The 66,596-nt window shown below is 51.1% G+C and overlaps 6 protein-coding genes and 2 non-coding genes across 17 annotated transcripts; 4 read left to right on the forward strand and 4 right to left on the reverse strand.

Moving 5' to 3' along the window:
- The first annotated feature begins 693 nt into the window (after positions 1-693).
- Positions 694-8,721, forward strand: TMEM91 (transmembrane protein 91). Of its 4 annotated transcripts, none has more exons than XM_036012099.1 (5): positions 696-880; positions 1,854-2,092; positions 3,797-3,943; positions 6,291-6,352; positions 7,375-7,414. In XM_036012099.1, exons 2-4 carry the CDS (start codon positions 1,883-1,885, stop codon positions 6,336-6,338), a joined length of 405 nt encoding a protein of 134 aa, XP_035867992.1. In that variant the 5' UTR covers positions 696-880; positions 1,854-1,882; the 3' UTR covers positions 6,339-6,352; positions 7,375-7,414. The 4 variants fall into 4 exon arrangements, 3 of the variants coding, with proteins under 3 accessions (XP_028386018.1, XP_035867992.1, XP_028386017.1); XR_003685714.2 differs by lacking the exon at positions 6,291-6,352 and adding an exon at positions 8,352-8,721 and having other exon boundaries at positions 697-880; positions 7,375-7,463; XM_028530217.2 differs by lacking the exons at positions 6,291-6,352; positions 7,375-7,414 and adding an exon at positions 4,404-4,740 and having other exon boundaries at positions 694-880.
- EXOSC5 (exosome component 5) lies at positions 6,358-15,655 on the reverse strand. The gene is made up of 6 exons (XM_028530215.2): positions 15,433-15,655; positions 11,655-11,768; positions 10,464-10,585; positions 8,862-9,002; positions 7,717-7,806; positions 6,358-6,722 (listed from the first exon to the last, which is right to left on the reverse strand). The coding sequence occupies exons 1-6, from the start codon at positions 15,611-15,613 to the stop codon at positions 6,630-6,632; spliced, it is 741 nt and encodes a 246-aa protein (XP_028386016.2). The 5' UTR covers positions 15,614-15,655; the 3' UTR covers positions 6,358-6,629.
- Positions 15,656-16,034: 379 nt separating this feature from the next.
- Positions 16,035-35,955, forward strand: BCKDHA (branched chain keto acid dehydrogenase E1 subunit alpha). 3 transcript variants are annotated; one of them, XM_036012094.1, is made up of 10 exons: positions 16,088-16,171; positions 18,479-18,569; positions 24,796-24,978; positions 25,082-25,168; positions 29,891-29,999; positions 32,019-32,180; positions 33,894-34,100; positions 34,308-34,449; positions 34,591-34,762; positions 35,431-35,955. In XM_036012094.1, the coding sequence occupies exons 3-10, from the start codon at positions 24,934-24,936 to the stop codon at positions 35,599-35,601; spliced, it is 1,095 nt and encodes a 364-aa protein (XP_035867987.1). In that variant the 5' UTR covers positions 16,088-16,171; positions 18,479-18,569; positions 24,796-24,933; the 3' UTR covers positions 35,602-35,955. The 3 variants fall into 3 exon arrangements, with proteins under 3 accessions (XP_035867986.1, XP_028385718.1, XP_035867987.1); XM_028529917.2 differs by lacking the exon at positions 18,479-18,569 and having other exon boundaries at positions 16,038-16,171; XM_036012093.1 differs by lacking the exons at positions 18,479-18,569; positions 33,894-34,100 and having other exon boundaries at positions 16,035-16,171.
- On the forward strand, positions 28,095-28,285 carry LOC114511751. The gene has a single exon (XR_003685725.1). It is a non-coding gene; the product is annotated as a U2 spliceosomal RNA (small nuclear RNA).
- LOC114511767 lies at positions 29,192-29,295 on the reverse strand. Its single transcript, XR_003685736.1, has one exon. It is a non-coding gene; the product is annotated as a U6 spliceosomal RNA (small nuclear RNA).
- Positions 35,956-36,326: 371 nt separating the features above from the next.
- B3GNT8 (UDP-GlcNAc:betaGal beta-1,3-N-acetylglucosaminyltransferase 8) lies at positions 36,327-38,401 on the reverse strand. The gene has a single exon (XM_028529754.2). The coding sequence runs from the start codon at positions 37,735-37,737 to the stop codon at positions 36,544-36,546; it is 1,194 nt and encodes a 397-aa protein (XP_028385555.1). The 5' UTR covers positions 37,738-38,401; the 3' UTR covers positions 36,327-36,543.
- Positions 38,402-40,582: 2,181 nt separating this feature from the next.
- On the reverse strand, positions 40,583-46,184 carry DMAC2 (distal membrane arm assembly complex 2). 4 transcript variants are annotated; one of them, XM_028529584.2, is made up of 5 exons: positions 46,114-46,184; positions 44,770-44,966; positions 43,019-43,099; positions 41,935-42,071; positions 40,583-41,832 (listed from the first exon to the last, which is right to left on the reverse strand). In XM_028529584.2, the coding sequence occupies exons 1-5, from the start codon at positions 46,129-46,131 to the stop codon at positions 41,492-41,494; spliced, it is 774 nt and encodes a 257-aa protein (XP_028385385.1). In that variant the 5' UTR covers positions 46,132-46,184; the 3' UTR covers positions 40,583-41,491. The 4 variants fall into 4 exon arrangements, with proteins under 4 accessions (XP_028385385.1, XP_035867988.1, XP_028385386.1 ...); XM_036012095.1 differs by lacking the exon at positions 46,114-46,184 and adding an exon at positions 45,715-45,816; XM_028529585.2 differs by lacking the exon at positions 43,019-43,099.
- Positions 46,185-46,344: 160 nt separating this feature from the next.
- ERICH4 (glutamate rich 4) lies at positions 46,345-50,530 on the forward strand. 2 transcript variants are annotated; one of them, XM_036012098.1, is made up of 3 exons: positions 46,345-46,498; positions 48,631-48,681; positions 49,743-50,530. In XM_036012098.1, exons 1-3 carry the CDS (start codon positions 46,448-46,450, stop codon positions 49,971-49,973), a joined length of 333 nt encoding a protein of 110 aa, XP_035867991.1. In that variant the 5' UTR covers positions 46,345-46,447; the 3' UTR covers positions 49,974-50,530. The 2 variants fall into 2 exon arrangements, with proteins under 2 accessions (XP_035867991.1, XP_028386038.1); XM_028530237.2 differs by lacking the exon at positions 46,345-46,498 and having other exon boundaries at positions 48,301-48,681.
- The last annotated feature ends 16,066 nt before the right edge of the window (positions 50,531-66,596 follow it).

Genomic DNA, 66,596 nt, shown 5'->3' on the forward strand with positions numbered 1-66,596 from the left:
GAATCTTTACATCATTTTACAGATGAAGAAATTGGTGTTCAGAGAAGTGACTATTTTCCAGAGGTCACACGGCCAGTGTTTTGAAGAGCCTGGAAAGAAACTCAGGTCCCTGTGGGTCCAAACACTGACTCACCCACCACCTGTACTGTCTGATAAGCAGCACGTGGCCTCATCCCCAGCTCACTCCCAGCTCAGCCCCCTTTCCTCAGAAGCCCCCGCCCCACCTTTTGTCTCTGCTTCCTCCCCTCATCTTGACCAGCAAGGAATACAGCTCTGGGTTACAAGCTGCTAGGCCAAGTGAGCACACATCTGAGTCTCAGTTTTTTGATCTGCAAAATGGGGATAGAAATAGAGCTACTGAGAGGAATCAGTGCGATGACGTCTGCACTCTGTGACCTGGAAGCTCTCTGTGCCGGTTTCCTCCTGTGTACAACAGAACAATAAATGAGAGTGTCTCGTAGGTCGTTCTGAGGTTACATGTGCATCTGTATTCCCTGCACACAGTTGGTGTGGATGGCTGTTATCATAGAGCAGGGGGTGGTGGAGGTGGGTAGAGGCGGGGCCAAGCCAGGAAAACCCTGGAGGATTCAGGCTCCCCTCCTCGCTTCTACTGCCTCGTCCCGCGCTGACGTCGACCTTCCAGGGCCCCTTCCCTCCGCCGAGGAGGGCGGAGCCTGGAGATTGCCGCCCCGCCCCCACCCCGCCCCCGGGCGCTGCGGACCCAGGCGATAGAAGGGAGCTGATTGGAACGTGCAGACCCTGCAACCCCAGGCTTGGGCCGGGCAGCGTGGGGCTCACTGAAGTCCGCATACCCGACCGGTAGAGTCGGGGCAGGTGTCGGTTCAGGGGCCCGGGAGGTCCCGGCATCGGGCCGTGAGCGGTGAGTGAGGGGCGCAGTTAGGGGACACCTCCCCTCCCCCGGTTCCTAGCATTGGGGTTGGGGAGACAAACTCTTGGCGAGGAAGTCGGCTTAAAACAGGTTTGGAGTGAGAGGAGGAGGCTTAGGAGGACCCCCAGGGGGACCGTGGGGCGAGAGTATTCTTTGCTGAGTATGTACAAGTGGTGGGTGGGGGGTGTTATGGGGCAGGTGAGCCAAGGTAGATTCTAGTAAAACAGGTGCCTGGGGAGCTGGTCGGAGCGTGAGAGGTTGTGTGGGGTTACTGATGTGGATGGAATGGGCAGGGGTGCCGGCAGGTGTGCAAGGGAAGTGATGGGAGCAGGGGAGAGTGTTGGATACTTGTGCGCATGTTTACATATGGGGGGATCTCTTCTGGAGAGATGGTAGTGTGCAAGGAGTCACTTAGAATGAGTGTGTAAGGTTGGCGGCTCCAGAGGGTGTTTTCTGGAAGCTGTTGCTGGGGCTAAGTATGCAAGGAGTCCCTTGGGAGATGAATGCGTGTAGATGGAGGTGGGGGTTGGGCTTGCCTGGATGGGTATGTGAGGCCGGGGACTTGGGTATTTAGAGTGTGTAGGCTTGGGAGGCACAGGGAGTGTGAACCAGAGTAAAATGCAAAATGTCACTGGGGAGGGGTGTGAGGGAGAGGGATGGTGTGTGAAACCAGGATGGGTGTGTAGTTCATTGGGCAAGTAAGTGTGTAAAACATAGTTTGGAATAAGTGTGCCACAGTTACGTGGTTTTTGGCTGAGGATAGAGAGGCCCAGAGTTAAATGTCCAGGCCCCTGAATTCTCTTTACAACTTGGGCCAGCCTCTTTTACTCTCTGGGCCTCAGTGTTACTCTCTGTGAAGTGGGTCTGAGGGTTGTTGACCTGTCAAGGCTCTCTGGAGTCAGGAGTCAGGGGAAGGATGAAGGTGAGACTTTCACAACTTGTCCTTTTCTTTTCCCTACCCAAGGAAGCACCTCTGGGAACCCCTCCCCAGCCATGGACAGCCCCAGTCTTCCAGAACTGCAACAGCCTCTGCTGGCAGGTGTAGGCTCCACCTGCCCCGTCCAGAAGCCTGGAGAACCTGAGCCGGATCCCCTCTTTGGAGAGACAGCTTTTGCAGAGTCCCTAAGGGGTTGGCAGTTTCTGCCACCACCTCTTCCCTCTGTGAGCACTGGTCTGGGGCAGCCAGGGCACCCTGACCTTGAGGTAAGAGAAACGGGCCTGCCTTAGAGGGAGCAAGGGGAGGGGATGTGGGAGATCCCAGCTACAGTCAACATTTGATAGGCTGGCAGCTGAGGTACCTGCCTTTGGCCTGGAGTCTCACTTCTGAGCTGCGAGTGGGTTTCCTAGATATCTGGCTGTTGTTTATGTTCTCCCTCTCCCCTGGATTCTTTAGCTCTTTTTCTTCATATTTGCCTCTTATCTTTGTTCCCTAGCCTTTGGCTATGTCTTTCCTCTGCTTTCTGTCTGTCCATCTCTTTCCAGAGCCAGCTCACCTGTGGCCTCTGTCTGCCCTGGTCTCTTTTTAGAAAATTGTCACTTTTGTCATTTCTTATTCCTTGTCTTTTATTTTGTAAACATGGCTTCCCTGTTCCTATTGCTGTAGAAGAAATCACTATAAAACTTAGTAGTTTAAAACAACAGCAGCCATTGTTATCACTCATAGTTTCTTTGGGTCAGGAATTTGGGCAGCATTCGGTTGAGTGGTTCTGCCTCAGGGTCTTTCATGGGGTTGCGTGGAGCCAGTGGATGAGATCTGGAGCAGTTAGGGGGCTGAAACAGCCGGGGGCTGGCTGGTATCTCTCTTCATGTAGTCTTGGGGTTTCCACATGTCTCCCCATGTGGGCTGGTTTGGGCTTCCCTCCAGCATGGCAGCTTGAGGGCAGTTGGACTCATGTGCCTCTGGTCTGCAGCATGAATGTCTCAGCAAAGCGGGAGCTGCCTCACCTTTTCTGATTAGGAAGTCATGTAACATTACTTCCACTACATTCCATCAATCATGAGTGAGTCACAGCCTCTCCAGATTCCAGTAACCGGGACCCAAACCTCACCTTTGATGGGAAAAGTATCAGTCACCATCAGAAGAGCATATGGGATTCAAGAGATGGTCGCGGCCATTTTTGGAAAAATCTGCCACATTGTCACAACAGGCATCACACTGACATTGTATGTGCTTAATAATTCCATTGTTTGAAGATTTTGGAGGTCTAATTATTTCTGCTCATTCTCACTCACAGTCCTTACATTCCAGGTTATCTTTGACTGCATGCTGGTCATCATGTCTGAAAAATTATTCTGAGGTCTAGAATGAAGGTACCTTCCTCCAGAGAGGACTTGCTTTGCTTCTGCGAGCTACCTGAGGGCATTAGCAGTTAAAGATCATCTTTAATTTCTAGGTTTGATAGAAAGGTTAATTTTTCTGGGATTGGCATATACCTTCCCAGGAAGGGCAAAAGAGGCCTTTTGGTTCATCTGGCCTGTTTACCGTTTTCATTTTAGTTTCAGCCTCACAATGACTCCTTACTCTTATGAGCTGTTTGATGCAAGATTAAAAAAAATTTTTTAAATGTAGAATCAATAGTCAGGAGGCAGGTTTGTCTGAGTAACTTAGGCCACCAGAGTTGTTTCTTCATCTTTTGCAGACTCCTGCCCCCATTGGTGTCTGTCCCCACCTCAGTAGCGTTTAACTCAGAGCTTTGGGAGTGGGTGGGGCTCTTCTCTGGAGACAAGCTTCACAGCTTCCCTCAAAGGGCTTGAAGATACAAAAAAGTCAAGAGCCTGTGTCCTGAAACATTTTTTGTCTTGGTATTTCTGGGGAGGCCCTGGTGTTGGTCTTTGGGGGCTGTGCAGAGCAGAGCGTTGGGGCAGGGGAGGTGGGAGATGCCCACCCAGGCTCTCTCCTGCCTATAGGATGCATCAAGTGACAGCGACTCGGACTGGGACAGGGACAGCCTTCTCTCCCCTCTCCTACCCCATGACCACCTGGGCTTGGCTGTTTTCTCCGTGCTGTGCTGCTTCTGGCCGGTGGGCATTGCTGCCTTTTGCTTGGCCCAAAAGGTCAGTCTGTGTGTGGGGCTGGGAGGGGACTGGATGTAAAAGAAAAATGCATTCAAGGAACAAGAAAACAAAATAGCAGCTATACCTGGGGCTAGGGGAAGATATGGAGAGGATTCACATGGGAACATTCAGGGGTAAAATGAGGTGTGTTACACAGAGGGCTGTGAAGTGGTGGTTAAAAACCTGAAGTTAAACCCTAGGCCTGCCACTCTCTGTGAGCAAGCCACAATTTCTCTGTGCCTCATGGTCACTGTGCGGATCAAATCAGTTAGAATAGGGCGGTGGCAGACACTAACACCTTATTAGTCACCCAGTACCCCCCAGTGCCCAGGAGATGCTCCCTGTTTTGGGGATGTAGGAATGAATGCATGGGTGTGTCCTGTGGGGAAGGGGCTGGGGCTGCAGGAAGCAGGGTGGGCAGAAGGGCTGCCTGACTTACTGATGCCCAACACCTCCACAGACCAACAAGGCTTGGGCCAAGGGGGATGTCCAGGGGGCAGGAGCCGCCTCCCGCCACGCCTTCCTGCTGGGGGTCCTGGCCATCGGGCTGGGTGTGTGCACATATGCGGCAGCTCTCGTGACCCTGGCTGCCTACTTGGCCTCCCGAGACCCGCCCTAGCTCCCCTGTGGCCCTCACTGGGAACCAGAGGCTGGTGGTCCAGAGCGGACACAGGCAGAGTAGAGAATCCAGGTGGATGTGGCGGTGGCAGCGTCCAGCAATGGGACCAAACTGTACAACCCTCTACCCTTCCCGGCTGCTACAATGTGAGATTAAACATTGGACACTCTTGCAGTCAGACCTGTGTCAGTCTGTGGGGGGTAGGTGGGGCTGGGGGCGCCTGACAGGCCATCCCCAGGGTGCTCCTGAACACTTCAGAGCTGGAGAAGGGGAACCCGAGGGGTGGGGGTTTCCCAGTTACAGAATGGTCTCTTCACAACTTAGAGCAGTCAGCAGAGAATTACAGAGCTGGGTGCCAAGGACTTACTCCTCCATATGGCAGCTGTATACCTTGGCCCAAGGTCACATTCTTTGAGCCTCATTTTTCCCCACCTGCGAAATGGTCCACACATGTAAAAGGAAGTCTCCTTCTGAGCTCTTGGTACAGCAAGTGGCAGAAACTCAACTCTGATCACCTCACACACACACACACAAAGGGGAGAAAGCTGAGGTAGAGCAGGATCCAGGGGCTCAAGTGAAATGGTCTAGTCTCGTTCCTCGGACCTCCTTCCCTTTTGGCTTCATTCCATGCAGGCTCCCCCTTGTGGGGAGAAAAATAGCCCTAGCCAACTGGAAGCACCCCAGGAGCCCTCAAGAGCAGCCCCAAATGCATTATACAGCCTGCCAATGGAGGGGGGTGGGGAGCAGGCATGGACAGGGCCTTTAGGTAGCATCAAAGTGCTGGTTGAAAGGAGTGTCTGCTGAAAGCAGTGCTAGCAGAGGGGCAGATGTGTTCACTAAATGGGGTTCAGTATTACCCAGTAATGGAGCGACAGTTTGGTTCTCACTCCATTTAATACCATTCCAGTGGGTCTTCCTGAACTCTTCTCCATTTGGTATTCCATGGATTATAACAGCAAGCTAAAGATATTCATGCATTTCCTTCCATTTCCTGGGATGAAAATGACACTGCCCGGAGGGACAGCTGTGGGAACTTGGTGAGCTAGTTCAGGCACGTGAGGCACGCAGCACAGGGCCCGTCACAACCCCCCAAACACCACTGGCTGCTGGGACCCAGCAACCATGTGGCTCAGAAGTGGGTTAACCCTTGTTGATGCTTACACATTCTTGCCCACTAAAGGTTGGGGAGCAGCCAAATGGCAACTAAAAATGCCCCCTAGGGGGCGCTACCAGCCCTGAAAACCAACTTCTGTGTACGGATGGTGAACCCCAGTCTAGTGAGCTGGCCTCTCCTTGGTTTGCCTAACAGCAAGGGCCTGGGGCTGGGCTAAGTGGGACCCACACTGCATTGCTGACTAGCTGGGGACCTCTGGCAGCTGAGTGGCTTCTGACCTTGTTTTCTCATCCTAAAATGTGGGCTACAATAACAGCCCCACCTTACTGGGCTGTCAGGCTCAGAGGCCCCTCTGGGCCCCCATTCTTGGCTTGACCATCTTTCTCTCCTGCCTTCACAGGCGCAGCTCCAGCCACACTGGCTGCCTTGCTGGTCCTCAACAGGTCTCTTTCTGGGGCTTGTCCCCCATGTCAGTGAGCTCACTCCCTGGCTTCCTCCTGGCTTCCCTCAGGTGTCCCCCTCTCGGTGAAGGTGTCCCTGACTGATGTATTAAATTTGCCTTCCCCACCCAAAGGTGCTCAAACCCCTCTTCCCTGCTTTTTGTTTTGCCACAGCATTTACCATCATCTGACAAACACCAATTCTGGGCCCTCAGCACCTAGCAGGGACTGCACAAGTAGGTGCTCAACAGACATTTATTAGACAAAATGAATTCATTCAATAACTGCAATCCTAGTAATGTTTTCCTGTGGGTGTGGGGTGTCCATGTCCCCTCACCCCGAACCACAGGGGCTGCAGTCAGGAGCACTCCTCAGGTGGCCCTGCAGCTACAGGCCCACAAGCTCTCCTTGGATACAGGAGGACAGAGAGACAAGGATGGGCTGCTGGTTTATTTTGCACCAGAGGTAGTGGTGGGTGGTGGCAGTGGGAGGGGCGCCCTGCCCCAGCTTGCCTCAGCTCTTGGAGTACCGCCTCTGCAGCGATTCCCGGTAGAAGCGGAAGACGTGTTGCGAGGCAGCCTGGGCTGCAGCCAGGCACTGCTGGAGCTGTATGGGAGAGACTGGTCAGCACAGGCCCGTCCCTGCACTGGTGCAGGGCCAGTGGGCTCACCTGGTTTCTAGGGCCCCCAAACTGACCACCTCCCTCTTCACCCGGACAGCCCCCCACCCCACCATCCTCCAGGTGAGGCAGGTGGGGAGGGGACTATTCCAAATGCATCTCCTTCTTCTCCACTCCAGGGCCTCTTAGAGGGGACAAGAAGGAAAAAAGAAAAGGTGAGGGATGCAGGGGCCAGCTTCCATCAGCTCCAGAGCCTCAATACAATGGGATCAGGCATCCTGACAGCTGGAATAGACCAGAGCTCTGGAAACTTAAGAGCTCATGAAATTGCAGAGAACCTGGAATTTTAGAGCCACGGGCGCTGTGACTCCGGATGACGTTAGGAGCCACAGAATCTGAGACCCCAAATCGAACCCCACACGTGGCTCGATTCTTGGGAGATCCAGATTGGAAATGCTCTTGGAGACCATTTGCCCCAAGTTTCCAAACTCCTCAGACCCAGAATGGGGATTCCCCCATTCTGGTACCCCCCCCACCTCCTGATTTCAGCCTGAACTCTTCTCTTTTCCTATCTCATAATTGGGCTCCCCCACCAATTTTTTATGCTCATCTGAGGACATTTTTTTTCATTGCTTTTAGAGAAACATTGATGTGAAAGAGGAATACTGATTGGCTAGCTGTCTTCTCGCATGTGCCCCAACCGACCAGGAATCAAACCCGCAACCTGGGTATGTAACCCTAACTCAGAATCAAACCTGTGACCTTTTGGTCCAGAGGACAACCTCCCAACTGAGCCACACTGGCCAGGGCAGGCTTCCCTTTTAAAATTCCCACAAAGGTTTCTTGGCTACAAAGTTTGCAAACTCCTATTCACAGAGGGCTCATGGAGGGGCTCTCCTCGAACCTCTGAGGGTAGGGCAGAGCTGGGACATGTTGGGGGGAGGGAAGATCTGGGGTTCCCCCGCATCCACATGCTGGTACCTCAGCATCAGAGAAGAGTCCCTTGGTGGTGGACATGAGTAGCTTTTGCTCCACACTGTCGAGTGCAAAGGTCAGGACTGCCCGGGCCTCCTAGGGATGAGGGATAGAAGGTGGGGGCCTGAGCTGTTCCTTCAGACACAATGTCGACTGACCCCAAAGAAAGGACTTGCCTTTCCCAAATCCAGGTACCCCCGCATCCAGTGTGGTTGTCTACCTAGGGACCACCAGTCCCAGCTTTCCCCCTGGATTCTACACCCGATTCCAACCACAGGGTTCTGCTGGGCTTCCAGGCAGTACTCCTGCCCTGCAGGGGGAGCCATAGTGCACCTCATTTACACCTGGTGCCTCCTAGCTTTTGTGCTCTGTACTGCTGAGGCATGAAGCTGGCAAAATCCGTTTTCCACCTGCCCCTAGAAGTTAGGTTCCACCTGTGCTCTGCTGGGAGACTGGCAGGAGGGAGACCAGCGCCCAGGTCCTCACTCTGACAGTGGCAGTGGGATGCGGTGGGCCCTGGACTTCTGCAGAGAGGGCAAAGCCAGGTCCGCGTAGGCACAACTGACTGGAGCGATGCCTCCAATAGCACAGGCACGAGCTGGCTATAGGCTCCTGATGTCTTTTTCCTTTTGTTCCCTCAGCTCTTCCAACATTGACCGTTGTAACCAGTTCCCTGCATTAAACTCTCTGCTGGAAATCCCCCAGTGGTTTCTGCTTTCCTGACTGGATGTGAGTGGGCAAATAACTCAGAGTAACCACAGTCCCAGGATACTGTGAACTTGAGCTGATGAGGAATGCTCTCTCTTCCTGTGCTTCTGAGCCTCCTAAGATATAAGCACAGCTTAAGCGGCCAATCATAGCCTCAGGAGAGATACTGGCCAGAGGTAGTGGAGCCAGCTGCAGAAAAGAGCAGGCACTAACAAACGCAAAGGAAATCCTGATGGAGTCTGAGGCCCTGGCTCAATTTCCATTCTTTGAGTTTGGTTCTGAATGCCAATAAACTCCGTTTGCCAGCACCTGCCCTGACGAACACAGTGGAGCCTGTCAGCTGGGACTGGGGTGGTGAGAGCCAACTGTGGTGGGAAAGTGTGGCCTACGGGAGAGGGTCAGGGTCTGCCACGGCCCTTCGCCACCCTGGCCTTCACACCTACCTTTTCTTGCTTGGCTGTGGGGTCCAGCATGAGGGTCCCATCAGTATCCAGGGCACAGGTGACCCCACAGAAGAGGGCCTGCATGGGCACACCTGCATCGACTAATGCCATGCAGGCTGCGTTGAGGCAACAGGCCAGGAGCTGAGCACCACAGGCAGCAGTTAAGAGTTTCCACTCCAGGGCTGGCCCTTGCCTCCAACCCCCCAGGCCGTGCGGTGGCAGCATCAGTGACTGACCACAGGAAGGCAGCATAGCAGTTTTTTAAGTGGTTCTGGGATCACATAGCCTTGGGTTCCAGAACTGACTTTGTGACCTTGAGCAGGTGAGTTACTCTCTCTGAGCCTCAATCAGCGATCAGAATCTTCAACAGATATACACTGGCAGGTGTCAAGCACCTCTAGGGAAACCAAGGGCAGAGAGGGGAAGAAAACTTCCAGATCACATGGGAGGTACTGGGAGAGTCAGGCCTGGAGCCTGGGAATCTGGCAGCTGCCACCAGTGACAGACTAGCAGGGAGGTGGCGGGAGGGGTCATTACCGCTGCCTCAGGGGGCCGGCCATCCAGGGGAGAAGTGAGGCCATGGCACAGTGGAAGGTGAGCACAGGGCCTAGCCAGATACCTGGCCCTGCCTCAGTTGGCTGCCCAGGTCTAGCACAGAGGGTAAGGGCCCAGCTGTGAAATCCGTCCCACCTCTGCCACCGACCTTCTGTGACCTCCTACCGAGCCTCATTTCCCCTGTGCAAGGGGGCTCCAACAGCCCACCCCTCCTATCTGTGAAGTGCCTGCCTCAGTGAGGCCCTCAGCCTCAACCTGTCACCCAAGCCATGGGGGTCTTTCAAGGACGGGCTGTTGGCCCTACTCTGCTAGCTCAGGGCTCCCCCAGATCAGCCCTGACTGTTGTGGCTCAGTTGGTCGGGAGTTGTCCTGCAAAGATCACTGGCGGGGTCTCAGTCAGCACACACGCCTGGGTTGCAGGTTTGGTCCCCAGCTGGGGCATGTACTAGAAGCAACAGATTGATGTTTCTCTCCCTCTCTTCCCCTTTCTCTAAAAATAAATAAAACTTTAAAAAACAAAAACAAAAACACCTCAGGGTCAAAGTGGAGGTCAGTAGCACAGGCTTTGGAGTCAGACAGGCCTGAGCCAGAGTTTTGTCTCTGCTGCCTTCAGCTGTGTGACCTTGGACAAGTGACTTCCCCCTTCTGGGCCTCAGCTTCCTCCCCTGAAACATGGGAACATAAGAACATCAGTCTGCTAGGGGCCTTGGGCTCTGGAACCAAACAGTGTGGGTTCAAGTCCTGGCTCTGCCAATTACTACTTATGTGAGTTGAATTTGCTGTGCAGATTAAATGAGTTGACATGTGTAAGACACTTAGAATAGTGCTGAGTTGACATGTGTAAGGCACTTAGAATAGTGCTCCACACACAGTAAGCACTCAAGTTGTTTGCTGTTCTTTTTCAACAAGTTGGTTTGGTGCCTGTCAAGTGTTTGGAGGTCTGCTGGCTAGCAGAGGATATATATGGCCATATCAGCAAGGGAGGAAATTAGGAAAATTAAGGAGATTCTGGAGGACTTCTTGGAGGCAGCTTGGGGGAAAGGATACAGAGCCAGCATCACTGATGACTTGCAGCACGATGGTGATGGAGGTGCGGGGGTGCAGCGCCCCCAGCACCACCGCTTCACACGTGTTCCTGATCAGCCGCTCCCGGCTCTTCTCTGCTACACCTGGGGAAATAAGGGGTGGGAAGGGGTCAGGCTTTTCTCTTCCTCCACATGTATCACCCAAGCCTCTGTAAGGGGCCTACAGTCTCAGCCTGGGTTGGTGCAGGACCCTGTGTGGATGGCACAGGATTCCCAATGGGCAGGAGGTAGGGCCTGGCTGCCACCCTGACATGGACACCGGCCAGCAGCGTCCGCGGCGTTATGGATGAGATAAATTCACACGGACTACCGAATCCTGTGGAGGAAAAGGGATAGTACAGCCACTCTCTCAAGGGGAGAGTACCCCGACCCTTGCCTTGACAGGCTTTTTTTGGCTTTCTAATAGCATACATCAAAGAAGGTTTTCATTTATTATACTTAGGTTTGCTTTAGGTAATTACTTTTTACAGATAGCAATGGAAGGGATATTACTGATTACTTCTTACAGATTAACAAAGAAAAAATGTTGCAAACGCAAGGCAACGATAAGAGTAATTGGTCTGGTTACACTTCAATCCTTGGGAGAATTGGCACAGACTTCAGGAAGTTACTTTAAAGATATGCAGTAAGCATTTGCTGCTTCAACTCAGGGTGAGGGAGTTTTAGCAAGAGCAAGTCACAAAGCAGCCTAGGTAGAATGCAGGCCTGATTCCCCACGGGAGAACCAATCTGTGGGTTTGGCATCCTGTGCCGCCACACGCCTATGGGTTTTTCAACAGGGCTGAGCTATAATTGTCATTGCCAGGCAGACCGGTTCTCTATACCACCCACCCCACCCCTGCCACTGCCAGCATCTGGCAAGGGAGCCGCCTGGGGGAGGAAAATCCCAGAGTTCCCATGTCCCGTGCTGCTGCCCAAGCCCAACCCAGTGGGCCAGTCCCCAGGAGTGAGGGAGATGGGAAGGCATCAAAACATGTTAATGGAAAGGGGAGATGGAGCCAGGAAAGAGGGGGGAAAGGGAAGACTCAGAGAGACAGAGAGAGGAAGAGCTGGAGGAAGAAAGAGAAGTTGCTGAGGGGAAACACAGACAGGACAGCAGTGAGGGAGGAGCTGGGCAGTTTTCCATAGCAGGGACAACTGCAGACCCAATTACCAGGCAGCCCGATCTTCGGCCTCAGGATCACTTCCAGTGTGGCCTTGTTGAAGATTTCTTTGCTGACCTTCACCTCGGCCGGCCCGTACACCCCTGCCAGGACGGAGGTATCCCCTGCAGAGAGAGCATGGAGGCCTTACCCATGTGTGCCTGCCTCTGGGGCCCACTGTGAGGCACTTAACAATGTGGGCATCACTCTAGCCCACCAATTGTTGGCAGTGATTCTTGGAGTACTTGCTCAATTTCTCTCCCTTCATTTCCTCATCTGTGAAACAGGGACAGTAATAGTCCCCATTTAATCCCTCACCACACTGTGAGGAATAAACAAGATAAAGCACACCACTGCCTGGAACATGCTGAGTACACAAAAGACTTTAGCTAATGTTACCAACTTTAACAAGAAGCTGACCTTCCTCTCTCTCATTGAAGCAACTCTCAACCTGTCCCAAAGCTTCACCCAGCCCCACTCCCTTCCCTTACTCACGCTCTTGATCCCAAACTTTGCAGCAGTCAGGACACCTGAGACAGGGATGTATCTCTGGGTTTGGGTCCTGACTCCCAGTTATTTTCCAGAGTGTGTATGGACCAGAGAGGGGGAAGCAAGAACTGAGAAATAAGGAGCCTGGCTTTTAGTCCAGTCTGCCTCCTCCCAGGTATGCACCCTTGGTTGATTTTGCTCACCTCTCTGGTCCTCAGTTTTACCATGTGCAAAATGGAGACTGGACTCCAGCAGCGGCTTCCAAACTTTTCTGACCATAACTCCAAGAAATACATTTTGCAACAGGCCTCAAAACGCCTGCAGATCCGTGCGTGTATAAACGGAACAAAGGCTTGACAAAATACCTTACCATCAGTGCCTTGGCATGCACGAGTATTTTCTACTTGATTCCAGTGAAAAACAATGAATGCAGTGGTTCTCAACCCTGATTGCACACTAAAATCACCCCAAAGCTTTAAAAGACACTGAGCCTCAGACCCTCCTCCACAGATTGTAATTCAGCTGCTGAGGGTGGGGTTCAGGCATCGGGAGTTGGAGCTCCACAGGCCACTCTGTGTGCGGGGAGGGAAGGGGAGCCCGCGACCTGCAGTGTGAGGAAATGAGCTCGAGCACAGCTTCCAAACACTGTTCTGACATCAGGACCACTGCAGCATGAAATGGAAAATGTAGAGGGCAATGGGGTGGGTTCTGGGGCTATGCATTTTTTTTTTAAATCGTCATCTGAGGACATTTTTTCATTACTTTTTAGAGAAGAAAGGAGACAGAAACATCAATTAGCTACCTCTCATATGCACTTGGATGCAGGGAATCCTACATGTCCAGACATGGGATGGAACCTATAACCTAGGTTATGTGCCCTGACCGCAAATTGAACCCGCAACCTTTCAGTTACGGGACCATGCTCCAACCAACTGAACCACACTGGCCAGGGCCTCAGCCTCTGCATTTTATGCTTACCAGAGATTCTGAGGCCAGAAGCACCTGGAACATGCTTTTTAAAAGGGTCTTCAAAGACTCCTCATTCCAGAGGCCTGAGGCTTTGGGGTTTTAGAACATGGAAGAGGCCACCCTTTTCAGTATTGCTAAATTCTAAGAAACTCGAGGCACCTGAATTTAGCAAGAGAGCTAAGCCTGGGGGCAGGTCCAAGAAGGTCCCTAGTTGGGCTGTTGTTCCTGGGGTTGGAGGAGGGGCTGTTGCACAACTGAGGGTTTCTCGGTGTTCCAGGAGAATCTGCCCCAAGGCACGGAGGTCACCCAGGAGAATTAGATCTGCACTGGGATGGTCATTCTTGTTAGTCCAGATGAGCTGTCTGTGGTCCACCTGAATGCAGGAGTCACTTCCCCTCCTCTTCTCGAGGACACGGCTCCAACAGTTCTGTGGAGCAACTCCCTCCTCTCTGGGCCCAACGCCTGCCCCACTGATCTGACCCTCTAACTGCCAAGGTCCCGAAGAGCTGTCTCCTTCTTCTCTCCTCCCTGACCCACCATTCCACTGGAGCAGCTCTTGGCAGCATCACCAGTGACATATGTCCAAACTCTCAACCCACAGGTCTGTTCCATCCTCACGTGACGTAACCTCACTAGGCCTGAGGTAGCTAGTCAGCTCTTATATCTCTGGGCTCCTCCAGGTCACCTCCCTCTCTTGGTTTTCCTCTTGCTTTGCTCCTTCTCAGTGTCTTTTTGCTAGCTCCTCATAAGTCAGAAGACGCAAGCCTTAGTCCTAGGACCTGTTCTCTTTCCCATCTACACTCGTTTTCAAGAGCTTAAAATACCATCTATAGCCAGAGGATTTAACATGATTATGTCCATCCTGGGTCTCACTTCTGAATTCCAGATTTTATGTTCAATTTGCCATTGTGATATCTACTGGGCATTGCAAACAGGCAAAGATCTTAGCTTTATCCCTCTCTTCTCATATCCCCAAACCAAACCATCTGCAAATTGTGTCAGTTTTACCTTCAAAATACATCTGGAATCTCTCCACCTCCATTGCTTTCACTCTAGTCTGAGCCACCCTCATCTTCCTGTTGCCCCCATAACCTACTAGAGGCAACACTGAAGCCAGAGAGATTCTGTTAAAATATATTCAGATTACGTCCCTCCTCTGAGCAAAACTTCCAATGGCTCCCATCTCATTTACTACGACTTATGTGATGGGCCATCCTTAACTCTCTCCAAAACCTCCTCTCACTGCTTCAGCCATATTGTTCTCCTGACTTCCTCAAACATACCAGGTACCTTCTTGCTGCATGGTCTGGGCACCTGCTGTTCCCCATGCTTGATACACTTCCTCTCCTGGTATTTTCAGGGTTTGCTCTCTTACCTTTAGGTCTTTATTCAAATATTACCATCTCACTGAGGTCCTTCCTAACCATCCTATTTAAGAGTGCAGCTTTCTCTGGCAGAGCCCATTCCCCCTCCATACTATAGTTTGCTCTGTAGCACCTTACTTAGTTATTTTCTTTACTGTCTGTCTTCTTGGTTAGGTGAGGGATTAAAAAATTCTTTATTGCTGTATTCTCAATGCCTAGAACAAATACATACCTGCTCAATCGGAAGGAATAATTGAAAACAGGTTTGTAACTGGGTAGAAGGTAGTGCCCTAGAGAGGGGACTGAAGCATCCATGGGCACGGTTCTTAGGCTTACCTCCAGAGGAATATTTACCTGGGTCAAGGAGTTTGAAAAGTATTTAACTAGATCTTACAATAGTTAAGAACTACCCCAATCTCAGGGATATTTACCCAATTGGTGGGGATGGGGAAAATCTCAACCCAGGGTATGGACATCAACCTTAATCTGAAAAGTATGTGCTTGGGTGAAAGGTCTTCCCTAGCAGGGAGTCATGAAACCGGTAATAGTGCTCCTCCAGGCTTCGAGGTAGTTAGGCAAATAGGCAGGTTTGCCTCAGTCTGGGATGTATGGATCCAAGGTATGTCTGTAGAAGGCTAAGGAGGAACCTAATCAAGGAGATTATTCACTGTGGTGAGATTTTCCCTATTGTAGCGTATTGATGCTTATGGGGAGGTCTGATCCTCTCTCCTGTGTTTACCAGGGTGGAGGTATCTCTCCCTTCCAGTTGGGAGATACATACTTACCCGACAGTATCCAGTAATGTCCACCTGGGCAAGAAGTTCTGTATGAGTCCAGGAGGGATATTTACTGGCTAGTATCAGAGAAGGTAGGCACACCTTTGCATGGTGCACCGTAGCCACTCCCTAAAATAAATACGACTTGGGTGAACGCGGGCGAGGCACTATCTACTTGGGTAATTTCTCACCTTGCAGGAACGAGGCAGAGCCATCCGGCCGGGACAGCAGGTTCTGTTCGCAAGCAAAGTGCCGGAGGCTGCAGCCGGGGCCCCGAGAGCTGGAATCTGTCCCATACTCAGTGCGGATTTTGGCGTCAGTCTGCGTCGTCCCCTCCATCCGCCAACTCCATGAGTTCAGTCGCTTCCGCATCAAAGAGCGCGCTGGCGCACCGGCTGCGTACCCAGCGCGCAACGCGCGGATCGAGGTTAGCCAGGGCCCGCACGTGGCTCCCCATTTACTAACAATTTGACCCCGCCCGCTCCAGCCTCTAAATTCCAGAAAAGCCATTGGGCAGCAGCGAATAGGGGGTGGTCCTTGGCAAGGGCTCGTCCTACCCGAGGTCCCGGGTCTTAAAATCCTGAGGCTCTGGTCAGGTTGCCCTCTTTTTTGCCTGTTACAAAAACACTGACAGTGAGGCTATCAGAGTAATTTTTTGGAAACTACGTTGTTTTATCCATACATATATGTGTTCTGGGGACCTCAGGACTATAGCAAATGCTTTCTTTGCAGAGTGGTGCTGGCACTTGAGTCAGGCTAGTGAAGGGGCAGCCCCAGTATCGACTGGGAGAGGGGCGGATCGCCAAGAAGTTATTAGTCAAGATGGCGTTAGCGGCTCGAGCAGCGCGGGTCTGGGGATCACGTCGAGGCTGGCGTCAGGTTGGCCTCCTGCTCCTGCAGCGGCTTGGGGTTCGGGGGCTGGCTGTATCTGTGAGTACCTGGGGCACCAGGGAGTTATCCCCAGCAGGGAATAGGGATGTCAACGCCATTTTCAGAGTGTGGGGTTCCTGCAAGGGGTGAAGGAAGGGCTGTCACAGAAGGGACGAGGCTTAGGAGAACCACTTAAGAGAGGACACTCAGAGAAAGAACTTCCACTTTCTTAGGAGAGGAAAAGTGAGGCAGCTTCTTTTGGGGCATCTTGAGACGGAGACAACTTGGAGAGAGGGATGGGGGTTCCTCATTAGTTGCTAGGGGGTGATGGCAGTTTGGAGGTACCTGGGAAGAAGGCGAGACCTTTGCTTAAGGCTTGGGGAGTAAAACTGCTTTAGTAAGTTGGTTCTCGGTAAAGATCCCTCACCTTCAAAGAAGAGAAAAGAGAGATCAGGTCTTCCGTCACGGATTTTTTTTTTTTTTTAATAGTGCCGTATACTTCTTTGCTCTTTTGCTACAATTCTGATTTTAAAATGAATTGCAGGGCCTTGACTGGTGTGGCTCAGTGGACTGAGAGCCAGTCTGCAGACCGAAGGATTGCTGGTTTGATTCCCGGTCAGAGCACATGGCTGGGTTGTGGGCCAGGTTCCCAGTTGGCGTGGAGGCCTGCGAGAGGCAACCGATCAGTCTTTCCTTCTCTTTCTCCCTCTCTCTAAAAATAAACAAACAAACGAACTTTAAAATGAATTGCATAAAAAAGGCGTTTGAACCTGTGTCCCTTAATAAGATGAGGGACCTTGCACAGGTCCCCAGCACAGGGGCCTTGTCTGTTGTCACACTGCGGAAAAGATAACCAATAAATATTTGTTGAATTAATGAGAGGAGAAAAGCAGAGAGAGAGAGCCACAGAGCACTTTGCCTACATTTCTTCTTGCTGGAAGGCTCTGTGGGTTGCAGTAGAGCTATGAACTAAAATCTCACAATAAAGAAAATAGTTGTTTAGAAGGATATGAAGGTAGATCACATTGGTTCATATCCCTAATCTGCTATTTTCCAGCTGTATAGCCTTGGGTAGGGGTCTGCTGTTCTCTGTACCTAATTTTCCCCTCTGTAAAATGCTACCAGTGGCACCTTATAGGGTTGTTGTGAAAATTAAATATGTAGAATGCTAAGAATGAGACCTGGCATTATGCTAAGGGCAATAGGAGTGTTGGCCGCTTTTGAAAGTGAGGGTGGAGGGAAGGAGGGAGGAGAAAGTGACTTTGGGAGTGCTTGGATTGATGAAGGCCATGGAGAGAATCTGTCAAGATCTTGTGGGGTTGGGCCTGACCCTCTGACCCTCCAATCCAGAAGGAGGGGAAGCTGGAAGCTGTAGGTGGAAGTTCTGGATGGGAAGACAAACAGGGGAGGAGAGTAAAGAGGAATGAGGTTGGAATGAGGGGAGGGGTCTCAGGAAGGGAAGGGTTGCTGGAGCTGGATGGAGGTAGGGCAGTCTCCTACGTTTGGGCTGGTTTGTGTTGGTCGTTTTTGGGGGAGGTTTTTGGGGGAGCAGCGGGGAAGAAGTTAGATCTTCCATAGCTGATCTCAGTCCCAGGAGCCTATTGGCTGGGCCAGTGGGGCGGGAGGTGGGCTGGACTCAGGCTGCAGTAGGGAAAGGTCATTTAGGACTGATTAAATCAGCTTTCTTCTGGCCCAGTCTCCCTGCTGCCCTTCCCTTCCCTCTTGACTTCGTCCTTGCTTTTTTTGGGTGGATTGGAGGAGAGGAGGAGAAGGTCTCTCAGAGTCCTTACTTTTTATGTATGTATAGTATTTAAAACTTTATATATTTTTGGAGTCCTCAGTTTTCTTTCCCACATTTATTTCTCCAACTTGTTCTTTTAAAATTAAAAATGATACTTTTGTATTTTTGAGTGGAGGGAAGGAATAGTAGCATTTAGTCAAAGAGTTTAGGCCAGGGCTGTCCTGTAGCACTCTGGAGACCGTGGAGGTGTTCTTTATCTGGGCTCTCCAGTGTAGTTGCCACCAATCACACGTGGCTGCTGAGCACTCGGAATATGGCTAGTGCCACTGAGGAACTGAAATTTTTACTTTACAGACCGTTTCCAACTTAAGATGGTTTGGCTTAACTTTTAGCTTTAACAATGGTGCAAAAGTGATACACATTCATTAGAAACCTTACTTTGAATTTTGAACTTTTCCCAGACTAGTAGTATGTGTTACGATACTCTAGTTGTGCTAGGCAGAGGCAGTGGGCTACAGCTCCTAGTCAGCCACACGACCCTGAGGGTGAACAACCACAGTTCATTGTGTGGCCAGCGTTTTTTGGGATATTGTGTTTTGTGTTTTCACATCTTATGTCTCCAAAAGGCCTGTCTGTGTCTTCTGCTTCTGGTGAGGGGAAAAAGAAGGCAATTACTTTGAGATGAAATTCAAGATAATCGCTCAGCTGTAGGCCAATGTAAGTGTTCTGAGCACATTTAAGTTAGGCTGTGATGTTCAGTAGGTTAGGGTATTTTTTTGTTTTGTTTTGTTTTTTGTTTTTTGAGAGAGGGGAAGGGAGGGAGAAAGAGGAGAGAAACATTTTGCAGTTGCCTTTTCCACACTCCACCTGGGAACCGAACCAGATACCTAGGCTCCAATTCCTTATGTGCCCTGATCAGGAATTGAACCAGTGACCTTTTGCTTTACAGGAGGACGCCCAACTCACTGAGCCGTACTGGTGGGGGCAGGTCAGGTGTTTTAAATACATTTTTGATTTATGATATTTTCAACTTGTGGGTTTATCAGTACTTAACCCCACTGTAAGTCATGGAGCATCTGTACTTAATTTTTTTAACATTGTAATTGATTGATTTGAGAGAGGGAGAGAAGAACGATTTGTTGTTCTACCTATTTATGTATTCACCGGTCAATTCTTACATGTGCCAAAACTGGGGATCGAACCTGCCACCTTGGCATATCCCAGTGACACTAACCAATTGAGCTTTCTGGCCACGACTGTATTTAATGAATTTAAATTTAAATAGCCACTGGCTGCCATATTGGATAGTGCAGCTTCAGCTGCGCCAGGAGACAGAGAGTCAGTGCCTTGAGGAAGGGTTGGGAGGCTGTGTTGCAGTGGACAGGTTGGGTTGTTGGTGCAGGCTGGGTCGGGAGGACTGCGGGGCCGCCTGCCTTCTTTCTGTCTGCTTGCCCTTCTTTTCACCTCGCAGACGTTTGCCTGGTTCTGCCTCCCTTTCTTCCCCTCCACTTGCTGGAAGATGTATTAGTGCTCAGGGTGAAGAGGAGGAAGGAAAACTGGTTTGTTGAGGTGTCCTGAGTCAGTTTCTCAGCCAACACCCCAAGAGCAAATGGGACCTTGGCCAGGTCATTTCACTTCTCTGAGCGTAGCAAGCGGGCGACTAGAGTCCCTGCCCCACTGGAAATCGGAGCACCTGTGGCTTGGTCTGTGCAAATTAGCAATAATGTTATTTCTCGGACCCAGTGGTTTGGCCAGCCTGTCCAAGGGCTCCAGCATCCTGAGGATAGGTATTCCTACCGTCTTCTGTTCATGAATGAGGAAACTGAAGCTCAGGGAGGTTTAGTTGCACAGCCAGGGGCAGTGGTCTGCTCCAGTCCATGCCCTTAATCTTGGTGCCCTCGGGAGTGGCTCCACAAGAGACCACCTTCTGCAGTGTCTCTGAGTGGCCGGTGCCCAGTGTGTACTGTGGGATGAATGGTGACGGTCATTATTGATTCATTTGTGTCTATCTCCCTTTTACCTTGTGTCTTAAGGAACCTGGTCTCTTTTCTAAGGACCCCAGCTTCTTTTCACATCATGAAGCACTTTATAATTTACAGTACCCACTTGTTACATTTAACACAGCTATACTGCAAGGTACCTGCTGGTAGTTTTTTCTCATTACAGGTGAGGAAACTGAGGCCCAGAGAGGTGAGGTGTGAACTTGGAGCCCTGGAGCCCAAAGCCCAGTTTCTTTTCATAGCACCAGGCTGGCAGCAGGAGAGCATTAGGGCTTTGTTTAGGTCTTGCGACTTCTAGCTCAGTCCAGGCTTGGCTGGTGGCACCAGCCTCTGCCCCGGCCAGCTGGTGGGAAGCTGGGTGACAGAGCTGGCCTCAGCCCTTTCCCTCCCTGCTTCAGTGCCACTGGCCATTTTCCCCCCCCTTGGATGAGCCCCTGCCACCCGGAGGCCCCTGTGGGAATACGGTCCTTCAGATGACAGCGGGTGGGCTGCTTCCTCAGAGAAGCTTTCCTGATTTCAACACCAGTCCCCGTCTGTAAAATAGGGACTGTGGGAGTGCCCTTTCAGAGAGGTGTGAGGAAGAAAGGAAATGGTTCTTATGAAGCACTTAATACATATACCAAGTGCTCAGTAAGGGCTCAAGAAATGGCTAGTACTAGTATTTTCTACAGGGACAGGGAGTCTGGGGTGGCCATGACTAATGCTGGGAAGGGATGGTCTCCCTCAGGGCTTCATACTCCAGTGCCTGGGAGAGCATAGTGCTGCTCACGCCCCCAGGTCCCAGGTCCCTGGAGCCAGAGAAAGGCTGATTAATCACACTTCCCTGGTGTCCCCGACCAGCTCTCCCACGAGGCAGGCCACTGATGAGGCCGCTGACATTTCTGATGTGGAAGCACTTTGGACAGTTTGAGGACAGAGTGCCTCAGACCCCAGGAGGGAGTGGGTTTGGGTGACCTTAGTGTCCTACATGCAGAGGGCTCGGTTAACTGGCTCATCTGTGGTGCCTTCCGTGGGCCCCACCTTTCTCACCAGCCTCCCTAGGCAGTAGTGGTCCAGCAGCCTCGCTTTGTGTGCCAACATCACCACTCATGAGCCCTGTGACCTCGGTCCAGTCACTTAACCCCTCCGGGCTTCGGGGCCACCTCTGTTTTACTGCCCTGTGATAATAGGTCCTGCCTGCCCTGGCTGGTGTGCCGGCTCATTGAGCACATAGGCCAAAGGAAAGTGCAATGTGCCCAGCACATTGTTAGCTATTGTTAACGTGCTGCAGCCGTACTGGTCTCCAGGGTGCCAGTGTCCCAGGCTCTGTTCTCTTGGCTCAGAGCCTTTGTTGTTCCCAGAGACTGAAGTGTTCTTCCCCTAGCCTTTGCCTGGCTCTCCCCTGCTTGTCCAGCAGGACTCAGCTTCACCCCCCTTCTCTAGGAAGCTTTTCCTCCCACTCTACCTGATGCTGGTGGTAAAGGTTGCCCCAGAGCTATGGCGGGTTTTATACCTACCTCACCACCATTCCTGTGGAGTAGCAATTCTTATTTTATCCACAAGGGGACACAGGGTCAGGGCGATTGTGCTGCCCAGATGACACGGCTGGAAAGAGACAAAGTCAGGATTCAAATACAGGCAGTTTAGCTCTAGTGTCTTTTATCCTGCCCTGCCCTGCATTAACCACTAAACATCCTGCCTCCTCTGAGCTCGACCCCCTCTTGACTGCAACTCGTGTGTTGAGTGTTTGTCGCAGCCCTCGGTTCAGGTGTGACTTGGAGCTAGTATTAAGTACCTGTTTGACAACAGTTGTCAAATACGCTAGTCAGCTATTTGTGTGTACTGAGTGTTCATTCTTACTCTGGGCTGAGCAATTACACCATCAAGTCATTAATCCTTGTGACCATCTATGAGATAGGTATTCCTACCGTCCTCTGTTCATGAATGAGGAAGCTGAAGCTCAGGGAGGTTTAGTTGCACAGCCAGGGGCAGTGGTCTGCTCCAGTCCATGCCCTTAATCTTGGTGCCCTCGGGAGTGGCTCCACAAGAGACCACCTTGACATTGACCTGCTGGGCAGATCAGACCATCCAGGGCCGGCCTCCCTGTTTCCTGTGTGGTGGAAGAGGGTGTGGTTTCAGGGCTCTGTGTAAATCTCTGCCATTGTAAGTCACTGGCTACCAGGACAAACCCATGCCCTCACCAAAAACAAAAAGTGGGTGGAGTCGCATCCTTTCCCTGTAGGCATTTATCACCCACTCCCATAGTGGAGCATTTCCTTGGGACCGGGCACTGCTGGACCTTTCTCAGAACGCACTGACTCAGTATAGAGCCCTGGGGTGGCCCAGGAGAGAATGGCACTCCCAAAGCTCACCCCCAATGTGTGGGGTGCACCACAGCGCCCTCTCAGTAGCTCTGTGGTCTTTGTAGGCAGACAGAGTCCTGTCCTGACATCCTGGTTTATGCGGAGCCCTGAGATCCTATCCTCCCAACCCCCGCTGGCCTCTGGACTACCCCCTTAGAGGATCGTAGCCCTCATTCCATTTGTGTCTCCCCAGGCCTTTGTCCTTGTCTGGAGTGTCTGCCAGGCCCTGCGTCCCACTTCAGTGTGAGGTGCAGCCAGTCCTTCTCCCCAGCTCCTCTGCCCTGTCTTCCTCTGGAGGTGTAGTCATTTCCCTTTTCCCATCTCCTGATCTTCTAGATTTCGTTTTTTCCCTTCTACCAGTTTTCAGGCACACACCGTGTCCTGTGCCTGTACCAAATTTTTTGGGTGCCTTATCTTAGGAACTTTTCTCGGCAGTGGTCTACAGCCATTTTACAGAGGGGAGATTCAAAGAGACGGTGTGTAGCAGAGGGCCACACAGTGAGCTAAGAAATTGGAGCTCAGGCCAGTGGGACTCCAGAGCCCTTGAATGAAACCACTCGTTCATCCGTTTGTTCAGTAACCATCTGTTGAGTGCCTGCTCTGTAATCCACCTGGACATAATCCCTACCTTTGGGGAGCTTGTGATGTGTGTGGGAGACAGACACAATACAAAAAGACCCTTTAGGTGGACGGACAGGCCTGGCTGTGGGTGTGCTCAGAGGTGTGAGCCCTCCTGGTAAAGTGCAGTCTGCAGAGTTTAGCTGCTTCACACGCAGGCGGAGGGGGTCTGCTGTGATGTGAGGCCCGGACCTGCCTTGCTGCTGGGAGTGTAATTTCCTCACAACTATAATTGCAGATAAACACACATGTGTTCACGCGCCCCCAGAACCTTGGATGGCTTCTTCACTGTAATTAAAGGAGAGGAGGAAGGGAACACACTGGAGCACCCATGTGTGAGGTCCAGCTCATGGCACACTCAGTCATTCTTCAGCTCCTGTTGGGAGCGAAGCCACGATTATGAGCTAAGAGGAGTCTGGCAACCAGTGTGGAAACCAGGCCAGCAGTGGCAGTTGTGTTAGGAAGCATGGATTTTGGGGTCTGAGTATCAGCCCTTCCCAGGTTTAAAGCTAGTCCTGACTTACTTATTTAGTTTCAGCTCTATGGCCTAGGGCAGGGCAGGTTATTTGACCTCCCTGAACCATAGGTTTCTCATTTACTCAAGGGCAATAGTAGGACTGTGCATGCAGAGCTCAGCCTGGTACTCAGCTAGTGCTTAATCAAGGGGCACTGTTGCAATACTGAGACCAGTTGAAGGTTATCTCAAGAGTTGAGAGACTGAATTGGTTCATACTCTGCCACACATGGAGGCTTCTCACGGGTGTTCCCTGCCAGGCCTCCTCTGATCTGAGCAGGTGTGATGCTCCCCACAGATCTCCTCCAGCTGCTCTGAGCTCCTTCCACGTTCCACAGGGGGCACGCTGTTCTTCACATTGTGCCTTTTCATGTTCTGTTCCCCTGGCATCGAATGCTCTTTTCCTGACCCCTAGGTATCTTTCAGGGCTCACTCTCATGTCACTTCCTCAGAGAAGCCTGACCTCCTTTGCACTCCACTCCATGGAGCCCCATGGCTTCTCCTAGGAGAACACGACTCACCCCCATCGGTACTTATTCAGCATCTGTCTTTCATTTTGGCAGCAGGGACAGAAGTCTTGTGTCTCTTAGGTCCCCAGAACCCAGCGCAGGGCTTATAACAAAGCAGGTGCCCAAATACTTACTGAGTGAGTCAGGCTGGGTTTGTGGAGGGCTCAGGCCTGGCACGGACAGGGCATGATGCGTGTGGAGCAGTTTGCCAGGGCAAGGGGGAGGAGGTAGAAGAGAGATGACAGCAGTGATGTAGTGGTAGAAATCATAGTATTTTTTTGAGCATTTACTGTATGGCTTACAAATGTTTTGCTAACATTTTATGCGTGTGATCTCATTTTAGCCTTGCAACATTTCTATGAGGTGTTCTCCATTTTATGGATGAGAAAGGTGTGGTGGCTTTTTCAAAAGGGGAAGTCACTTTCCCATAGTTGCCCAACAAGGGATTTGAACCCAGGCAGACTGACTCAAGAGCTCACAGACAGAGGTCTGTTCTGGGTGGCCTCCCTGCTGGGCACAGGGGTCAGTAAATAGCCCTCCAGGTGACTCAAAGGCTCTGTGCAGAGGTGTCTGTGCCTGTTGTAGCCGTGTGAAATGGATAGATGTGGGTCTCTGTGGCCAGAATGGGGAGGCCTTGAATGCCGGGGCAAAGAATTTGGGCCTCTGATAATAATAACAGCTGCCAGTTCTTGAGCTGCCTGCCACTTTTTTGAGATATTTAATCTTTACAACAACCCTGTGGGATAGATGTTATTTTTACCCTAGTTGGATGAGGAACTGAGACACAAAGACATTCTAGTAACTTGCCTGAGGTTATGCAATGGGAAAGTGGTGGAGCTGGAATTCACACCCTGTGTGTCTGTGGCTGCTTAACCACCAGGCCACTGCCTGGCCCCGTGGGGTTGAGCCAGTGCAAACCTGAGTGCTGCTTCTACTCAAGTGTCTGCCCTCCCTTCCCAGCACCCCCGGTGGCAGCAGGAGCAGCACTTCTCATCTCTGGACGACAAGCCTCAGTTCCCAGGGGCCTCGGCGGAGTTCGTAGACAAGCTGGAATTCATCCAGCCCAATGTTATTTCTGGGATCCCCATCTACCGCGTCATGGATCGGCAGGGCCAGATCATCAATCCCAGCGAGGATCCCCACGTGAGAGGCCACCTCCTTCACCCCCTGCCTCCCATGCCCAGGCCCCTTGCCCATGTCCTCTCTGGTCCAATGGCTCTGTGTCTCTCTGTGCCTTTATCTGTAGCTGCCACAGGAGAAGGTCCTCAAGTTCTACAAGAGCATGACACTGCTCAACACCATGGACCGCATCCTCTATGAGTCCCAGCGGCAGGTGCGTGGGGACAGGCTGGGGAGGGGAGCTTGGAATCACCTGACGTCCCTCTGCCTGTTTGTGGGCCAAAAGATAGCTCCCAAGGAGGAAAGAGTGGAATAGAGATCCACTGTCTTGGGGTCCTTAGAGCTCTTGGAGATTTTCTTGGGCCACTATAGGGAGAATGTGGGAAGGTCCTTGGCCAGGGGCAGAAGGATGGACCAGATCACGGAAAACACCTATTGTGTGCTGGGCTAGAGGCTTCGCTGTGCAGGGAGATGGCAGGTAGGAGTCATGAGGGCCCTTCTTCTTGGGAGCTCACAGTCCTGAGAAACAGGGAGACCCTCGGTGTTTCCTGGAGTGCCCATGGCAGACATGCTGGGACCTTCAGTAGACAGAGACCTACTCAAAGAAGGAAATTTGTTGACTCAAGTAACTTCAAGTTCAGACGGCCCTGTCTTCAGGCACAGCTGTGTCCGGGAATTGAAAGATGTCACCAGACCTCTTCCTCTCTCTTGAATGTCTTTTCTTCTCGTCTTTGCCTTGGCTTCCTTCATTCTCAAGCAGCTGAGGGTTCTGGAAGCTCCAGGCTCCTGGAGAGGTGGCACAGAAAGGGTTCAGGGTACGATTGAAGTTCTTATCTGCTACTTTCTGGCTTTGTGGGCCTGGGAAAGCCTCTCAGTGCTTCAGTTTTCTGGTCTGCATGGGGTTGTGTGAGGATTGATGGTGACAAGTAAGGGCTTTAGAGACAGTGAACTTGGCATTTAGTTAGTCCATGATAAATATTAGCTATTATTTGCCATGACCCTACCAGCCTTGCAATAATTAAACCTTCTCCTTAGTGGTGGAAAGAAATTGGTCTCTAATGTTCCAGCAGAAGGCCCAGGGCTGATACTCATTGGCCACACTTTGATCACAGACCCCTCCCTGAGCCATGTGGTGACAGGCCAGGCTGGGGCCATGTGCCTGTCTCCAGGAACCAAGGGAATAGAGTAGCAGACCCAGAGCAGTATTCTTCCCCCTTTCCTGTTAGAAAAGGGGGAAGCATATTGGCCAGGCAGGTCCTCACATGGGGATTGGCTAGGAAATTTGCATTTGCATGAAGCCCCCAGGTGACAGGACTGAGAAGATCAGGCAGGCAGCCTACCCCTGCACTCTTGCTCACAGAAACACTCCTTAGTGGCTCTCCAGGTGATGGTATGGTCTCCACCCTGCCTACCCACTTTCTTTGGCTCCCGTGTCCACAGGATCACACCTGGCCCTTCCTGTCCATCCTGTGTTCCTCTGTGGCCTTGCCAGTGCACTCCCCTCTCCACAGTCTCAGTGCCAGGCCAGGCCATCTGCCCACCCTCACACAAGCCGGGCTCCTTCCTGCCTCTGCATTGGCTGTACAGACAGGGCTGTGGAATCCCCTGAATGTGGATCCAATCAGAGTTATGAGTTTGAGCAGGTGATTTTTCTTGTCTTTGCCTCAGTTTATTTAGTATATTAAAAAAAAATGGGGATAACAAGAGAAGCTACCCTACAGGCTCAGGGTAGGAATTCTGTGTGAACCAGCATGTAAGATCCCTTGCCGCCCATCAGCTGATACGAGAAGACCTCAGTGAAAGCAACTCATCCATAGAGGTTGACCCTGTTAGCTAGGATTACTTTCACCTGCAGTAACAGACCTCCTTCCATCCTCCCCCCTCAAAAAAATCCTAACAAAACAAAAGCAGCAGCTTCAACAGGTTAATCGTTTTTCCCCTTGCATAAAAGAAATCTGGAAACAGGTGGTCTGGGGAGGGTATAGTGGCATCACAGTGTCATTGGATACCCAGTGCTGGCTTCTAGCCTTGAGGGTCCCTCATGAACCTAATGGCTGCTGGGGCTCCCTCCCTCCCGTCTCATTCCAGCCAGGAAGTGGAAGGAAGGTGGAAGGTCAGACATGGCACATTCCAGGTATCTCCACAGCCATCTTTATAGAACTTTCCAGGTAGTCCCCATAATATCTCATATTTTATTGGTCACTCCTAGTATAAGGGAGAGTAAGAAATGTAGTGTTTTAGTCTAGGCAGTTGCTGCCTCTGGTGGAATGAGATCTCTGTTAGCAGAGGAAGAGGGACAGGATACTGGGTGGCAACCAGTGACCTCAGCTGGTAACCCAGGTGCTGTTTGCTCAGGGGCTCCCTAAGGCTGTCACCCTTGCCAGTCTCACAGCCCTGCCAGGTGCTCAGCACCTGGCTTCTACCCACTCACTCAGCTCTGGGAGGTCAATTAGCTTTTAATTGGCTCCCCACTTAGAAGAAAGCATTATCCATGTGGCTCCCCTGCTGTGACAGAGAGCCAGGCCCGTGGAACACGTGAGGACTGTGCAGTGAGCACCCGCAGGTGCCAGTTTGAGCTCTCTCTGTTTCACTTTACACGTAGTTCTGGGGAGCTCATTTCTGTTTCTGTGCCAGGGGCTCCCCAAATCTCCAACCTGCCTTAACCTCTTAGCCCTGGATCTGCTTGGCTTTTCACTCTGATGTCCTTCCGGATTCAGCCTGTCCAAACTTGATCTCTGCATCTTCCTCCCAGGCCCACTTCTCTTCCCCCATTAGGCCAGTTCTCATTGAAGGGTTCCACCATCCACCCAGTTGCCCAAACTGGTGACCTGCATTTCATTTCTGTCTCCTTCTCCCTCACTGTCACTTTCTCATTCACTCTGTCCCTAGGTATTTTTCTGTTTACGTTTTTTCCCCCACCCATCTTTGTCCCTATATATTTAGTTAGAGATCTGTTCTGCGGCTCAGCGGCACCAACATGGTTGAGTTGGCTTTCATCGTGTGCTCGTTGTCTTGTGTTCCAAGACAGCTGCCACAGCTCCAGGCATCATGGCTGTGTGCCGGGCAGGAAGAAAGGAAGGGAAAGGTTGGCACCAGCTGCAGGGCTTTTTGTTTGTTTTTTTAATCAAGAAAGCAAAATCGTCACTTACCAACCTTTTCGCTAAGATCAAGTGTAGTATCTGTTCTTACCAATTTAATATCTCATATATCCTTTATCTGAGAACATTATATTAAATGGATTTTTGGAGCTAGAGTATGGAATAGGAGCTTGCTCTGTCCACTCCATGCCTCCATCCAGTATTGCAGTACTTCTGGGGACAGTGCATTTAAAAAAAAAAAAAAACCCAACGCAAAATCAGACTTCCATTTAAGTCTCTGGCTAGAGCTGTATCCTGCGAGGGTGGCTGGGAACCTAATGTTTGATTCCAGGCTTATAGCCAGCCAGGAGAGTATGCCACTCCCTGGTACTGCTGCTACTGCTGCTTTTTTTTTTTTTAATTTAAAAAGTTTTTAGTTTTCAGCCCGGGCTGGTGTAGCTCAGTGAGTGGACTGAGTGTGGGCCTCCGAACCAAAGGGTTGATTCCCACTCAGAGCACATGTCTGGGTCGCCAGCCAGGTCCCCAGTAGGGGGCGTGCGAGAGGCAACTACACATTGATGTTTCTCTCCCTCTCTTCCCTTTTCTTCTCTCTAAAAATAAATAAAATGTTTTTAAAAATTTCAGTTTTCAATTATAGATGACATTCCATGTTATTATTTTTACAGAGGAGAAGGGAAGGAGAAAGAGAAACATCAATGTATGATTGCTTCTCATGTGCCCTGTACTAGGGACCTGGCCCGCAACCCAGGCATGTGCCCTGAGTGGGAATTGCACCGGCATCTCTTTGGTTTGCAGGCCGGCACTTAATCCACTGAACCACATCAGCCAGGGCTTATTTTTTTTTTTTTTTGGTTTGCAGGAAGGTGCTCGCTCAATCCACTGAGCCATACCAGTCAGGGCTATTTTTAAAAAACATTTATTGATATTTAGAGAGATTGATTTGTTGTTCCACTTGCTGATGCATTCATTGGTTGCTTCTTCTATGTGCTTGACCAGGGATTGAACCTGCAACCTTGACATAGTGGGATGACACTCTAACCAACTGAGCGACACTGGTCAGGGCTGTACTACATCTTCTTTATCCACTCATCTATTGATGTGTACTTGGGGTTGCTTTCATATCTTGGCTGTTGTAAATAAAAAATACGGAATACTTCACAAATTTGCATGCCATCTTTGCGTAGGGGCCATGCTAATGTTCGCATCATTCCATTTTTAGTACATGTGCTGCCAAAGTAAGCACACTGACTGCTGCTTAATGCTGTCAACCATCCAGTCCTCCAGGCCAGGCCACCGCCTTTCTCATGTGGCTTGCTGTCCTCAGTCCTGTTTCTTGTATCCATTTCCCACATAGCAGCCTGAGAGACATTTCTAAAACATCACTCCCCAAAGACAGCCATGTGCAGGTTACCACTGTTCTCCAGGTAAAGTTCAGATGTCTCATTCCCTGTGGTACCTGGGTTCTGCCTGTCACTCCGGCATTGTCCTTCCCCACCCACTTCCTGTCCCATCCCCTCCAGCCTTGTGGCCTTTATAGTTCTCTCTGTCTGGAAAGCTTCGTCCACCCCTGCCTTCGCTTAGGCATTGCTCCCTGGTGCCCCTCCTTGGTGGGGCAGGTACGTCCTTACAGCTCCCGTGCACAGCCCCCCATTCTGGCTCTAACCAGTCTGGCAGTTCCTTCACGAAGTCGGAAACTACAGCATGGCCTGGCCCAGAGCAGCCTTCAAGAAGTATCTGCTGATCAGTGGAGTCATCAGAAGTTGGTCACTGTTTGTACAGTTCTTACTGGTTGCCCAGCATAACTAAGCCTGGGCTTCTGGACTCCCCTCTACCCACAGGGCCGGATCTCCTTCTACATGACTAACTATGGTGAGGAGGGGACACATGTGGGGAGTGCGGCAGCTCTGGACAACACGGACCTGGTGTTTGGCCAGTACCGGGAGGCAGGTGCGTGTGCCCATGTCCTGGCCCCTGTGGAGCACATGCCAGGGGTCTGGGTTTGGGGGGTCCCCATTGAGGCGGGTCTAGCTCAGTCCCTCCTGGTGTGAAGGTGAGGCCCTCATTAGTTACCCTGTGTGCTCTTGGAGGAGTGGCACAATGCCAGGGAGGTCCAAGGAGCTGGGTGAAGAACTTTTCAAGTTAAAAGCCAAACCAGGTCCAGAGTTTAGAGTGGGTGGGCTTCCCCTCTGTGGAGGACAGGCACTGTTGTGCTTAAGAGCCTTTTCTCCTGACTGGTCCATGGCTACTGGCTGTCAGATTTGGGGCAAGTCACTTCCCTTCTCTGAACGTTAGTTTTCTCCAGAATCAAGATGATGATGATGGTATTATAATCTCTGTGCTGTGGGTGTAATCTCTGTTGCTGGGACTGTGCAGTGCGGGCAGGCCTAGCTGCAGGTGTGGCGTGTACTGCAGTCCCCCATCTGCCCAGTGTGAGCTCTGTTGCCCTCTCTCCAGGCACCACAGCTTTCAGGGAGCAGAAGCAGATGGGAGGACCTGGGAGGTTCCAGCCAGGGAGCCGGCTCACATCTGAGTGCAAAGAAGGATCAAATACTAGGACTGAAGAAAATCAGTGTGCATAAAAGAGTGACTGGGGTGAAGAAGCTAGCCTGGGGAGCTGTGGGGCTGGTTCCAGACTGGTGGTTGGCATGGGGGCCTTGCAAAGCAGCCTCTCTCTGGGGCTGCCGGGAGGCAAATCTTGAGCCTACCTCTTAGGTGCTTCATAACTGTGGGCAAGTTGCGGAATTGCTCCTCAATTGCTTAACATGGCTGTTGAGGGGTTTCATGGGGCAGATGATGCAAAACCATTAGTTAGTACAGGACCTGGCATGGGTTAAGCACTCAGTGTCAGAGGTGATGTAGTGACTGGGGCCTTGTCCTGGGACAGCTCTTTAGGAGGGAGGCAGGGCCTAGCCAGGCTGGCTGTGCAGAGCCCTCCCTGGACTGGTACAGTGGTCCGGTCTACTCTTGGACTGTCTACTCCTCTCTGTGCTGCACCAGAAGCCGCCCTCTCCCCCCCATGCAGTAGGAGGACAGGTGCCCACTGATGGTCTGTGGTTCAGGATCTTGAGCAAGGAAGATTTGCCCCAGACACTAGACTGCACACCAGGCCCTTGCCAGGTTTGCTGAGTGCTCCCTGCCTGTTTTGCTGAAGTGGTCCTTGGTGAGGGCTCCAGGCAGGGCCAAGTGAGGGCCCCGGAATCCTGGAGGCAGCTGGGCAGTCCACACAGGGCTGTTTGGGCCCTGGCTGCCCTACCAGAGGGGCCCTCTGGCACCACCAGTCAGCACACAACTCTGTGTCTGGGCAGCTGCTGAGGGCACTCGTGCTAGGTGAGGTGAGGCAGACCCTGTGCCCCGTCCTCAACTCTCTGTCTCCACACTGTGGAGTGGGGAGAACAAGAGTACCCAACAACCGGATTGTGCTGTCTCAGGGACTGCCCACCAGCCAGGTGAGAGAGCCTGGTGGTGAGCTTCTCTTTGATGGTGGCGGGTGGGCATCCACCAGAGATTTTGTTTAAAGAAGGGCTTTATTGCCATAAATAGGTTTGAATGTTTTTCTCGTTAGTCCAGAAGTTGTGAGCTAGTGGCTTGTATTTTTATTTGGTTCATATGATGATTTTTCAAAGTAATTAGTTGAAACACTTAAAATTTAGGTAGTTTTCTCATTTAAAAAAAAAGGAAGCTAGGTTTCTTCTTTTGAAAACCTCAATGATTTAGTCTCCCTGGGTAGCAGTCAGTTGATCTGAACAATGGCCTCAGTGACCTGTGCTTGCTGGCCTGCCCACCTGGGTCCTGCACCGGCTGGTCCCCTCAGCCTCCCAGTGTGCTTTCCTTGGTCTCATCCAGCTCCCTTACTGCACAGACGGGGAACTAGAAGCCCGGGCAGGAAGGGCCTTGCCCTGGGACCCCCACAGGGCTCTGCACCTCCAGACCCTCTCTCCCAACAACTGGTGCCTCCGCCCCTCACAGGCGTGCTGATGTATCGGGACTACCCCCTGGAACAGTTCATGGCCCAGTGCTATGGCAACGTGAACGACCCGGGCAAGGGGCGCCAGATGCCTGTTCACTATGGCTGCAAGGAGCGTCACTTCGTCACCATCTCCTCTCCACTGGCCACACAGATTCCTCAGGGTGAGGATACACGTCTTGGGCTTGGACCACAAAGACCAATGCTCTACCCCTGAGCAGGCCCCAGCCCTTCTCCTTTGGGGGCGGAGGGCTTCCTGGTTGGTGACACAGTCAGAGCAAGACCCCTCTTGTCTGGGACCCATCAGAGGAGGGCTGTGGTGCCATCCTCACCTGTTTGTCAGGCTTCAGCCAGCATGACCACATTCTTGGTTTCCGAAACTCGTGCCCACCTGGTCTGTCCACACACACACAACCTACTGCGTGTGGCGGAGCAAATGCCAGGTTCCTTGCTAAAGGCCACCCAGCAGGTGGCAGAAAAGCAGGACTTAAGTCAGGGACTGTGGCTACAGAGCCTGGTTTCCTGCTCCCAAACCCACTTTGCCTCAGTCCTCGGAGTCCAGCTCCCCTACAGCTTACTCTGGAAGCCCACAGTGCTTCAAGTGGTTGGTGTGGCTTCTGTTAAAGATGACTGCTTGGGAAGCAGAGCATGGGGGCCATGGAAGCGGGCTGCCCTCCCTGCACTGTGGAGCCTGCCCTTGGTCGAGGCTCAGACTGGGCTTTGGCTTTCTGTGCTCAGGGCACCCCCAGATACGTCAGTTGTCATGCCTGCTAGGTGAGCAGAGTGCCTAGCATATCGGAAGGTCCCATGTGTGTCCACACATGTCATTCTGTTTGGAAACAAGGAGTGAGCAGTTCATGTCTTGGAGGTGGGAGGTGGGTAGGGGAGCCTCCTAGGTGGAGGTAGCATTTTTGCTGAAGGAAGGTAGGATTTCCATAAGGTGGGGCCCTGGCCCTCACCTTCTTTTGGGGTGACTATTAATTCACTCAGTTCCAGCAGAGTCCCTGCTATGTGGGCACACCCCTAGGCAGAGTGAAAAAGAGACAAAACTCTCAGCCCTCCTGGTGCTGACATGGGGGTAGAGGAGAGAGACAGTAAACAAGATGAAGATGTGACCCATGGAGCACGTCAGGGGTTGATAGGTCCTACAGGGAGAGATGAGGCTGGGAGGGAGTGCTGCGTGATGGGGAAGGTGGGGTGACATTTCAGTACAGATCAGGAGGTGGGGTGGGTGGGGGAGGGGAGCCAGCTGGGATCTTGAGGCAGGGCCTTCCTGCTGTGTTTGAGATGCTTGAAGGGCAGGGAGGAGCCCAGTGGGGCAGCTCTGCATGGGGGTGGAGGGTATCAGAGAGGCACAAGAGGGTGCAGATCTTCAGGGCCTTAGGGCCTTTGACTTGAACTCAGAGTGGAATGGGGGCCACAGGGGAGGGGAGTGGTCAGCTGTGCAGTGAGTTGGCCTGGCTCACCATTAGACAGCCCTCTGGCTGCCCCAAGGCAACAGGAGGGGCCTAGCTCAGGCCAGTGAGGTGAAGGAGATGGGGAGAAGAGTCGGGTTCTGGTCTATGTTGAAGGTGGAGGAGGTGTGGGGATGACAGAGTTAGGAGTCAAAGATGGTACTGATGTTTTGGGCCTGAGGAGTTGGAAGGATGGAGCTGCTGTCAGCTGAGGGGAGAAGACAGGGTGGGGCAGGTTGTGGGGGGACTGTTGGGGTATCAGGTGTTTTCTTTCCCCTCAGCCTCGTGACAGCCAGCCTGAGTCCCGGAGCCTGGGGCGGGGGTGATGTGTGTGCATCTGTCCGAGTCTGTGTGTCTTGTGAGGGAGAGAGAAGAGAATGTGGGGGGCTCTGCTCCTGCTCACCACGCTCTCTTCCCCTGCAGCGGTGGGTGCAGCCTATGCGGCCAAGCGGGCCAATGCCAACAGGATCGTCATCTGCTACTTCGGGGAGGGGGCAGCCAGCGAGGGGGATGCCCACGCTGGCTTCAACTTTGCTGCTACCCTTGAGTGCCCCATCATCTTCTTCTGCCGGAACAATGGCTATGCCATCTCCACACCCACCTCCGAGCAGTACCGCGGGGATGGCATCGGTACGGGCCTATTCTGCCTCTGCTCTCTTCCTGCCACCCTGCCCTCCCAGTCTCTTCCTGCGGTGTCTGGCACGAGGGAGGTCTTGCGAGACGGTGAATGGAGCGCTGCTTTGTTTGCTCTCCTCTCTTCCCCTCCTGTCTCCTGTTCCCGGCTCATTGTCCTCATCTGACCCATGGGGTCTGAGCTGCCTCTCTCTGTCCCCACAGCAGCTCGAGGCCCGGGGTATGGCATCCTGTCGATTCGTGTGGATGGCAATGACGTGTTCGCTGTGTACAACGCCACCAAGGAGGCCCGGCGACGGGCTGTGGCAGAGAACCAGCCCTTCCTCATTGAGGCCATGACCTATAGGTGCCTGCCTGTCCCGACCCCCCACCAGCCTTGACAGCCATCTTTACCATCTTCCCTGCAATCCCTAAAGCCTGCCCCCATCACCCCGAGTTGTGTCCCTTTCCTTGCCTTTATTCCTTGCCCGTGGCCTTCCCCCGGCAGGATCGGGCACCACAGCACCAGTGATGACAGCTCAGCGTACCGCTCAGTGGACGAGGTCAATTACTGGGACAAGCAGGACCACCCAATCTCCCGGCTGAGGCACTATATGCAGAGCCGAGGCTGGTGGGATGACGAGCAGGAGAAGGCCTGGAGGAAGCAGTCACGCAAGAAGGTGAGGGCCACCTCATGTTGCAGACCAACACCTCAGGGAACCCTGGAAGGACGGAGGCTGGGATTTGGGGGACAGTGAACTGGGAGACTTAGGGAATGTCCCGGTGATGTCTCTGACTGTGGCCTGTGGAGCCACGCTGCCTGGGCACGTGTACCTCAGCCGTGCCCTTCGACGAGGGATCCTGGGGTACTCACTTCAGAAGGTTGAGAACGAGGTGACTTAATCCGCATGCACTTTGAGTGTCCTGCCCAGAGCCAGCCTATTGTCTCTCCTGTCCCTGGTCCTCAGTAGCCAGAGGCCATGCAGGCCATTGGTGAGGGCAGACCCTGGCCTCAGGCAGCACTGCTGCCCCCAGCTACACAGTTATGGGCAGTCCCTTCACCATGGCTTGGTTTCCCTACCTCTGAGCTACTTGCTTCTTAGGGCTGCTAGGTCTGAAACCACTCCATAGGCTTAGTCTTAGTGCCTGGTCCTGCGAAGGAGGGAGATGCTGGGATTGGGGGCCTTGATGGGGATGTTAGCTGTCCCCACTGTGATGGTGATTGTCTCCATTGTCCACATGGGAACACAGAGGCTCAAGCGGGTTAACGCCTCACGAAGTCCCACAGGTAGGAGGCAGGGTCCTGGGTGGGAGGCCAGCTACTTGCCTACTGTCCCATGTCTCCTAGGTGATGGAGGCCTTTGAGGAGGCTGAGCGGAAGCTGAAACCCAATCCCAGCCTGCTCTTCTCTGATGTGTATCAGGAGATGCCTGCCCAGCTCCGTAAGCAACAAGAGTCCCTGACCCGTCACCTCCAGACCTATGGCGAGCACTACCCCCTGGACCACTTTGAGAAGTGAACCCTGCTCTCCCCACCCCACCCATCTTGAGAGGCAGCCCCAGACTGAGTGAGGGCTAGAGAGAGCTGGCAGCCAGCTCCCTCCGGGACACTCAGGGCAGAACTGAGATAAGGGGCAGGGCTTCCGCTCACCATCCCCACTCCTCTAGGCTGTTACATTGTGGGGAGCCCTGCTGGCCCCCACTTTGACTGTGGTTACAGTGCCTTCTCCCAGGGGCTGGGCAAGGGTGCCTCCAGGACTGGAAGCCCCTCTGGGCTGAGGGCAGGAATGGCAGGTCGGCCTGTGGAACTTACTCAGAGTCAGAGGTGGGCAGCAGGCATTGAATAAACTGTCTCTGCATTTGGCGCTCTGCCATTTTTGGTCTGTTTCCTGGAGTTTTGGAGGTGGGAGGAGAGTCCTGCATGACTGGTTTGGGACCCCGCCCCTTCAGTTAGATGAGTAAGACCAAGGCCATTGAGATTTCTGCTTCCCCTGGAAACTTGTGCAAGCTGGAGGGCCAGCCTCAGCAGACAGGCTGGGGGTGGAAGTGTTTGACTCCGGCTCTCCCACGGGGTGAGGCAAACCTGGTGTCCAGCAAGTTGACCAGGAGGCTGTTGGAGCTGGCCTGTCTAGTAAGGATGGGCAGGGGGTGTCTGGTATAAAGGGCAGGGTATGCAGCGTGTGGTTGGCTGAACTCTGCCCTCGTAACTTCTCAGGCCCCCCAGGCGCAAGGACAACTCCAGGCCTCAGAGTGGAGAGTGCATGTTTTTCAAAAACAAAAACAGTCTTCTGCCTCCTGCTGCCCAGTCCCATAGCCCGAGCTGGCCCAGGAGGAACTCAAACAGCCATGTTTCCAGGACCTTCTCCCTCACACTGAGGCCTCAGGCTGGGCAAGGGGCAGGCACCAAGGCCCTACCCAGGGCCCAGGCCAGGTTGGCCCTCCCCTTCTGACCCCGCTGAGGCTCAGCAGTGGAGCTGTGGGTCCTGCAGGTGTTTCCAGAGCCCGATGCTCTCCTGGGGTCTGAGGGGTCGCACCAGCAGCAGGTCCCGGAGAGCGCAGGGGTCAGCTGTGCGGTCTGCTGGCCAGGCTGTGAGGAAGCCTTTGTGGGCCCTGGGCACCAGGCCCAGAGCACGGATGCACAGGCCAATGTAGACGTCGTTGAAGGGAAACGGTGCCACACGGGCCGCCGCCTGCAGCAGCCAGGGTGCCAGGCGCCCAGCGATGATGTAGCCACCCCCACTGGCGTAAGCTGGGTAGTCACCTTCAAAGAAGGACCCAGGCATGTAGAAGGGTCCTCCGGGCTTCCGGAGGGGCTTGGCCTGGGTAAAGACCTCACCCAGGTAGAGGCCTCGGGCCCAGCTGGGTGGCAGGGCCCGCAGGTAGTCAAGCAGGGCAGGAGTGTGCACAAAGGCATCATCCTGAGCTTGTAGGACAAAGCTCACGCTGGGGCAGTGGTGGACGAGCCAGGATAGCAGCAGCAGGTCCTTGAGTGTCTCGTTGAAGGGAACATCCAAGAAGTCCCAGAGCAGCAGGTCACTATAACGGCGGCTCTCCCAGGCCACCAGCGGGCCTAGGTCAGGGCCTCCCTCACCCACTGGAGACCCTAAAAGGAAGAGCAGCCGAATTCCAGGGGCGGGACCACCCCAGGTCTCCCTCACAGCCTGTCGTTCTGCAAAGTGCCCTGGTTCTGACTTGACAGCCAACAGCAGGTAGGGGGTGCCCGTTTCCTCACAGCTGGGCACTTGGCCACCGTCACCGTCAGGCAGCCACCGAGAGAAGCTCCGGCAAGCTGCTGACAGCAAGAAGCGGCGAAGGTCCATGGGGTAGGAGGTGAAATCAGGTATTTCAGAGGCAGCAGCAGCTCCCCAAGCCCTGCAGCCCCCCGCCTCAGTGCTGTCTCCACTGGGCAGAGCTCTCAACCGCCACTGTTGCTGGTTCCAGTAAGCCGAGGACAGTGGGCCAGTCTGGCCTAGACGGGCCGAGAGGTTAGCCGGCAGGGTGGGCTCAGGACTGGTGGGTGTGAGGACTGGCAGGGTGCCCTGGGGTCCCGGGTAGGCCTTGCTCAGCTGAGACTCTGATGTCCACTCGATGTACACTTTGAGGCCCAGGAGCGTGAGCAGTGCTGACAGGCAGAGAAGGCACTTGGGGCAGCGCATGACCCAGCCCAGGGGAGGGGTGGCTGCTGGAGCTGCATAGGAGTCACAGAGCGCTTTGGAGTTCAGGATGGGCCTTCACAGTCCCCACCAATCCCTGTGGTGGCCTCTTAGTCCCAGACCCTACACTGGCCCCCAACCAAAGACCCAGCTCTTCCCTTTTCCTATTCCTGGACCTGGGATCGCTGCTCTAATCCCATCCCAGCACCTGCTTTTTTCACTCAGCACAACCCCGTCCACCTGCCTGTCCCCCTCTTCCCTCTTCATCCCCCTCACCTGAAGTCAGGATCACTGGGGTCAGCTCCTTTGTGTTGCAGAAATCCAATCTCCTTCCCCCTACTTGTCCCCACCCTAGGGACTGGGGAGCCAGGGATTTGCTCCCTGCTTTTTACCTCTGGGTCTGGCTCTGGCACCCCAGGCCTCTGGTCAGGCCCTCCCAGTTCCCTGCCTTGGGCTCTGGTCCGGCAGCTGTGGCTCTGTCGTCGTTCTCCAGCCCAACCCAGCCCGTCCGGAGGGGCGGGGCAGGGCGGGGAGGGGAGAAGGGAAGGCCCCAGGGGCCTGGGCGGTGCCTGAGGAGCGGGGAGGAGCGGGAGGGCAGAGGCTGACGAGAGATGGGGCTCTGGCGTGTTGGAGCTGGTTTTCTGGTGAGAGGGGGAAAGGTGCAGGGTTGGCCAGATACAAACTCTGCCCACCCCGTCCAGAGGGGCTCCAGGTGAGGTCTGAGGAGGGGTGAGACCAAGAGCCAGGCCTGAGCTGAGTAGTGTTAGAATGGCCCAGGGACAGGCATAGTCCCCAAGGGGCAAAGCTCAAGGCACTGGGGCCTGATCACAGGAGATGTCAGAGAATGTGCTGAGGAATGGGTCAGCCTGCCAGAGATGGTACAGGTGGGGCGTGTTGCTGCCAAGTCAGGGTGGGTTAGGGAAGGGGGCTGGTGAGGAGGAGGAGACAGGGAGACCCTTAGGGGCAGGCAGAGAGAAGAGACTGGAGATGGAGACTCAGGGATGCAGAGGAGAGCACTGCAGGGAGAGGATGAGGAGAGAGAAAGGGAGAGAGAGGAAAGGTGGACAGGAAGCCGCCCCCGTGGGAGAGAATGGAGGGGAAGATTTAGAGAGGCAGGTGGAGGGGCTCAAATGGGGGCAGAGGAGGGCGTCTGCGAACAGAGCCAGACCCAGGGAGGGGAGGGGAAAGGAGCAGGAGGACCAGATGGAAGGAGAAGGGGCAGGCACAGAGGGAGCCTTGGAGCAGAGCCATCCCTGCACATTCATCCCCTTGGCAGCCTGGCTGCCTGACCAGCAGGGCGGGATCCCATTCTTAACCCGGTCCCCACTGCACCCCTGCCCACACTGCACAGGCACTTGGGGACATGTATGTCCAGCCCCCACGGGACAGGAGAGGGTCTGCCTGTGTTCACATTGATGCCCTCCCATGGCTTCTGCTGTCTGGTGAGGCGGACAGGTGGGGCCTCCTCATCCCAGACCTCCTGGAGCCTGGGGTAGCACCAAGCCTGGCCCGACCCCCTTCACCTGACTCAAAGTTGGGGGCGACTGTCTTAGAGACCTTGTCTGTTAGCAGCAGCAGTTGATTATCTGTCCAGTGCTGACTGTCTCCTCCTAAATTTGAATAGTGGAGCCCATGGAACAAGTTGGAAGACAATGTGGAGGAAGCAGGGAATAGTGATGGAATAAAAGCTAGAGTGGGAGATGACAATCAGGGGCTGGGGCCAAGGGCCTAGACACCCATGGTGGGCGTCCAAGCCCACATCCTGCAGGGCTGGGAGAGAGGGCTTCAGGCCCCCTGAGCTCTCCTGGCTCAGCTAGCTACTCCCAGGACCTGCAGAGGTTCTCCACAGGGGGGCGACACTGCCCCTCCTGGGGGGTGTTTGGAAATCTCGGAGGATACAATTTTGGTTGTTAAGTGCATTAGTCTGGGTCCAGTCAGGTGGAAAAACACACAGCAGTGGGAATAGGGAAAGCTGAATATCAATGACTCAAGAAGTGCCTTCTTTTGGAAGAGTTGGGGGTGGGGAAGATATGCAGACCATGATCAACCAACCCAACATCCCCTCTAAGCCTTTGGACCCCTTCTGGCCTCTAGTCCAAGTCACCCATCCACAACAGCTGTTAGAACCACCCCCAGCTGTACAAGCTCCCTCATTAAATCCAGAACCTCTAGTAAGTACCCTGTACCAGTGAACTTGGCCCGTTATGTCCACCCTCACTGGTCTCACACCCTTCAAATCCACTCCCGTTTCCCCAGGTTTCTGGCTGTATGTGTATTTGAAAGTCTTGCAATTCTTTTAGTGTACAAAGTGTTGCCTCACATGTTGTAGTGAATACCTGTACCCTGGGGCATGCTGAGATCTGACCCCAGGTATTTATGGGGTCACTCGTACAGGGCACTAATATACTCTATTAGAAAGGAAATTGGGGATTCAATCATCATCAACCTGCAAACTTAAATGCTGTATCGTACTTTCAGTACTACCAGCCCTGTGGCTATGAGAACTTTTTGGGACTGCCAGAGAAGTGCTCCAGTTCTCAGGCTGTGACTTGGGCCGAGGTGACAGACCTGAGCTTGTCCTTGTGTCTCTGTAAGCACTCCAGGGCACTGCAAGGAACCTGTCCAAAGCCTACCTTCAGATGGTCCTTACTGCCACCAGTCAAGTGCTGCAGCCAGAGGGGCTGCCAGGACATGTGCTTCAGCTGGCACCTCGCAGGAAACCTGTGATGGCCTGATGGGAGGCCACCTCCCCCGCCAAATCCCTCTCTGTGAGCCTGTCTGCTGGAACACTCTGGATACCAATGCTGTATCAGTTTGGATCCAATCAGGGGAGGGGGAAAAACCACAATAATTTGAACAGAGAAAGTTTAATATAAAGAATTATTCACTTCAACACAGCAAATTGCAGTGACGAGGGATTCAGTGGTAAGGTGCCTTGGAATTTACTGGAAATTCTGGGCTGTGGTAGTCATTCATAGGGAGGTGCCTCAGTGGAGACACTCCTCTAGGAAACTGCTGGGCTGGGGCAGGGTGCCAGGGCAGGCTGTGACCACCTGGCACTAGAGAAGTTACTTGCACTGCAGGAGGCACAGAGTGACCTGCAACTCCTGGAACGTCTCTTGAGCGCCTCCTACTGACAAAACTTAGGCTGGTTAGTGAAGGAAAAAACACTTCAAAGGCCCAAATCAGTTTTCACAGTGCAGACACAAAATTGAATTTGACTTCAATAAGCGGGACCACAAGAGGACTTGGAGTGCTACTGACCAGTGAGTGTGGGCCCGGGATGCTGGACCCTGCGGTGAGCTGACTGATCCCACACGGAATAGCCATCCCTACAGAATGCCAGGAGCCCTCCCTGTATCAGTGTGTCCTGGCAGAAAACAGCAGCACACCTCAATGGGGATAATGTTAGAACAGTCTCAACACAGTAGTGGCCAATGCAACTTCCTGGGGCTACTTGCACCCGGGAGTCCTTACCTGCCCCAAGCCTGGAGAGGCAGGAGGTAGTTATACGGGAACTAGGAGAACTGTGTAGGAAGGGCTGCCTGACAGGATGACAGGAGCTGTGACCTGCAGCTAGGCCCCCATCAGGTAGGGACCCCATGCTGTCCTTCCCCTGATCTGCCAGTGCCACACCCCTCACCCCACTCCAGCCCCCATGATGAGTGAGCCCAACTGGAAGCCAGAAGGAGAGAAAACCCTAAGACACTCAACACAGCCCCGCTGAGATCCAACTAGATGGGGTGGGGGCCGCAGCCTAGGCAGGGGTGGGGCTGGCTGTGTCCTGGGACTGCTTCTCCGGCCTTGACTTCAGGCCTTGGGCCCAATCAGCCCCCAGAACCTCGCAGTTGGGCAGCATCTCCTCCATCAAGATCTGAGTGAGGCCTGGGTTGGACACAGCAGGCAGATCTGAGATGTCCAGCCTTCGGAGGTTCTGCAGGTGGTGGAGGCAGGCAAGGCCCCGTTCGGATACTCGGGGGCAACCTGCCAGCGAGAGCTCCTGCAGTGAGTCAGCCAGCTGGTAGAGACGGCTGAGACACCAATCATCCACGTGGGGACAGCGCTGCAGCGACAGGGACTGCAGCTCTTTCAGGGCCACTGTGAGGGGGGCAGAGCAGATGGCAATGCAGTCTTTTTAGAGCCCACCATGAAAAGGAAAACGCAGAGCCTTGCCCACCTCTACCTCACCCACCAACTCACAGAGGTTGTCCAGGCCCTCATAGTTGATGGCACAGTCACTGGCATCCACGGACTCCACAGGTACAGCCTGGAAACTCAACAACTCAAGAGAAGAGGGGCGACGCCCACTGGACTGAATCCACTCCTGGCCCTGGAACCTGGAAAGCAAGGAGAAAGGAGTGCCAGGGGGTACCCTGCCTATCCCTAAGCCTCCAGTCGCTTGAGATCACTCTGCAGCCCCATATTTTGTGTCTGCGCACTGGTTCCGTGGCCCTGTTCTAAGGCACGTAGGTGTCTAGTCACATTAGATCCTCTGATAATCCCATCAAAGTTGGACTGTCTGGCCAGTTTCATGCACTTGGAAGTTGACGGCTAGAGACATTACTGATAATGTAAGAGAAAAGAGCTACAACCTATGAATCTTTGTACATGGGCAAAAGTTGAGACAGTTTCAGACATGCACACTGCTTCTAAGGAAAGGTACTGGAGGAGGTGCTCAAACCAAGTAAACATTTTAGAACAAAGATGAGAGGTAGATGAAATCTATATAAATTGCGCTTTTCAAAAAAGAAGGAAAAGCGGGTGGGGACTCCCCAGAAGTTGGAGGAAGAAGTAAGGGGGCCCTGGCTGGTGTGGCTGAGTGGATTGAGCACTGGCCTGTAAACCAAAAGGTTGCCAGTTCGATTCCCAGTCAGGGCACATACCTGGGTTGCAGGCTAGGTCCCCAGTTGGGGACATGCGAGAAGCAACCAACAGATGTTTCTCTCCCTTTACCCCCTCTCTTCCCCCCCACCTTAAAAATAAGTAAAATCTTGAAGAAAGAAAAAGGGGGGGAGGACGAAAAAGAAACTAGTATTTATTGAGCACATGTGTAGCGCCAGATGGCTACAAGTGTTCACACTGCAAAATGTGTTTGTAGGTTAGATACAACTACCATTCCATTTTACAGATGACAAAACTGAAGCTTGGCACCAAGCCCCAAGCCACTCAGCCAGTAGGGGGCACAGACTGGGGGACTCAGGGATGCCTGCCTGACTGAAGAGCCTGTGGCTGCGATGATCTGTGGCCTCCCCAGATCCCCATTTTGACACCTTTGCTGTCATACTTGACTGCGCCTCCCTGCTTCAGGACGAAATAGGCACCTGCGACGTATGGACCATATCGCTCCTTGATGTAGGTGAAGGATCTGCCAAGAGAACAGTAGCTGAGGGTGAGGCCTGAGGAGAACCACATCCCTTGCCATGCCCCAGTCTGCTGAGAGGGTCGGAGTCCACAGTGTCAGGACTGACATACACAGACAGACAGAGTCAGGCTGTAAATATTTACTGAGTGCCTATTAAGCTGGGCCCCTCCCCTGGTGCCGGGGCGCGACAGTAGTCACCAAGGCAGATAACTGTCCCTGCCCTTCTGAAGTTATTTTTATGGGGAGAAACAAACTAGCAAATAAAAATGTATTTCAGTATTAATTTCAGGATGAAAATAAAACACAAACTGAGTGGGTCAGGTCAGGGGTGGGGATGGAGGAGGTGGATTTAGTTCGGCTGATAAGAAAAGCTTCTTGGAGGAGGTGACACTAGGGCAGAGAGCTAAGTGGTGGGAAGGAATGTAGAGGTCAAGGCACGAGCCTGCCAGGCCAAAGGAACAGCTAGTGCAAGGCTCAGAGGCTCAAACCCTGGCTGGAGTGGCTCAGTGGATTGAGTGCTGGCCTACAAGCTGGAAGGTCACCAGTTCTATTTCCAGTTAGGGCACACGCCTGGATTGTGGGCCGGGTCCCCAGTGTGGGGTGAGTGAGAGGCTACCGATGGATGTTTCTCTCACACACTGATGTTCCTCTCCTTCTCTCTCTCCCTCCCTCCCCCTCTCTCTAAAAATAAGTAAAAACTGCCCTGGCTGGTGTGGCTCAGAGGATTGAGCGCAGACCTGTGAACCAAAGGATCGTGGTTCGATTCCCAGTCAGGGCACATGCCTGCACTGCAGGCCAGTTCCCAGCAGGGGACTCAAGAGAGGCAACCGCACATTGATGTTTCTCTCCCTCTCTCCTTCCCTTCTTCTCTAAAGATAAATAAATAAAAATCTTTAAAATAAATAAAAAAATAAAAATAAGTAAAAACTTAAAAGACTCAGAGGCTGGAATTAGGATGGTTGAACAAACAGCAGTAAAGATGCCATGTTGCAGGGATAAGGGGAGTGCCTGGTAGGCCTCTCAAAGCTCAGCAGATAGCAGATTGCAGGCTTTGGAGTTAGGATTTTGTTCTAGTTGAAACTGGAAACCAAACATTTGAGGGTTTCAAACATGGTGGTAATGTTCTCTATTCTACTTTAAGAGTTCTTTGGCTACTTTGTAACCTATTTAATAGACTACAGGGAGCAGAAAGTGACCAGTTAGATTACTGCAGCAATCCAACCATAAAACAGAGGGGCTCAGTCCTGGCTACAAACAGTGAAGGAGGTAAGAGGTCAAATATGGGATAGTCTAGTATTTCATGGGTGGACTAGATATAGAAGTTAGAGAAGCAAAGATAGGAATCAGGGATGACTTCTTGAAATTTGGCCTGAACAACGGGGTGGGGAGTGGTGATGTTTACTGTGATGGGAAAGGCTGGGGGGTAAGCAGACTTTTTAGGGGGAAATCAAGGGTTTGCTGTAAACCATGTTAGGTCTGAGATGCCAGCTAGACCAAGAGGAGATGGTGGGCAGCAGGTTGCCTATATGAACTGGAGTTCTTGGAAAGGGTATGAGCTAGAGATGAAGATGTAAGTCAGCATGGCTAGGGCTACCTGGGAGTGGCAAGGGCAAGATCGGCATTCTGACCAGTGAGGCCAGAGCCGCAAGGTTTTGCAGGCCAGGGGTTCTCACCGATTTTCCTGGTGCACCTTTGACACCTGCTTTTGGAGCAAGTACTCCCTCAGGGCCTCCACATCATAGAAGCGGTCAGCCAGGAACTGGAGCAGCCTTTTCCCCTTCTTCTGACTGCCCTTTGGGGCCACTGAACTGCTCAGGTCACGGATGCTCTTGGTAACCCCATTCCATACCGGGGCCACTAGGTTCAGGGACTGGGGATAAAAACAGGAGAGACTGAGCCTGGTGAGCCTCCTGTGAGAGAGCTGCATCCCTCTGGTCTGTTCTTAGTCCATGAACTCGCCTCCCCCCACCCCAGTGCTTCCTGATTCACTAAATCCTCCTTTCATAAGTTCCTGATTCTACATTTGGGATTCCCAACTTTCCCTCCATGTATCCCCCAAGTTCCTCCCCTTAATCAGCCCTAAATTCTCTCTTTGATTTAGCCAAACTTTCTTGGTTTTCCCAAATTCTCTTCCGCTACCCCCACCCTTATTTTCTCTTAAAACCCCCATTATCTGACCTCTTAATTTCCCACAAATTCTCCCCTTAATTTTACCCAGTTCTCTCTGGAGTCTTCTTGAATAACCTATTTTCCCCAAATATAATCTCAATTTTTTTCCAAATCACCCTTAACTTACCTCATAAAACCCTCAAACTGTTCCTTCGACTTCCCCTCAAAGTGTTATGTTAGTTTGCCCCATTTTTTTTCTTTTAATCAAAATTGTTTTCCCAAAATCCTTTCCCTCAAAATTCCTCGTAAGCTCCCAAACTCGATAATTTTCTCTAAGTTCATACCTGAGTTTACTCAGTTCTTTCTAAATCCTCTCCATGATTGCCGCAAATTCTCCCCTTAATGCCCCCCACGTTCGTTCCTTGGAACTGCCAAATTTACCTGTTGGTGCCCCCGCCCCCCCGTAATCCCTTTGGTTTTCCATCAAAATTCCCCTGAGTTTCCCCCACATGCATCCTCTGGCATCCTCCACTTGGCCCCGGCCAATGCCTTCCCAGCCCTGTTTCCCTTGCAGGTCCCACTCTCACCAGCCCATCCGCCCCTTTAGCAAGCAGTCCAATCTCTCCCTCTGATTGGGTGGGCGCGACAGCAACGGAACGCACCCCTTGCTTCCGCATTGGTTTCTCTCTGCCAAATCCCCGCCCCCTCTTCAACTTCTCAGTAGCAGGCGACCCGCACACGTGGTTCCCGTACCCCAACAGCTACGTGTCTACGCTGTCAGCGCGAGGCCCGGGGGCAAAGGCCTCCAGCAGCCCAGCTACTAATCCCTGCGCGCCGACAGAGGCCCTGAAGGCAGGGGCAACAGGGCGGGCTTCAATTTGGGAGCTCTAGGAACTCCGGTCACCTACCGCCCTGGGCGCCGCCATCTTCTCGGGATTACATACCGGAAGGGGCTGGCCTTTTCTCGTACCACCCACCTGGGTCTGTCTTTGACGTCTTTTGTGGTCACACCTTCGTCTTAAAGGCGCACGCACTTTAAGTGGACCTTTAAGTACTCTTACCGGATTTAGGGATTTCTGTGAGTGCCCTTTCCGTAGGTGTTATAATGAGTCTCTAGCCTTTTCTAGGAGAGGGTGAGCAGTCCTTCCTGTTTGATTCCTTTCCTTTCCTCTGACTGCAGTCACAGCTCCCCGGAGCTTCCCTGTTCTCCAGCTCTCACTAGCTACCTGCTTACAAAAGTGAATGATGTTCCTAAAAGCGGACTGGCATTCTTTTTCCCTGGAAAAGAAAAAGGTAGAGTGGGTGGTAAGGTTAGCCTTCAGGGTAAGAGATGGAGGTAAATTCTCAAGATTAGTATTGTGATGTGTTTGTGATTTCAGTTTCGAGTTCAAGGCTAGATCCCAGAGTGAAGATTCAGTGTGAAATCGTGAGGATAGAATCATTCATTTCTTCATTCTACAGATATTTACTGAACACGTACCACAGGACAGGCGCTGCTGTGGATGCTGAGGTTACCATGGCGAACAGGACCGATCCAGCCCTTCTCTCAAGGAGTCAATATGCCAGGCTAGGAGAGGATAGATAAGAAAAAATGAATCAGCAAGATAATTTCAGATAGCATTTGATAAAAGACAAATAAAACCAACCAGGTAACACAACAGAGGGTGACTGCTGTATAGGGCCATTGGGAAAAGCCTCTCTGAGGAGATGACATTTAAGAGGAGGAAACTCGCACATCTGGGAGTACAGTGTTCCAGGCAGAGGTACCAGTTAGTGCAAGGAGCAGAGGTGGGAGCCACCTTGCAGAGAGAGGTAGAAGCCTGGGTTAGAGAGGTGGGCAGGGGGCTGACTGTGCAGGCCTGGTAGGAGTTTATTGCATTCACAAGACAGTCATATGATTTAGATATAAAGATCATTTCTGTCAGACTGAAAACAGATCTTAGAGGGCAAGGGTGGAAGCAGGGGGCAACAAAGAGGCTACAAGAATCATCCAGACCAGGGATGAATGGGGACAGGAGCAGGGATGGGGTAAAGGAAATGGTGAGAGGTGCTCAGATGATGAGTTTGTTTGAAGGCTGAGCCAACAGCTGGAGAAACTAAAAAGATGCTGATGCCACTGATAGAGATGGGAAAACGGGGGAGTGGCGGGTGTTCGTGTGGACAGGTGTGGTAAGCTGAAAATGACCCCCCCTCCCCCACCGCAACCAATGTCCACATTCTGATCTCTGGAAACTGACTATGTTATTTTCTATGGTATACAGAAGGTGCGTTTAAGGTAATAATCTTAAAATGGGGAGATTATCCTGGATAATTAAAGCAGGCCCAGTGTAATCACGAAGGTGTTATAAAATGGAGGCAGGAGAGTCCTGAAGGTAGGAGTGATGTAAAGAAGGGGCTATGGGCTAAGGAATGTGGTGGCTTTTGTAACCTGGGCAAGGGTGGGAAATGCATTCTCCCCTAGGGCCCACAGAAGGAACCCAGCCCTGTGAACCCACTTGAGGCTTCTGACCCCTAGAACTGTAGGAAAATAAGTTGGTTCTGTTTTAAGCCACTAAGTTTGTGTAATTTGTTACAGTAGCTCCATGAAACTAATAGTGTGGTGGGTCCCACTTGAGAATTGTGCTTTGACTGTATTCTCGCTGAGACATCCAGGTGGAAAAGGTCAGGAGAGAGGTCAGGACTAGAGTCAGGGGCTTAGGAGCCCTTGAAAGGTTGATGGAATTTGCACCCCCTGTCCTAACAGAGGGGTTCTGCAGTGTGTTCCAACCTCCTCTGTGGCAGAGCCTGATGCTCATAGTGATAATGTCTCTGGGCAAACCTAGAGTCAGCAGCACTGGCTGCTCAGTATAAGCCAGCAGCCTGGACACTCAGGCACCCCAGCTGAGGGATCGTTCTCTTGAAAGCTGCTTCTGACTCCTCAGGCACAACTGGTTGGGAAGCCCTGAGAAGACCTGAGTGGAGAAAGGCACAACTAAGCTCAGGGTTGAGGGTGAGTGGTGGGTGGGACCTAGGAGAAGGCTAGACAGGAGGACACCCAGCATCAGGAGACACAAAGCACAGGGAGGGGTTAGGCCTGAGAAGGAGCAGGGATGGGTAGAGTCACATCTTGTGACTAGAGTTGAAGTTAGACTTCAGAAAGAAAAAATGCAGATTCACACTGGAGAATGGACTTTGGGATGCCATGTCAGACCTTCCCACCCCCCTTCCATTGCCCTTTAGTCCCCCCACCCACAGATTCCCAGGAGGCTGGGTCATTCTGGACCTTGAAACTTCCTGCTCCTGGGAGCCACAGCTCAGAGACTATGGAGCTGTGGAGGCAGCTGAGGCAGGCTGGACTGCTGCCCCCAGGGCTGGGCTCACCCCCCAGGGCCTTGAGGGATGTCTCCCCATCAGGGAGAGCTGACCAGACCCTCGTGTTTCCAGAGGCACACACTGAAGGCACTAGGGAGAGTCTGCTGTGGATCTGGGAGGAGCTGGTGAGTAGGGGCTTTGAGGAGCAAGAGGTAGAGTATGGGGTAGGGACTAACTGAATGAATGGAATACATGGAAATATAATGGGCTAGAGATTGAGGGGCAAAAATTGAGAGACATGAATAGAGAAGTAGAGGCAGAGACAGAGAATGAGAGAGCTAGAGAGAGAGGAGAGAGTGAGAGAGAGACATAGGCCCAAAGAGTAGAGACGGGAATACAGACAGAAACAGAGACCCAGAAAGAGAGACAGAGATGGAAATGAGATCATGAACAGCAACAGAGAAATAGATTAAGTATGAGAGACAGAGAGATGGAGAGAAAGGCAGAAAAATAGAGGCAGAGAGAAAGACAGGGATATGGAAAGACATAGACACAGGTGGAGACAGGGAGATAGATAACATAAGAGGGAAACAAGAGAAAGATAGTAAGAATCAGACACACACACACAGAGGTAACCACCGTGAGGGACAGTGAAATGGGGAGAGAGAGACAGACAGACAGACACTGTGAGAAGCAGAATGGCAGTGAGGGCCCAGGGACACATAAAGAACTTGCCCAGGAACACATGTTACAGGTGGTAAGGTGACTACTATAGGGACCACTGCAATGGGATTTTGCAGTAGAAGAGACAGATTGGGCTCGACTCCAAGTAAAGCATGGGCAAGTGGAAATTTACAGCCTGGGAGCAGCTGAGGGTCAGTAGATGGAAAGTTACATCAGCTGGAAGGGGGGTTTGGGGGTAAACTGACTCAGCAGGATTCCTGTGGAAGGCAGGCCAGGACGATCAGTTGATCAGACATCCGCTGGTGGGTGTGGAGGCATGAAGAACCAGATTAGATAAGATATGGAGAGTGTTCTGGTGTGGAGGATGGGGATTCCTGTTAAAACTGAGTTTTGCAAGGAGGTGCACAGATGGGCTTAGGATAAGGTTCAGGAGCCTGACTAAAGTTCAGTCAAACGGAGGGTCTTTGTCAGGTTTTGAGCTGAGACGTACTCCCACTCAGGTGGTGGTGGTGGGGTGTGCTCTCTGTTGGTGCCATGTCCATGTCCCACTTCCCTCCGGCAGGGGAACCTCCGCAGAGTGGATGTCCAGCTGCTGGGCCAGCTGTGTAGCCTGGGACTGGAGATGGGGGTGCTTCAGGAGGAGCTGGCTGCCTTCCTGGAAGAGGAAGATGAGGAGACCCTCAAGGAAGAAGAGGAGGATGAAGAGCCTGAGGGGAAGCAAGAGGAAGGATGTCTGGGGGTCCCCTGTCCAGTCCCAGGCCACCGTCTTCCTGATTTTGAGATGACTATCTGAGGCCAGCGTGTTTCCCATAGGCATATGGAATTCTATGCAAATTTATGCAGAAGAGGGGTGATTCGCTGGTCAGATCAACCTGCAAATGTTGATTTGGAGTCAACACATGCTCCTGAGCAAGTGCTTTCCCTGAAGATGTGCAGTGAGATTCAGGGATTGGGCTGTGAGCTGTGGGCATGTTGAGGATGAGGTGGGAAGCTTGCAGGGTGACTAGGTGTATTTGCAGGTGAGCTGCAGGAGTATTGCAGGGGCGATGAGGGTCTTTGCAAGTTGAAGGGAAATGCTTGCAGGTGAGGTTTTAGATCAAGGCTGTCCACTGGCCTCACGTGGCTGTTGAGCATTTAAAATCTGCTGGCCCTAACTGAGGGGCATGCCAAGTGGAACACATGCTAGATGATGGCCTTTCAAAGGCTTAATATAAGAATATGGAACATTTCAATGATCTTAAAAATTAATTACATATTGAAATATTTGGAGTATATTGTGATAAAATATTACTAAACTAATTTTACTTGTTTAAGATTTCTTCATGGTAAAATATACATTAAAATGAACCATTTTAACTATTTTCAAGTGTACAGATCAGTAGTGTTAAGTACATTCCTATTGCTGGGCAACCCTCACCACCATCTGTCGCTAGAGCTCTTTCACTCTTGCAGGACGGAAGCTGTACCCATCAAACAGCTCTCTATGCTCCTCTCCCACCAGCTCCAGGCAACCTCCATCCCACTTTGTGTCTCTGTGAATTTGACTACAGTAGGAGCCTCATGTAAGTGGGATTGTTGGTGTAAGTAGTTAGCTAGTTATTAATAAAGAGGAAGAACAAAGGGAATCGGACATTGAGCTTAATAAACTAGGGAGATGAATCAAAGCTTAATAACCTGGGGAGTTGAATCCAATATTTGCCCTGCTTCTACTAGGAAGCTATGGCTTGCACAGACCTGTTTACATACTCGGAGGGGTTGCTGCCCAGAGTGAAGCAGGCAGGAAAGCCTCCCAGGGGTGCTGCCCCTAGTACCCTTATCAGAGGGAGGTGGAGGGCAAATTCCTCTGCTGGGCACGTGGGTAGTAAAAATGAGGTGACATAACAGAACTTTTAAGCATTTGCAATAGAAGCCAAAATGGCAACACGAAGGGGAGGAATCTAGCCTGGGAAAATCTGGGAAAAGAATTGGATTTGATAAGGGATATAGAAGCTGGTTAAGGGGAGGGCCCAACTCAGGCTCGGGAAGAATTAGGAATTTGGTTGGTTGGTTTGAATTGCACCTTGCTTGTCACTGAAAGCCAGGAAAATGTACGCAGGATTATAAAAATCCTGTGACAGCTGCTGTTTGAGCCTGTGCTCTGTCTGCATTCCTGATGGCATATCAGTTCCCTTACCACAATAAAATCACTCAGGTTAAACTTCTCCAATGCCCGTGCCCTGTGAAGTTCATTTGTTGCAATACTACAGAACAGCCCACTTTCACCAGCAACAACATCTTATAGTGTTTGTACTTTTGTGTCCAGCTTACCTCACTCAGCATAATGTCTTTCAGATTTATCCATGTTGTAGCGCGTGTCAGAATTGTCTTCCTTTTTTATGCTGAATAATACCCCAGAGTGTGTACATTCCACATTTTGTTTATCATTCATCTGTCCATGGACACTTGGGTGGTTTCTACATTTTGGCTAGTAGGAACAATGCTGTTATGATAATGAGTGTACAAATATTCGTTTAAGTTCTTGCTTACCATTCTATTTAGTCTACCTAGAAGTGGATTCCTGGATCATATAGTAATTCTATGTTTAATTTTTTGAGAAACCAGCAGACTGTTTTCCATAGTGGCCACCCCATTTGACATCCTCACCAACAGTGCATAAGAGTTTTAATTTCTCCACATGGATGCCAACGCTCGTTATTTTGTTTTTTCTTTTTTTCATAACACATTCCTAATGGGTGTGAGTTTGAATCTTGTTGTGGTTTTGATTTCCATTTCCTTAATATTTAAAGATATGGAACATCATTTCAAGTGCATATCTGTTCTTACATTTTTATTTTTAAATATACAAAATTATTCATTTTTTTTAAAAGAGAGAAAGAGAAGAGGAGAGAGAGAAACATCGATTTGTTTTTTCACTTTGTTATGCATTCATTGGTTGGTTCTTGTATGTGCCCTGACCAGAGATTGAACCCAAAATCTTGGCAGATTGGGATGATGCTCTAACCAACTAAATTACCCGGCCAGGGCCTCTTCTTACATTTTTAAATATGACTGCAAGAAACTGAAAATCACATATGTAGCTCCCATTGTATGTCTACTGTGCAGCACTATTTCAGAGGTTTGACAGTGGAATGTGGGTGTGAGCAGATGAGCAGTGAGTGCTTCTAGATGTTCGCAGAAGTGTTGCAATGAGTCACAGCTCCACCTGCAGGAGGCAGGCAGGTATGTGCACATGTGGCTGAGGAAAAGCAAACTGCAGATGTCACTAGAGTCTTGTTGCAGAAAAAAATGCCCAGGGCAGCAGGTGGAGCGCTCCAGCCTGAGGAGAGACATTTCTTCAGGGGAGATATTTGGGCATTCACAAAACCATACACACTGACAGTTTTGCAATTCTGCAATTTCTATTAGGGAGTGAAGAGGTTTCCGGAGAAGAGAGGTGTTGGCAGAAGAGGTGCTGAGTCCCTGTCCGTGGAGATCTCCTTAAAAGCAAGGGGCTTCCTTTTGTTCCGTGGAGTCTCCTAAGACTGAGTGCTTTGGGTGGGCTTGGGGGTTCAGGCTCCATCCCCAACCCGGTCCTCCTTAGCCAACCGTAGCCAGGTCTGCGGCTTCTGGGAGCTCTGCTGTAGTAGGCAGGCTGGGAAGAAGGCTGAAAGTCAAATCCCAGGACCTAGTGAAGGGGAGAGACACCCCAACAGCATGCAGCTAAACCGAAATTTCTCTCCTGACTTGGCACGCTAGAAGAGGCTGGGCTCTTGGGTCTCTTGCAAGTTACGTCCAAATGTGCTTGGGTCATGCTTCACAGATGCCAAGTCTCTTGGGGGAAGAGAGACTGGGGTGGGGGGAGGGGCACTGAGGGCGGACTTCAGTGAGTGACTCTGGAGGCAGTGCACACTGTGCAAGACCAGCATGGTGGGTGGCTTCTGATATCTGGGTGGCAGCTCTTCTCAGCCATGACCTGGACCATGGAGGTGACATTTATGTGGGAGGCTCTCAGGGAACTTGGTGAGTGTAGCCTCTTGCATCTGTATAATCACCAGTGCTGGTGTTACTGAGCTACAGCCAGCAATGTCCAAGTCAGCCCCGGGACTGGTCTGCTGGACTCTCCATTCAGCAGAATGGGGAGAAACCACTCACCACACAGGGACAGTGGAAATGGTCAGGACTGGGATGGAAGAGGCCCAGTTGGCCGAGGGAACACAGATGAGGCAACAAGCCCAGCCTCAAACATTTGAAAAGTATACTCAGGGGAGAACAGAAAGATTAAGAAAAAACGAGCCAAGCAAAGAAAGGAAATAGGAAGAGTATAACAAGCAGAAAATGAGCATAAACAAAAGTCACAAGATGATCTTGTGATCTAACCTCTTGCTACTCCAAGTGTGGTCCACAGACCGGCAGTGTCAGCTGGGCTACAGCCATCTACTTATCCACAGCAAACAGCCCCAACTCAGTTGTTTTAAAACAATGGCAGCCCTGGATGGTGTGGCTCAGTGGACTGAGCGCCAGCCTGAGAACCAAAGAGTTGAGGGTGTGATTCCCAGTCAGGGCACATGCTTGGGTTGCAGGTTGGGTCCCCAGTAGGGGGCACATGAGAGGTAACCACACATTGATGTTTCTCTCTGTCTCTTTCTCTCTCCCTTCCCCTATAAAAATAAAAAAAATATTTTTTAAAAAGACACCTTTTCTATAAAAAAATAAACAATGGCAGAATGTATTTTGCTCACAAATCTGCAATCTGCAGAGATGGCTCATCTCAGGTTCAGCTAGAATCATCTGAAGGCACATCCAACTCCCAAGTCTGCAAGTTGGTGCTGGCTGTTGGCTGGGGCCTCTGTCCCTCTCCACGTGGTCTCTCCTTGTGGGCCAGACTGGGCTTTCACACAGCATGGTCATGGGTTCCAAAGGCCAGGGTCCTAAAGATGAGCCAGGAAGATGCCACATCACCTTGAATGGTCTCACCTCAAAAGTCACGCAGTCACTCTTCCCACATTTTGTTTATTAAGGTAATCGCAACGTCCTGAGTGGTTTAAGTAGAAGAGAAAGGGACTTAAGGTTTTCACAAGAAGCGTGTGTAAGACAGGAAATATGGCTGTGGTCCTTTTTGGAAAACATACTGTCACAGCATCACCTGGGAGCTTGGTAGACATGCTGATTCCTAGGTCCCGCCCCAGACCTATTCAATCAGAACCTGCATTTTATAAGATTCTCAGGTGCTATTTTTGCATAATCAGTTTGAGAATCCCTGTTGTAAATCATAAGCGTGGCACTGTTTTGAGCAGGAGGGGCATGTATTAAGTTTCAAAAGCTTCCTTTGGCTGCTGTGTAGAGTCAGCCTGCCCCTGTGTTTGAAAATATTTTCAGATGGTAATGATGTGAAGCAAAGATAAGATTTATAAGACTTACTTCTTTCATCAGATCAATGCCAGAGAGAGCCCTGTGTTCCAGACGTGGTCAGTGGAACCAAAACCAAACTTCCAAAGTCAAATACTGAGTCCTTAGTTCCACACCCTCTCCTTGTTAAACACCTCCCCTTCTAAAAATTATTATTATTTTTATTTTTAGAGAGAAGGGAATAGAGGGAGAAAAAGAGAGAAAGAAACATCAATATGAAAGAAACATCAATCAGATGCCTCTCATATGTGCCCCAACCAGGGACCAAACCTGCAGCCCAGGCCTGTACTCTGACCTGGAATTGAACTTGCAACCTTTAGGTTTGTGGGACGAACCCCAATCAACTGAGTCACACCAGTTAGGCCACCCCCCCATTTTTAAATAAATGCATATGACAAAGTTCCTTAATCTGAATACTGCTCCAACATGCAATGGCCAAAACCACATTGCCATTACAACACCCGATTTTTGTTTATCTTCCATCTTGAATTTTTGTTCCTATGGATCCTCAGGCCACTTTTCACTGCCCTTGATTGTCACTGTTGTGGTGATTCACGCCTTACACACCCAGTTTCTCCTTGATATGTCTATCAATCCAGCCCACATCCCTCTTCGTGGAGCAGCATTAACACCATCGATGTTCTATATGTGGTCCCGGAGAGGAGAGCAGGGAGAGGGCTATGGGACAGTGTCTATAAAGTCCACAGCAGTGGACTGTATATTGCAGGCTTTTTACATTCACTCACCACTCGCTACTGACTCACCCAGAGCAACTTCCAGTCCTGCAAGCTTCATGTATGGTAAGTGCTCTTCATAGGTATACCATTTTTATTTATGTACCATATTTACTGCATCTTTTTTATGTTTAGATATACAAATACTTACCACTGCATCACAATTGCCTATGGCAGGGGTATCAAATTCATTTTCACCGGGGGCCACATCAGCCTCACAGTTGCCTTCAAAGGGCAGAATGTAATTTCAACTCTTTAACAATTAAAGAGTAGTTACATTTACACAGCCCTAAAATTATTTTGGCCCTTTGAAGGCAACCTTGAGGCTGACGTGGCCCCCGGTGAAAATGAGTTTGACACCCCTGGCCTGCAGTATTCAGAACAGTAACATGCTGTGCAGGTTTGTAGCCTAGGAATGATAGGCAGTATCCTACAGCCCAGGTGTGGGTGAGTGCACTCTCTGATGTTCACACAAGGACGGAATTGCCTAACGATGCCCATCTGAGAATATATCCCCATCGTTACATCATGCATCATTGCGGTGTTGTTGCCAAAGACGAAGTAGGGTTGTTAATGGACAGCAGAGTCAGAGCAGTAATTGTAACAGTCTGACTCAGAGGCCTCTGGCTTTTGCTGGTTGATCGTGGTATTCCTAGAAGTGAAATAGATGGAAAGTCTACTAAATTCTTACTTGCTCTGTATAAACAGATCAAACAAGTCAAATAAACAAAAGCCTAACCTGCCCTGGCTGGTGTGGCTCAGAGGATTGAGCAGTGGCCTGTGAATCAAAAGGTCACCAGTTCGATTCCCATTCAGGACATGTGCCTAGATTACAGGACAGGGCCCCTAAAAGGGGCATGGAGAGGCAACCACACAATGATGTTTCTCTCCCTCTTTTTCCCTCCCATCCCCTCTGCCTAAAATAAATAAAATCTTAAAAAAAAGCTTAATCTGACTCATAAAAAGAGAAACTAACAGCCCCTCAATCAATTTTTGGAACCCCTTGAATGAAAGGAAGGCTGTGTCCTCTTGAGGAAAGACCCCAGTACACGACCTGAAATTTACACTGTTATTCTTTTTCCTCACCTTTCCTAAAGAGACTTAAAGTCTTTTACCAGGGTGTCAGTGCACCAGGGAAAAAGAAATAGTTAGATATTTGAGGGACTACTGGACATTGGTTCTGAACAGACAGTAACTCTAAGAGACCCAAAGAGCACTGTTGCTCACCAGTTAGAGTAAGGGCATATAGAGGTCAGGTGAGCAATGGAATTGAGCTCAGGTTCATATCCCAGTGGGCCCAGTGGGTCCTGAAACCCATCCTGTGGTTATTTCCCCAGGTCTGGCGAGCACAACGGGAAAAGATGTACTCCACAGCTGACAGAATCCCCACATTGGTCCCCTGACCTGTGGAGAGGGGGCTGTTGTGGTGGGAAAGGCCAGTGGAAGCCACTAGAAATGCCTCTGAGATGTCACCATTGAGGACTTGAGGGATGCAGGGGTGGAGATGGTCAGCACCTTCCTATGCAACTCTCCTACTTTGTGCAGAGGACAGATGGATCTGGAGAATGACAGCATATTATCATAAGCTTAAGTAGGTGTTGATTCCAACTGTAGCTGCTGTACCAGATGCAGTTCATTGCTTGAGTCAATCAACACAACCCCTGGGGGTTGGCATGCAGCTATTGATCTGCAATGTCTTTTTCTCCATCCCTGTCAAAGGCCCATCAGAGCAGTGTGCTTCCAGCTGGCAAGGCTGGCAATGCCCCTTCGCTGTCTACACTCAAGGGTACATCCACTCTCCAGGCCTGCGCCATAATTTAGTTTGCAGGGATCTCGACCAGCTTTCATTTCCACAGTACATCTTCCAGTTTATTACATTGATGATATTATGCTGAGTGGACCTAGTATGTGAGAAGTAGCCACTATTATAACAGACTTGTTGGTAAGTCATGTGTGTGTTAGAGAGTGGGAAATAAATCCTACAAGAATTCAGGGGCCTTCTACCTCAGTGAAATTTTCAGGGGTCCAGTGGTGTGAGGCATGTTGAGACACCCCTTCTTAGGTGAAAGGTAGTTGTTGTATCTGGTCTCTTTTATCACTGAAGTAGAGATACAATACCTAGGGAACCTCTTTGGATTTTGGAGGTAACATACTCTTCATTTGGGGTGTTATTCCAGCCCATTCATGAAACGACCCAAAAGACTGCTAGTTTTGAGTGGCACCCAGAACAAGAGAAGGCTCTGCAACAGGACCAGGCTCCTGTGCAAGCTGCTCTGCTACGTGGACCATATGATCCAGCAGTTCCAACTGTGCTTGAGGTGTCAGTGGTGAGGGGATGCTGACTGAGCCTTTGGCAGGGCTTATATAAGTAAATAAGCTACCCTTAGGATTTTGAAGAAAAGCACTGCCAACCTCTGCAGGTAAGTATTTTCTTTTTGAGAAAGAGCTCTAGAGCTGCTACTGGGCCTTGGTAGAGCCTGAAAGATTGACCATGAGCTACCCAGTTACCATGGAACCTGAGCTGCCCATCATGAATGGGATGCTATCTGATTCATAGAGGACTGAACCATAAAGTTGGGTGTGCACAGCAACACACTACCATCCAATGGAGGTGGTGTATGTGTGACTGGACCCAAGCAGGCCCTAAAGGCACAAGGAAGTTACACGAAGAAGTGGCCTTAGATGTCCATGATCTCCACTCCTGCCACACTGCCTTCTCTCTCCCAGCCACACCCATGGGGAGTTCCTATGATCAGCTGACACAGAGGAGAGACTCAGGTCAGTTGAGAGATGGTTCTGCATGATCTGCCGGCATCACCCTAACTGGACGTCTAGAACATGACAGCCCCGCCCTGGGAAAACTTCTCAGTGGACAGGACTTCAGCAGTGCACCTGGGTGTTCATTTCACTTGGGAGGAGAAATGGCCAGACTTGTGGTTGCATACTTGTGCATGCCCTCTGGCCAGTAGTTTTGCTGGCTTGTCAGGGACTTGGAAGAAACACGATTGAAAAATTGGTGACAAGGAAATCTGGGGAAAAAGCATATGGGTAGACCTGTCTGAATGGACAAAAAAGATGAAGATATTTGTATTCCACATGAATGTCCACCAGATGGTACATCAGCAGAGGATTTTAATAATCAAGTGGAAAGGATGACTCATTCTGTGGGCCCCAGTCAGCCTGTTTCCCCAGCCGACGTTGCCCAATGGGCTCGTGAACAAAATGGCAGAACTCTGTCACTCTGCTGTAGTTAGGTGAGCACAGCAAGTCCATGTGTGTGTGGAGGGGTGCAGCTGTGGGTGTCAGAGTCCAAGCAGAATGGGGCAGGCCCCCCACGCAGTTGTTGCTTGGTGCGGGGCACCAGAGTCTGAGCAGGACAATGAGACAACCCACACTCAGGGTGGTTCAGTGTCCATGCAAGGGGGTCTGGTTTTCTCAGGCCGTGGAGGACTGACTTTCTGTGCTCACTTAACAATAACTGGGTGACGGACCACAAAGGGGTGCCTAATATGTCACATGTGTGCCAAAAATATTCTAACAGCCTCCATCATGTAAAAGCATCTTTACCTCCTGTGAGCGGGAGAAAATTATTCCTGCCAGGAGGGTAGTTGCCCTCTTGTTGCTTGGTGCAAAGAGCTCAAAAGGATGAAACAGCAGCCACAGCTCAAAGTTGCATGAAATTCTTAAAGGGTCTCCTGGTGAAAGCTGTTCCTTTCTAGGACCCAGGCTCTCTAGGACCAAAGACCCATAAGTTGTGGGGATGAGAAGCACAAATTTTATGTCATTGCCCAGAGTAAAGGTGGATGAGAGGAGACACTCCCATATCCATCCCCTGGTTGCTAGGCACATGTGTTGTATTTTTTGTGGACATGGCACCACATAATGGCCATTGACCTAAAGTGAATTCCATATCCTGAGGGACAGTGTTCTGTCCTCATGGAGTATCATTGCCAAAGGGATGCTTCTCTAGGAGGTCATTCCAAAGCTCTGTCAAACTCACACCTGCTGATGACCAATATGAGGTAGGTCCAGCAGGTTCTGCAATTGTGGGCTGTAAAACAAGTCTGGTGTTAGGTGATGAGGGTTAGGATCTAACTCTGGCCTTGGCACCAAGTAGCTAGTCAATCTGTGTGAAGTTTGGTGCCATGTTAGTGGCCCAGGGTTGGTGTGTTTCTGTAAAGTTGTGAGTTCAGGGTGGCAGTGACTGTACCAGCTTGGCCAGAGGGAGCTCCTGCTGTGGGACCATGCATCGCTTCCCTCTGTGCCGCATGCATGAGCCCATTGTTTCCTCTCACCATTGTGTCTCCATCTGGCTGCCTGTGGGTGGGAGGGTAGTGCTCCCTCTGCCCATTTTGGCTCAGAAATACTCATGGAGCTTGTACCTGTGAACAAGTTCAGCCCTTTTTCCTTCTTTGTAGGCTGGTGTATTAGTTAGGGTTGTCCTGAGAAGCAGAACAAATTGGATATATATATCAAAATAAATTTATTGTAAGAAATTAGTTCTCTGGATCAAAGAGGCTGAAGAGTCCTAAGAGTTGCAGATTGAAAGCCTGAGAACCTGGAGAGCCAGTGATGTGAGTGCCAGTCTGAGCCCAGAGGCAGAATCCGATGTCACAGCTCAAAGACCATCAGGCAGAGAGAGCAAACTCTGTCTTTCTCAGTCTTTCTCTTCATGCCTCCAGTGACTGGATATGACCCACCCACATCAGGGAGAGCATTGTCTTCACTCAGTTCACCCATTCAAACTTTATCTCATCTACACACACAGACCCTCACGGTCACACCGAGAATAACAATGAACTAAATATCTGGGTACCTAGTCAAGGTTAACACATGAAGTTAACCATCAGAGCCGGTCACAGGGAGCTCATAGGTATGAGTGAGAGGGTCTGAGCCAGCTGTCCATGCCTGATTCTGTATGTATCCCTCCTGTGTTATGATGGGTGTGCTGGGCCTGACTGACCAGGTGACTTGGTGTATCTGATAGAACCTAGATCATGATGATAAATTCTGGCTACCAGCTCACTTTATGTCTCAAGTTCACACACATCATCACTTCCACAGCTTAGAAACATGTGAGGAGCTGTTTTTCTATTGTTGCAGAGGAAGGGCCTTGCTCCAGAACCCTAGGAGTTGGCCCTTCTACCAGCATGAGGTCCTGCTAGAGGCTCTCCAAAGAGTTTCTCATCCAACATGTGTTAGAGGAGATACAAGGTGCAACATGTATCCCTTTTTTGGAGGGTATGTCTAGCATGCCCCGACTATTGGAGCTTTAAAAACATAATAGATGAAGCAGATCCCTGAATGGTCACAGATGTGGAGATGCCAAAGGCAATCAGACTTATTGTATGTTCCAAACTGCTGATGACCAGAGGCATGCATCTCTAGAATTCAAGAATTCTCAAGCAACAGACAGTCTTTTAAATCTGTTTCCATTCACTGCCCAGGGAGTACTTTCTGGTGTGTCTTCTCCCAACACCCAGCAACTTGAAAAAGGACAAAAGAATCCACAGGCAGGATCCAACCCTAAGGGACAAAGGCTCCCACAGGGCTGGTGGCCCCATCTGGGTGTGAGGCACAGGGAAACCTCACAGATAAGGAGAGGCAGCAGTCAGCATCCGGATTGTCTTGTGGGAAAGGAAGAGGAACAAGCCAAGTCAAAGGAAGACATCGAAGATGTCAGCAGACAGTGGAGGTCAAGAGAGGACAAGAGAGGGGGTGGTTGCCATGGGCTAGGGAAGGTGCAGAGCAAGGGGCAGGTAAACACTGTATCAGCTTACAGGACATGTGATCCTCTTGCAAGGATGGCCAGGTAAGAGAACATTTTTTTTAACAATTTTTTTAAGATTCTATTTTTTTTTTCAGAGAGGGGAAAGGAGGGAGAGAGAGAGGGAGGGGAACATTGATGTGAGACAGAAACAATTTGTTGCCTGTGGCACGCCCCCAACTGGGGACCTGGCCGGCAGCCCAGACATGTGCCCTGACTGGGAATCAAACAGGCAACCTTTTGGTTCACAGGCCAGCACTCAATCCACCGAGTCACACCAGCCAGGGGGAGAACATTTTTAAAAAATCTTTGGCCAATGAGAAGTAGCCAGTGAGTGACCTGGTCCAGAGGCTGAGGGTCAGCTCGTCAGCAGGGGTGAAGTGGAGGAGTAGGAATCCTGCGCCATATGGGTTCCTTCCTGCAGCTCCCCTCAGAGCATCCAATTTAAGAATCATCCTCACAGCCCCACGATGAAGGCAAAGGGCTGAGATCCCCATTTTTCAGCCTGGTCAAAACCTCTTGGAGATTCACATTTGGACATTATTAAGCCAGCACTTTTGCTTTCTGATGTAAGAACTGGGAAGTACATGGGCTTGTTCAGCAGTTAGTTGCTCTCTGATTTCTGGCATTTTGGAGGAAATATGTGAGGCGCATTCCTTGTAATGAACTATTTTCCCTTTTGTCATCAGAAGTCTGCTTGTCCATCTGATGTCTCAGCTTCTCTCCCTGCAGGAGCTCAGAGACCAAATGACCTATTCTGCTGGGGTGCTGGATTGCATTTGCCCCCTTGGAATTATTTTATTTCTCATGACTTTTCTCTTTTCCTCTTTGCTCCTCTTCCACTCTTTCCCTAGGGACACTGTTCCCTTTGTCCCTCCATCTGCCTACTGTCATAACTCTCATGTTCTCAGGACACCAGTTTAGACTTCTTTTCAAAGAAGAGTACTGGGTGGTGACCTGCCAAGCAGCTGCCAGGAATGTCAAGTGTGGGGAATAGACACCTATCCAAACAGAAACTGGAGGCCATGCAGTTCAGCAGCCCAGCTCCCTGGCTGTTGTTCAGCTCCACCCCATGAGGGGGCCTGCATGCCCCAGGCCAGGCCCCCTCATGGGGTGTGGGGACAGAGACTGCGGGGGAGGATAAAGAGCTGGAGTGGAAGCAAGAGGAGAGACACCTGGGGCCTCCTGCCTTAGGATTTTTGATCCAAAACAAAAAGACTGTGAGGTGAAAAATGGCAGAATATCCACAGGGTCTGTGAGAACCTCATTCTAACGCCACTGTCACTCTGTTTGTGAGCTGCAGAAACAGACCTCGTCCCCACGTTCACGTGCCTTTCTTGGTCCATCTTTCTCATTCTCGGTTTCTCTGTCATTGTGTAATTTGCTTTCTCTTTGAATTATAACAAGTTCTCTGTTTTTCCTTCTTTTCTCTTAACACTCCCCGCCCAACACACAAGCTCCCTCTCCTCCGTTTGTCATTCTCTGTATGTTTGTCTTTCTCTCCCTGTACTAACATTGTACTCAACACCTCATCACCCCTGGAAGCTCCCAGAACATCAAGAGAATGGGGGCTGCTGTGGCCACTCTTGCCTGTGATCATGACCTTCAGGGGGTCACTGGGGGCTGGCCACTCATAGGGGAGTGACTGAGAAGGCCATAGCACCCGTAGGTCCCTGCGCATACAGATGTCATAGGGCCCAGGGAGAAATGAGCTTGTGTGTCCCCATCACGAAGCTTCTCTACAAACCGCTGGGAATGCCGTGCGTCCCCCTCCTTGTGCAGGATAAACTGGTCAAACACTAGTTCCAAGTGACAGTGCAGAGTCACAGCCTCTCCTGTGTGCCCAAGGGAGGCTGGCAGGGCTGAGATGGAGGGGTTTAGTGAACACACCTGGAAAGAAAGAAAATTTCCATGCGTCTCCCTCCTCACCTCTTCTCCTGTTATTCCAGGAGTGGATTTCTTCCTTTCTCAGCCCAAAGGTGTCTTGTTTCCTTCCTAAGTCTTTGTATTGCATTTTCTCTGAGCAGCCTTCTCCATCCTCTGGCTCGTGACTTTCACACACTGGATCTCATGACTTCCCCTCGACCCGCTTTTCTGTCTCTCTTGACTAAAAGCCTCAACCTCCTCTGGGCTGGTTCTAAGCTGCGTGACTGTTGGATCCACTCTCACTCTACCCCTTCCCTGATTTGTAGGTGTGGGGTGGGGTGACCCCTCAGGATGCGTTTCCAGACTCCCTGCGCACACCTCCTAGAACAAAGGAGATGACAGGTAGGAGACTGGGGAAGAAGGTGGAGATAAAAGGGGGTATTTCTTAATCTGTGCCCTAACCTGTGCCTCTGAAGACCACTCCTGAGGTGACAGTGGCTTCTCTGAGGCTCTGGCTCCTCCAAGACAGGGTTACAACTTTCCTGGAGGGTCTCCTGGAAGATCCTGGTGCTGGGATCAGGTGATATTGCTCCTCCTGGGCCCCCCCTGCTGGCAGGAGGTAGCAGCATCCTGTTCTTGCTGATAATCCCTGGATTGATACTCCTACTTATTGGCTCCTCCTCCTTCACCCGGGCATCCCATTCCCTATATTACACACCCCGCCTCTAGAGCGGTTTTTCTTCTAAGTTTTGTCCTGACTGGGAATCTGCGATAACTCTCGGCTCCACTGGCATCTGACTCTGTCTGCACATGAAGGTCATGGGCTGGAGCAGATGCATCCTTCCTGTGATCACTGTCTCTAGGGCATCACTGTGCACTGACCACACAGATGTGTGGCTGTGATATTAGAATATCTGTAGGATCATGCATGTGCTGTGGTCACAGGGCTCGTGGTGAAGATGTTGAAAATATTTCTCTGGAGCTCAGGAATGGGGGTCCCATTTCTTTTGATTAGTTTAAATCAAAATTAGTTTGAGGTAAACAGAGATCAGAAATGACACTGAGGAGTCACATGACTTCCTAGGGGAACCACAAGGCTGGGCCAGGCTGACGGGGAGGGCTTGTTGTGTCCATCTGGGAGAGAAGGAGTCAATGCCTTAGAGCTCAAAACGGGGAGCAGCCCCTGTTCTTACTCCCCTCAGGGGACTTTTCCTCCTTTTCATTCTCCCAAGATATCTCCCCAAACTGCAGTCTCCCCACAACAAGAATTATTCTTAGAGTGTTGATAAAATGTTTGTGCAAGGTTGACTTAAAGGACAATTTTAAAAATATATTTTATTGATTATGCTGTTACAGTTGTCCCATTTCCCCCCTTCATTCCCCTCCACCCTGCACACCCTCTCCCACCCACATTCCCCCCCTTTAGTTCATGTCCATGTGTCATACATTTAAGTTCTTTGGCTTCTATATTTCCCATACTATTCTTGCCCTCCCCATGTCTATTTTCTACCTACCATCTGTGCTACTTATTCTCTGTACCTTTTCCCCCTCTCTCCTCCTCCCACTCCCCTGTTACTAACCCCCCATGTGATCTCCATTTCTGTGGTTCTGTCCTTGTTCTAGTTGTTTGCTTAGTTTGCTTTTGTTTTTTTTTTTTGTTTTAGGTGTGGTTGTTAATAATTGTGAGTTTGCTGTCATTTTACTATACATGTTTTTAATTTTCTTTTTCTTAGATAAGTCCCTTTAACATTTCATATAACAAGGTAAAGGATGAACTCCTTTAACTTGACCTTATCTGAGAAGCACTTTATCTGCCCTTCCATTCTAAATGAGAGCTTTGCTGGATAGACTCATCTTGGATGTAGGTCTTTGCTTTTCATGACTTTGAATATTTGTTTCCGGCCCCTTCTTGCCTGCAAGGTCTCTTTTGAGAAACCAGCTGACAGTCTGATGGGAACTCCTTTGTAGGTTACTGTCCCCTTATCTCTTGATGCTTCTAGGATTCTCTCCTTCATTTTAATCTTGGCTAATGTAATTATAATGTGCCTTGGTGTGTTCCTCCTTGGGTCCAACTTCTTTGGGGCTCTCTGAGCTTCCTGGACTTCCTGGAAGTCTATTTCCTTTGCCAGATTGAGGAAGTTCTCCTTTACTATCTGTTCAAATAACTTTTCCACTTGTTGCTCTTCCTCTTCTCTTTCTGGTACCCCTGTAATTCGGATGTTGGAATGTTTAAAGATGTCCTGGAGGTTGCTAAGCCTCTGCTCATTGTTTTGAATTCTTATTTCTTCATTCTTTTCTGTTGGATGTTTCTTCCTTCTGGTCCACCCCATTGATGTGAGACCCAGCTTTCTTTCCATCACTATTGGTTCCCTGTGTATTTTTCTTCATTTCACTTATTGTAGCCTTCATTTTTTCATCTAATTTGCCCAATTCAACCAATTGACCAAATTCAACCAATTCTGTGAGCATCCTGCTTACCGGTGTTTTGAACTGTTCATCTGATAGGTTGGCTATGTCTTTGTCAGTTAGTTGTATTTTTTTCTGGATCTTTGATCTGTTCTTTCATTTGGGCCTTTTTTTTTTGTCTTGATGCTCCTGTTACATAGTGAGGGGCAGGGCCTTAGGTGTTCACCCAGGCGGGGCAACCCAGTCACTGGGTTGTGATGCTGTATGTGGGGAAGGGGTCCGAGAGGGAACAATGGCGCTTGCTCTGCTCTCTGCAGATTTCAGTCACTTCCCCGGCTCCCACCAAGCAAATTGGGCCCTTCTGGTGCTGATTTCTGTGTGGGTGGGTTTGTGTACATTCTAGGACCCTGTGGATCTCCCCAACGAACTCTCCTGTGAGTCTGGAAGTTTCTCCTGGCACCTCAATCCCCACAGGTGTTTTCAATCAGTGTTTTGAGGCTTTATTTCCCCGCACTGGGACCCTGGGTTGTGTGGTCTGACTTGCTCCCCAGTTTCATCTGGTTCATCTGCGTGTGAATGTGGGACTGTCCAGTCCACCAGCCGCCTTGTGTGCCGCACCCCTCCACAATCCACTGCCTTGCTGCACCTGCCATCTGCCACTTTGGGTGCCTGGGGTCTGCCAGCCACCACTTTGCTGCGACCCCTCTCTCTGCCTGGGCACCAGACTTGGCCCCTCCTACTGGTGTGGAAGAATATTTCTACTTTAACTCCTGGGTTGTTGGACTTCCATACAGTTCAATTTTCTGTTAGTACTGGTTGTTTTTTGTTTCTAAATTGTGGTTGTCCTTACTTTGGTTGTGTGAGGAGGCACAGTATGTCTACCTATGCCTCCATCTTGAAGGCTCCAGCTTTCACCTGAAAATTCTATTTTCAATTATTTGAGGAACCTTCATGCCAACTGCAGGGTCTGTAGGTGGCCTGGTTGTTGAGAGCCACACATCACTTACTGTGAACCTCTCCCCGTTTTGGTGTTGTTAGCTGCACCCAAAAGATCCAGCCAGCTGACTTCCTCAGCAGGACAGAGGCTGGCCTCTCAGGCAGTGACTGGAAAGGCTGTGGGGTCAGAGACCCACATTCTCTTAGCACCCCTGCCCCCCACCAGGAGAAATCACAGGTGGAGGCTGTCTCTGCACTGAGCTGGGCCTGCTTATGGGAAGGCCGATGTGGGTAAGGTGAAGCTGTTCTTCTCATGCTTTTC

This window comes from Phyllostomus discolor, chromosome 12 (assembly GCF_004126475.2).
Source record: "Phyllostomus discolor isolate MPI-MPIP mPhyDis1 chromosome 12, mPhyDis1.pri.v3, whole genome shotgun sequence".
Lineage (NCBI taxonomy): Eukaryota > Metazoa > Chordata > Mammalia > Chiroptera > Phyllostomidae > Phyllostomus > Phyllostomus discolor.

Excerpts from the sequence above, each read along its gene's own strand:
- TMEM91 (XM_028530217.2), top strand. The coding sequence starts at position 1,883 with ATGGACAGCCCCAGTCTTCCAGAACTGCAACAGCCTCTGCTGGCAGGT. Across the intron at positions 2,093-3,796 it reads CAGGGCACCCTGACCTTGAG|GATGCATCAAGTGACAGCGA; the intron begins GTAAGAGAAACG and ends TCCTGCCTATAG. Across the intron at positions 3,944-4,403 it reads CCTTTTGCTTGGCCCAAAAG|ACCAACAAGGCTTGGGCCAA; the intron begins GTCAGTCTGTGT and ends ACACCTCCACAG.
- EXOSC5 (XM_028530215.2), bottom strand. The coding sequence starts at position 15,613 with ATGCGGAAGCGACTGAACTCATGGAGTTGGCGGATGGAGGGGACGACG. Across the intron at positions 7,807-8,861 it reads CCACAGCCAAGCAAGAAAAG|GAGGCCCGGGCAGTCCTGAC; the intron begins GTAGGTGTGAAG and ends CCTCATCCCTAG. Across the intron at positions 6,723-7,716 it reads GACTCTTCTCTGATGCTGAG|CTCCAGCAGTGCCTGGCTGC; the intron begins GTACCAGCATGT and ends TCTCCCATACAG.
- BCKDHA (XM_028529917.2), top strand. The coding sequence starts at position 16,064 with ATGGCGTTAGCGGCTCGAGCAGCGCGGGTCTGGGGATCACGTCGAGGC. Across the intron at positions 30,000-32,018 it reads TGGCCAGTACCGGGAGGCAG|GCGTGCTGATGTATCGGGAC; the intron begins GTGCGTGTGCCC and ends CGCCCCTCACAG. Across the intron at positions 34,101-34,307 it reads GTACCGCGGGGATGGCATCG|CAGCTCGAGGCCCGGGGTAT; the intron begins GTACGGGCCTAT and ends CTGTCCCCACAG.
- B3GNT8 (XM_028529754.2), bottom strand. The coding sequence starts at position 37,737 with ATGCGCTGCCCCAAGTGCCTTCTCTGCCTGTCAGCACTGCTCACGCTC.
- DMAC2 (XM_028529584.2), bottom strand. Across the intron at positions 42,072-43,018 it reads AAGCAGGGAGGCGCAGTCAA|GTTCCAGGGCCAGGAGTGGA; the intron begins GTATGACAGCAA and ends CTTGCTTTCCAG. Across the intron at positions 41,833-41,934 it reads TGAGGGCCTGGACAACCTCT|TGGCCCTGAAAGAGCTGCAG; the intron begins GTGAGTTGGTGG and ends CCCCCCTCACAG.
- ERICH4 (XM_028530237.2), top strand. The coding sequence starts at position 48,370 with ATGGACTTTGGGATGCCATGTCAGACCTTCCCACCCCCCTTCCATTGC. Across the intron at positions 48,682-49,742 it reads TGTGGATCTGGGAGGAGCTG|GGGAACCTCCGCAGAGTGGA; the intron begins GTGAGTAGGGGC and ends TCCCTCCGGCAG.